At 39.2% G+C, this 72,089-nt stretch overlaps 3 protein-coding genes across 3 annotated transcripts; 2 read left to right on the top strand and 1 right to left on the bottom strand.

Annotated features, from left to right (window-relative positions):
- The first annotated feature begins 5,162 nt into the window (after positions 1 to 5,162).
- Positions 5,163 to 6,868, top strand: LOC131145513 (UDP-glycosyltransferase 88A1-like). Its single transcript, XM_058094648.1, has one exon. The coding sequence runs from the start codon at positions 5,333 to 5,335 to the stop codon at positions 6,773 to 6,775; it is 1,443 nt and encodes a 480-aa protein (XP_057950631.1). The 5' UTR covers positions 5,163 to 5,332; the 3' UTR covers positions 6,776 to 6,868.
- A 5,376-nt stretch (positions 6,869 to 12,244) lies between these two features.
- Positions 12,245 to 13,895, bottom strand: LOC131145511 (anthocyanidin 5,3-O-glucosyltransferase-like). The gene has a single exon (XM_058094647.1). The coding sequence runs from the start codon at positions 13,787 to 13,789 to the stop codon at positions 12,371 to 12,373; it is 1,419 nt and encodes a 472-aa protein (XP_057950630.1). The 5' UTR covers positions 13,790 to 13,895; the 3' UTR covers positions 12,245 to 12,370.
- A 9,034-nt stretch (positions 13,896 to 22,929) lies between these two features.
- LOC131145664 (UDP-glycosyltransferase 88B1-like) lies at positions 22,930 to 44,184 on the top strand. The gene is made up of 4 exons (XM_058094864.1): positions 22,930 to 23,012; positions 23,105 to 23,315; positions 24,683 to 24,882; positions 42,842 to 44,184. The coding sequence occupies exons 1-4, from the start codon at positions 22,930 to 22,932 to the stop codon at positions 44,073 to 44,075; spliced, it is 1,728 nt and encodes a 575-aa protein (XP_057950847.1). The 3' UTR covers positions 44,076 to 44,184.
- The last annotated feature ends 27,905 nt before the right edge of the window (positions 44,185 to 72,089 follow it).

Raw genomic sequence — 72,089 nt, 5'->3', positions numbered from 1 at the left:
TGAATCGTTCCCACGTCATCTCCATAGGAACAGTCCTCTGTTGCTTTAACAATCCCACCGCCGACCACCATCTCTCGGCCTCCCCAGTCAGTTTATAGGTGGCAAACAGCACTCTCTGTTCCTCTGAACACTTCAGCATTGCGAATATCTTCTTCATCTTCTGCACCCAATTTTCAGAGACTACATGATCCGTTCCTCTTGAGCAAGCTGGAGGACTCATCTTAATAAACTTCTCTATCGAGCTACCATGGCCTATAGACGGACCACCCTGTTCCTTCAAATTCCTGGCAATTTCTGCCATAACCTGCTATGCTACACTGCGTAAAACTGCATCTGAATCACTACCCGCAATGCCTGAGGGTCCAGCACCCTCACTCCCACTAGCGTGGGCACTATTACCACCAAGGTCCATCTTGAAAACAAGTAACTTAACTCAACTCAACTCATATAATATTTTTCTCCTAATTAACTTGTCATTTTTTATCTTTACTCAAGGCTTAATCTTGCAACCTAGATACCCGACTCGACGATAGTTTACAATGACCTTCCTGAAATCGTCACCCCAGGAAAACCATACAAACCACCACGGAAGTCCTGCATCTAGCCTACAAAACCAGACCTCAAATTCACTTATCCTATACTCTGGTATTATTACTGCTGCACTCTAGAGTCTACAGAACCTAATATCCTAGGCTCTGATATCAAATGTAACAACCCTCAATAAAATCTAACATAATAAATAAAGATGGTCAACCTGAACCCGTAGGTAGCGGGGACACCTGTTAATCACAGCGGAAAACCTAGTAGCAGTAACATAAAATTTAAATCATCCATCCATAAAACATAATACCAGAGTTTACTACATCATTAATATACTTTTTATATGTACAATCTCCAAAAATCAAAAACAACACTAAGACCATACAACAAAAAATCTCCTAGTCCTAGTTCATCGCTTACCCTTCTAGTAGGGAAGCTCCACTCACTCAACGACGGCCTTGACCTGCCGGTTTCTCTGGGTTTCCTGAAAAATATGTTAATGTTGGGGGTGAGACACTTCTCAGTAAGGGAAAATAAACTAAATACAGCCGTGTGACAACATGAACATTTAAAGTGCTTATACATATACAGTACATTTCATAACTCTGGAAATAATCATAATATCATACTGAATAATCATGTACTTTCATATTTGTTAATAAATCATAACATACATAAGCATCCGTTATAACTATAATACTGAAAATATACTCAGGATGAATAACTAGCTAATGTCATGTATTACCTCCCATGACGGGTTGTGCAGCCCGAAGGCGGGACCCGACAATGGCTGGCCAATCACTGCCGAATCAAATATGTCTGTAAGTACGATGGGCCCACCACACCCTGGTTCGGACTGCCAGATGGACGTCCACACTTTACTGAAAGTTACATCGACTATCCATCTCCCATCCCCTCATGGGATGGTTAGCACTGATCTGACGTAGATATCTAATCTACAATATAGCTACGGTACCGAGCCCTGAACTGAACTAAACTAACATTCTGATCGTAATAACATATAATACATGAACATACATAACATCATCACAACCTCGTGCCGAAAACATAGATACAACCTCGTGCTAAAATCATAAATACATGGCCTCGCGCCAAAATCATAAATACATGGCCTCGCCCCAAAATCGTAAATATGGTCTCGTGCCGATAATATAAATACATGGCCTCGCGCCAAAATATAAATACGACCTCGTGCCGATAACATAAAATACATGGCCTCGTGCCAACATCGTTTCAGGTATATACATTCTAAAAATAATTCATTTATCATACATTTGTCAAAATGATCGTAACATAACATATCTCTACATAATACCTGAAATCATACTTTGTTCATAAAATCTTTCATATCATAATATGTTCACATAACATAATATTCATGCCACACGTGCATTGTATAAAATCATACTTCTTATTCTAAAATCGTATTTCTCTGGCATCTCATACATACATATATGTTTCATCATAATAGCAGTATTTCCCAAACGTACATTTCATCTATAATATACACATATAACATTTGCTTTTCTGAAAATAAATTTACTCATAATTAATAATAAATTGCGTGAAAAATAACTGCTTTAGTTTATTCCCTTACTTGGCTACTAAGAAAGCCCCAAAAAATCCTAGGCTAACCCCCGTATGATTTCCTAATCAATACCCTGAAATTCAAAACTTCTAGTATTAATCATTAGTATTTTCATGCGTACATCAATTTCTATAACTACCATAAAGTCTAATTTGACTTAAAAAGTCTTACCTCAACTTTGGAATGATTTCCAACTTCATTTCCCCAATGATCCGCTCTGGCAAACTTGTAGGGAACTTCGTCAGGAGCGTCGTGGTAGCCTCAGATTTTCAATCTGGCGTAAAACTAGTCCAAAATCGAAGAGAGAGAGTGAGAGAGCCGAAGAGGAGAGAGAGAGAGTGGAGAGGAAGCTTGCAAATGAATAAAAATCGGATTTTTAGTATTTATAGACAGTAGAATTTGTCAACGAGCCTGACCTTCGTCGACGAATCCTTCACAAATTTCGTCGACGAAATACACTCCTCGTCGATGAAATTCAGTTAGCTCAGAAACCCCCTCTCAGCATTTCCTTGTCGACGAATCCCTGTGTTCGTCGACGAAATCTTTAAAGCCTTCATCGACGAAACCCTGCGTTCGTCGACGAAGCTTGGCAGCTTCCTTCTTTATTTATTTATTATTATTATTATTATTATTATTATTATTATTATTATTATTATTTTGTTTCCATTCTCCTTTTCTTTTATCATTTAAATTCCATTTTAAATTTGGGTCGTTACATGGCATCTCAAATTCTTTGTCCCATGGGTTGAAGCATTAGTAATATATTCAACCCCACATCTTTTACAATTTAAAAGAAACTTGGTTCTAAAAGTCTTCACTTTACCCAGGCTCTAGCTTAACGTGTTCCATTTTTTTTTCTCTAGCCTTTGTCAAAGGTTGGTACCACATTTTTAGTTTTCAAATCCCAAATCAATAGGCTTTTATGCATATTTCTAGCACTACCCTTTTTTAGCTTATTTCGTGAAGATTATCTTGGCCTTTCTACCTTTAATTTTGATCAATGTTTTTTTAGGTATTTTGATCAGTGTTCCAACCTCAAGGTGGACTTTAATACATGGGTCAAAACGTAGGTTAAGGATGTGAGTTCCCCAAAAATTAGGAAAGCTAATTAAGGCTAAAAAAACCCCTCCCCAAAATGAAATTTTTGCCCCTAATGGTGCAAAAAGTTAGCCGAACTTGTTCCTTTAAACAAACTACCTATGTACCCTATTAGGATTAGGTCATAATAAGGTTCAAACTCTATTAAACTTGACAATTCATATGAAGTACTGGCATATACTAATCTGGTCAAGACTTTTTTTTTTTTTTTTGGGATCATAATATACGTTGAGGGTATGGGCTAAAAAAGAAAAAAGATTTTTTAGGGCCCAAAGTCATGCATTTTGTAAGGGTAACATTTATCAAAGATCATCTATGAAATATGCCCTTGATCATTTAGTTTTTTTTTTTTTTTACTATTCCCATCTCTCTCTCTCTACATGAGTTTGATTACTACTTTTTTTAGTATTACAAATCATTCCATGCTAAATAAGAGTTGATTAGTTGAATCGAACAATAGAAGCAGTTTTTTTTAAAGGAATGATAGTTTATTGTTTGTCTTTTCAACTTTAGCATACCCTATTTATAATATGTGCCACATATTAATTTTACATATAATCACAAATTCCTATAACTGACAAAGCTAGCAAGATTTGAATTGGTTACTAATTAATTTTACAATTTACGGCATTCTGCAATTGATAAATTTTTTTGGTCCATTAAAACTTAAAGACTTATATTGGGCTTAAACTACACAATAGGAAGTAATCTATCTCGCATGCTATCTCCTTTTCCAAACTTTCAAAGATTTGAACTTGAAACTTTTGACATACAAGAGTGCTCTACCTAAAGTACTATGACGTCCCTCCAAATATTTAAAAAAAAAAATTAATTTGTTAGAAACAACTAATGAAGTTTCTTTTTTCATTTAACTTTGACTATTTCGTACTAATTGCATCTTATTTACAAAAGGTCACTAATCCTTATCAGTAATAAAATTTAAAGTCATGCTAATAGAAAGATGGAAGCTCACTAGCGGTGGATGGAGTATTAAATCACAAGGAGAATAAGTATAAAATAAAGGCAATCCAAAGTTGGATAACTATACAGGGCAAGGCCAAGTAGAAATGCTTTGAAGGGGTGCATGGGTTAACATGGCTGAGCTAATCCTTCTAAAAGGCCAACACAATGTATTAGTTAGCTTGTGTTAAACTTAGGGTGGGGTCTAAGGATCAAAATTTTTTTATTATTTGAAAATTTGAAAATACTAAAGAAAAAAAAGAAAAATATTAAGGAATCCATGTTTTTATATTTAATTATTATAAAAAGTAAAAAAGAAAATAAAAAATATACCTAAAATCATGAACCAAATTTTGATTTTTCATATTTATATTTATTTTTTCTTAATTTTTAATTATAATAAAAATAAACTTTCATTTTTAATAGAATTTAACATAGGAGAAAAAATAAAATGAAAGATGAATTTTCTCTTTATTTTATGTTTTTTTTTTTAAATCAAATCTTTGATCCAAACATGACCTAAATCTTTTTTAAATTTATATGATTTTCAATTAGCTATCTATTTAGGTCAAACTTTTCATAATCTCCTAACCAATTCCAAGGATATGATTGGGTGTTGGTATGTAACATGATTAGGCACACCCGACCTGACAAGCAATTGAGACCCTTAAGGTTAGAAGATTATTAATACTTGCATTTGCAGTATAATAAACTTAATAATCTTTCACGACAAAATGTCTAGCATGTTGTCCTTGGAAGATAACAAATAACTTATTTCTTTTAATAAAATTATGTAGTTTTAATTTATATGCATGATGACAACTCATTAATTTTTTAAACTTATTTTGAAAAAAAGCTAATCATAATTTATTTTCTAATTTAGTATATAAACGCCATTATTAAGTATAGATTCGATGAATCTAATATATAATTACTCGATTTCTTCCCGAGGAAGTTTGTATACTAAAAAATCATAGATTAACGTAAAGTTTGTTGTCTGCGCGTCCCAGCTTGCTATGACCTCCATGATCCTGTAGCCGATCGGCTTAATTATTTGTCTCTGCAGTGGACTCAAATCTCTCGCCTGAAAAAATCAACTCTCTCTCTCTCTCTCACACACACACAATGAAAGACGCCGTGGTTCTATACCCATCTCCGGGCATCGGTCACCTGATCTCCATGGTAGAGCTAGCCAAGCTCATCCTCGAACAGTACCCTTCCTTCTCCATCAACATCCTCATCTCCACTCCACCTTACAACACCGGGGCCACCGCTCCCTATATCCGCCGCGTCTCCGACGCCGCTCCTTCCATCAACTTCCACCACCTCCCCGCCCCGTCCCTCCCTTCCGACCCCGCCTCTTACTCCTCCATCGAAGCCATCGGCTTCGACTTCCTCCGCCGCAACAACCCCAACGTCCACCGCGCTCTTCTGTCCATTTCCGAGACCCACACCATCGTCGCCTTCATCATTGACCTCTTCTGCGCTCCGTCACTCGTCGTCGCCCGCGACCTCAACATCTCCGTCTACTTCTTCTTCACATCCGGCGCCGCCTGCCTCGCTCTGTTCCTCCACCTACCCACCCTTCACCGGAGCACCACCAAGAGTTTCAAAGATCTCCAAACTCTTCTCCACGTCCCGAGCTTACCCCCCATACCCTCCTCCGACATGCCAGCGCCGACGCTAGTTCGGACTTCTGTGGAATGCACAAGCCTCGTCGATTTCTCCGCCCAGATGACCAAATCCGCCGGAATTATCGTGAACACGTTCCAATCGCTCGAATCGAAACACATTAAAGCGGCATCGGACGGTCTTTGCGTTCCTGATGAGCCCACACCGCCGATTTTCGCTATCGGACCATTAGTTGCGGCAAATGATCGAACAGGTGGTGAGTCTGAAGACGGCGCGACCCGGTGCTTAGCCTGGCTCGACTCGCAACCGAGTCAGAGCGTTGTCTTTCTGTGTTTCGGAAGCTTGGGAGTGTTCTCGGAGGCGCAGTTGAAGGAAATCGCTGTCGGGTTGGAGAATAGCGGGCAGAGGTTCTTGTGGGTGGTGCGCAGTCCGCCGACGGAGGACGGTGGTAGCTGCGACAATTTGGCGCCACCGCCGGACCCGGATTTGGACTCGTTACTTCCGGAGGGTTTCTTGGGGCGGACGAGGGAGAGGGGGTTGGTAGTGAAGAAGTGGGCGCCGCAAGTGGCGGTGCTGAGTCACGAATCGGTGGGCGGGTTTGTGACTCACTGCGGCTGGAACTCGGTGCTGGAGGCAGTGTGCGCGGGGGTGCCGATGGTGGCTTGGCCGCTTTACGCGGAGCAGAGGTTCAACAGGGTCGTGTTGGTGGAGGAAATGAAGCTAGCGGTGCCGATGGAGGAGAGGACTGAGGATGGGTTCGTGACGGCGGCGGAGGTGGAGAAGCGGGTAACGGAGTTGATGGACTCGGAGGTTGGGAACAGAGTCCGGGAGAGGGCAGTGGGTATGAAAGAGGAGGCAGCGGGCGCCATGCGCGACGGTGGCTCGTCCCATATTGCGCTCACCAAGTTGGTCGAGTTGTGGGGGGTGAAAAATTAAATTCCCATAACTATGTACAAGTGTAATTTCTGTTTACTTATATTTGTATTATCTTTTCTTTATAAGTGTTTTTTAATGATTTAATTTTTCTAATCGCTTTTTGAATGAACTATTATTAGTAATTTAAGAGCATTTGTGATTAGGGGTGAATCTAACTAATGGAAAATTTTTGGTTAAGGAATTAAGGTAATTGAATTGAACCAAATGTATCCTATCAAACACCGATCAAATTTAACTTTACTCAAATCAATTAACTGGTTTTAAATGTGTACAAAGAGATATGTGCCTGGCAAACTAAAAAAAAAAAGTGAGAAGAGTTTTTTTTTTTTTTTTCACGTCCCTAATCATTTGGGTTTTTTTTTTTTAAGGAAGGGCTGTACCTCCATTTATTTATTGATAAATCCTCACTTTTTGCGGAGGAATACCGTGGTTACAAGACAATCAATGAGAGATAACAAAAGACAAACGTTAAAAATCTCCCAAAGAATAACACCAATATCCAGCCAAAATCGGGTTACAAGTACAAACAAAACAAAACAAATTAGGACCTACAAAACAAAACTCACACAACATAACAAAACAAAAGAAAAACAGCAAAAAGCATGAGCAAAAATCAAAAGATATCAGCTAAACATACCTCATATAAGCCATACTCATCTTCTCCAATTTATACAAACCATTGCTAATTTTAGGGAGTTGACTACTATTTGTAAACAAACTATTCCTCCCCATAGCACCTTGTCGAGGCAAGGCATCTGCTACTTTGTTCCCTTCTCTATACGAATGATTTATCGAAAAATCCACTCCCTCCAATAAACCAATAAACTGCTCCCAAAAATCCCACAAATACCACAATGAGCACTTCCTGACTCTAATCCAATTAACTACAATATTCGAATCACATTCAATATCGATACAGGTATGACCCAACTGTTTGCATCAAATTAGAGATAAAGGGGATTTTAAAAAGTTAAAAAACATAAAAGTGTAAATTTTTTATTATGCATCAAATTATTAATATATAATTATAAATCATTGATATTATAATTACTTAAATTAGTTAATTGAAAACATTAAACCAAACTAATACTTGAAAATAAAATTTTGTGAAAAATCAAAGTGACCGAATAAATTTCTCAATTAAATGAAAACAACCAAGTTTTACTTGGCTCTATTAATTATTTCAATTTTGGCCAAATTTTTATCATCATTTTTGGGATGGCTCATGAGAGAATGGAGGGAGAAAAAGACATGAGAACTAATAGTCAAAAAGAGGAGGCACAAGTTTGTGTAAGTGTCGGTCTAACCCTTTCAATCCTCAAGAAATCAAATGCTAAAGAAGAAGGTCTATTTAAAACCTTAAGGAGAGAAAGTGCACCCCATTGTCAAATCTCATGTGTTTTCAATCATATTTTTAAATCTTGTTAAAGTTTCATGTTTCTTTTGTTAAATTTGAAAAGAGTCCCGTCACAATATATACACATGATAAATAATTCTCAATGTCGCCACACTCTTTGGCTCGAAGCCAGCCCGCGACATACGGCGTTGGACCGTAACCAACCCGCAAACACGGCGCCACTGGCACATAGCTAGTCCCCGACTCCCATGGCATCATACCGGCGCTAAACTGGTAGATCCACACCCTTCGGCCTGATCTGTCGGAATAAGCTCACACCCTCAGATATAGAGCTGGACACTTTTACCTACATGGCAGGCGATAACACGCCCTCGGATATAGAGCTGAACACTCTCAGTACTTGGAACAATTTTGAAATCGTGTTCCTACTAGCATTTCAACATATCACACACACATGCATGCTCATATAACCAAACAAACCACACTTATTTGGTAATCTAAATCATGGTTTTCCAAACAAATACAGTTTAAACAAAGTCCAGGTACGACCATCCCAATATCACAGTATAAATCACACATATACTCTGTTTTCAACAAAATCCGAGATTTAGCCCATCACCCCCTTTTTTTCCCAAAATTGTAATAATGAAAAACCCATTGTTTTCCCCGTTAGATCCCCCCAAATGAGTAGCCAAAACACACATAGGACTGTGGACCACAGTTTCATCGAGTCCGATTTCAAAAATAACCAATATAAACATAGTTCCCCTTACCTTAACCTCGTAAGCAAATCCCGAACTCCAAGGTCCCTAAACAGCGAACCGAGTTCCAAAACCTACAAATTACAGTACAAAATATGTTCACAAGACAGTTACGTACAAATCTACCAGATCATAATTGAAAACCGAGCCTTATCTCGATTTTACGTCGAAACCCAAAAATCTCCGAAACGAGATTCCAATCGATAGAAGTTGTAGAGAATCCTTCCACAATCCTCGTGGTAGCTTCCATTTTCCGATTTTGTCAACGATCAGCAAAGAATTCTACAAAGAAAGAGTAGGGAGAGGTTTAAAGTGAGAGAGAGAGAGATAAAAATCTAAGTGTGCTTAGTTTGAAAGAAATGAGAATTTCTTTTTATAGCCCTTTGACCCGAGCAATTTCCAATTTTACCCCTCACTTAATATTTAAACTTATTTTTCATATTTCGGGTTCTTACACAGTTGGAGTTGCATGTACCTATGGAATATGTTAGCGGAGAGTATAGATGGCTACTGTCTGGGTGGATCCCCCAGTACATTAGTCTAGGCTTCAGGCCGCACAACCCGTGTCATGAGGATGTAAAGGACATGTTTGTCACAGGGAGTGTCTTATATGCATATCTATTAATTTATGTGAATACGGTTAATTAATAAAATAACTTTGAGGACTTACTGAGAAATGTGAGTGCCCTGGTAGTAGTAATGGTATTAGAGTAGAGAGAAGCTACTTGTGTGTGTGAGTGTAAAATAAGAATGTTTTCATAAATATATTTATCTGCGTAGTGAACTAGAATTTTTTTTGTATACTAAATGCATATTGGCCACACACTAATATTAACTCAGTCTTTCCTTTTTTAAGTTGTGTCTCACCCCTACTTTACAAACTATTTTTTCAGAACATCCTCGAGATTGGATCTAGCAGGTTAGAGAAGTTGAGCTAGATGTGTAAAATTATGTAGGTAGTGTGCAAATAGAGATTTTATTTTTATTTAGTTTTATGGGATGTAATTATGTGAAAATTGATATATTTGTGTGTAAAGATAGTTAGAACTCTAGTAATATAATTTGAGAATTTTATATTTTATTTTCTTTACCTATTATATTTGATGAATAAAGTATTAGGTACACTGACGTCACTAAAGTAACACTTTAGACCCACATAGCAAGTCGGGGTTGTTACAATATATCCACATGCACAAACACTAACACTAATAATGAAATAATTACATGTAACGAATTAAACAGGGTTTACATAAAAATGAATTAATGGTTCTGTGGTTGAAGAATCACACCACATCACTGTTTGAAGCCGTGGAGAAGCTTAAATTAGGTACAACCTCTGTGTGTGTGTGTAGAGAGTTCGGTTGGGCCTGGTGGATGTGGTGCAGCGCTGATGGGTTCATGTCACTCATACTGGCTATCACTCAGAGACCCATTTAATGTTAGAGCTAGCTGCGTAGGTGGGTGGCTAGCTAGCTAGCTAGTTAGCTGGTAGCTTTTCGAGGCAACAAAAAACTTTGCTGAAGAGAGGAGAGGGTGAGTAAGTTTTTTCCAGATTTATTATTAAAAAATATATTAAATAATATATTTTTTGAAAAAATAATCCCCGAAATGATACGTGACAAATCTCGTACTTTAAGTAGCGAGATTACGTCAAGGTTATTTCGAGAATTATTTTTTCAAAAAAAAAAAATAATCGAGAAAACACTCCACAAGTTTGTCTAACTGTTAGTCAACCCTTTCAATCTTCAAGAGATCAAATGCTAAAGAAGAAGGTCTATTCAAAACCTTAATGAGAGAAAGTGCATCTCATTGTCAAATCTCATGTGTTTTTAATAACATTTTTATATTTTGTAAAAATTTCATGTTTGTTTTGTTAAATTTGAAGAGAGTTTGATGTTTTTATTTAATGATTTGTTTACTAGACAAGAATGGGCTAGAATAAAATGAAATTGATCGTCCTGATTTTAGACCTTATGTAATTTTCATTCATTCTACTTCAAATTTATTTCATTCCAATGCACCAAACATTTATTTGTGTACCTCTTTAAAGTTAAGTGTTATTGGCTACTATTTCTTGGATGAGTCATTTTTTAATCTCTATTTCATTTCTACCCCTCTCCTCTTGATAAATAAGTTTTCGCTTCTCATGCATTTAATGTTAATAAATGTGAAAATTAATGCCACATATTTCACATCCAAAAAGCAAGCTACCTTGTATAATTTCTCCATGAATCCACCATATATACAACACACATATTAGTTTTTTTAGATACTACCGTACTACCTTATACATATAACAGGGTATAAGGCTTTATTATCAGTTTCCAAAACTGAACTCATAAAAAATTAATATATGATAATGTCATTATAATTAAGCTTTCAATTATTCAAAATAGAATTTTAGATATTTATATAGTAAGTAAGCCGTTAAAACTATAGTTTTTTTTTCTAAGTTTAGTGATTTTATGTTTCATTATTTGATGTATTTAAATACTTTGGGTTTGGTTTGTAATTTCTTGTTTTGTAAATTTTTTTTATGTAAATATTCGGTTTATATGTAAATACGTGATAATAGTAGTTGGTCTAATGTTTGTTAGATATCTCTCTCTCTCTCTGTATGTGACAAGTTCTTTCTTTTCTATTATGTTTTGTACTTTATAATTTTTTTGTTTGAAAACTCTTGTCCTTGTCTGTATTCTTTCTCCTCCTAACTCTCATCTTCTTCTCTTATTTTTTTCTACTCTCTCATTGTTCTCTCCGACCACCCCTCACTCTTGAGTTTTGAATTCATTGAGGTTGTACATTACCAAGCTATTTATTGATTCAATTTACATCTATTAAAGTTTAATACTTTATCCCATTTACTTAATTAAATTATTAGGCATACTTGACAAAATCATCATAATTCCACTAATAAGAAGTTAAGCTCAGTTTTATTTTATTAGTCTCTTAACAACCGGTTAACACTAAGTTGCGTTCATAGCATGAATTTCATATTTTAAATTTAAATAAATTTTTATATAATTTTATACTATATTTCATCCAAAATCAGCTCAAATATAAATTTAAAAACTCTCTAAAAATAGAATTAAAATATATTCATCCATTTTCATAGTCATCTAAAAGATTATGTAATCTAGCACGAAAATTTGTAATCACATATTAGTCAAGCTTATCTAGATGTGATGTTGAAGGCTAGCCCATAGTAAACCTTCTACACAATACCCACATATTGCACATTTGTTGACACTTCCAAATTATTGATAGCATCATAATTTTTTTCTTTACATTTTTAGTATTACTATTTTCTCAAGGGGCATGTCCTTATTGATAAGGTTAGGGTTATTATCGTACTTAGAAATAGTTTATTTTAATTATTAAAAAGTCCAAAATATACGACATGGTGTTATCAAGCATAGTCTCAGTGAATTATTTGGCCAACCGAGTCCTTGACCAGGACTGAGTCGTCCAACTCGCTCATCCTAGTCTCAGTGAGTCGACAAATTTGACCAAGTCAACAATAGACGATCCCCCCGCCCTAATTGCCTCCATTGCACCATCTCTCATTGCCGCGACTCGTTCCCAGACCGCTTTGCCCTTCTCTGAGTCCATCAACTCGCTCACCCGTTCTGCCAACTCATCCGCACTCACAAACCCGTTTTCCGACACGTTCATCGGCAATGCCACCCCCATCGCCGCCACCAACGCTGTCCTGTTCAACCTCTGCTCCGCGTACAGAGGCCACGCAACCATAGGCACCCCGCCACGCACCGCTTCCAGAATCGAGTTCCATCCGCAGTGAGTTACGAACCCGCCCACCGAGTCATGACTCAGCACCGCCGCTTGCGGCGCCCAGTCCCTTACAACTAGACCCCTGTCCCTCGTCCTGTCCAAAAATCCTACCGGCAGCAAGGACTCCAAGCTCGCCTTGCCCCCCGCTAAATTGGGCCCAGTGTCGCCTCCGGTGGGTGGATTGCGCACGACCCACATGAACCGAGTGCCGCTTCTCTCCAATCCCGCCGCCGTTTCCTTCAGCTGCGCCTCCGAGAACTGCCCCATACTCCCGAAACACAGAAACACGACGCTTCGCTCCGGTTGCAAATCCAGCCAGATTAAGCAATCATGTTTCTTGTCGGCGGCGGCGGAAGTGGTAACCAGTGGCCCCATGCAAAAAATGGGGGGCGTTCGATCGCCGGGGACGCACAGACCTTCCTCAATTGTTTTGATTGCGTTTTCTTCCAACAACCTGAACGTGTTCACGATGATTCCTGCCGATTTTGCCATCTGGATCGCCGTGGATAAGAAGTTCCGATAAAAAATCTCGAAATTTAGCATTTCCTGGGGCATGTCGGAGAGCAGAAACGGCGGTGCGCCGGGGACATCGAGGTGAGTGTCGGCGGGGAGATCTTTCAATGTCCGGGGGGTGTTGCGGTGATGAATTGTGGGAAGGTAGAGGAAGAAGGCGAGGACGTATGCGCCGGAGGTGAAGAAGAAGAAGGTGGGGATTTGAAATTCGACGGCGATTTCGGAGGCGGCGCTGCAGAAGAAGTCGATGACGAGGGCTTTGGGGGTGGAGGTTTGGGAAATGTCGAGGAGGGTCTGGCGGAGGTTGGGGTTGTTGAGGCGCGTGAGGTCGAAGGACTGCAGGGCTTTGGGCATGGAGGAGGCGGGATGGTCTTGGGGGAGTGAGACGGTCGGGAGGCGGCGGAAGGAGAGGGAAGGGACGGTGGCGGAGACGTTGTCGATGTAGGCGGCGTCGTGTGCTGCGGCGGAGATAAGAATTGAGATGGAGAGTGAAGGGTGGTGGTAGAGGATGAGCTTTCCGAACTCTACCATGGAAACTAGGTGGCCTGCGCCGGGAGCTGGGTAAAGCACAATGGTACTGCCCTTCGCCATTAATCTCAGTTCAAAGTTTGAGAGAGAGAGAGAGAGAGAGAGAGCCAAGGTAATAAAACAGGGATAACAAAATAAGTTGAGGAGACTCAGGAGAGGAACTGCACCATTCTCATACATTCAGACACGGCGGTATTTATTGACATTCAAGTAGGAATATTCTTTTATTCGGTATGACAAATAGAAATACGACACGTATGTCATGGAAAATTATTTGAGGATTGTCGTTTAGCATGTCTTCAATATTTGCTGTTGAATTGTCTCAAAATGATCAGTACTGCTATTGCTAATATGCTTGTATGAGCCAAGTATGTACGGAAGTATAGTGAGTCTTGGTCTACGTGTTGAGAATCTTAAACTAATAACGAATTTATAAATATGTTGACAAGTTGATCATCCTTCAAAGAAAAGAGACTTGAAGAGTTTTTACTTGAATTCAATCTTGTACAAAATGATAGTCAATATTAATATGCTTGGTATAGGAATGCATCGCAAGTATTGGAGTATTTTCAGTCCTATATCATTTCTGTGGACAGTCCCAAGCCAATATAAGATCCTCTTAACTCTCTCTCCTTAACACTTAGGTTTTGAGAATGAGTTCTCTAACTTGGTATCAGAATTAGGCCTTGAGTTACTTGACTCTTCTATAGATTGGACTCCTCCTCGCCTCATTTCCCTTGTCATGGGTTCGAGGGGGAGTGTTGGTGTGCGTCTAGTCCCACATTGCCTATGTAGGCCGAGCATGAGCTCTCTAAACCCCAATTTATCACACTAAAGAAGAGGATGTTTTGATAAGAAAATTCTCAGCTCAAACAAAAGTGATAGCCTTCATACTAGATCTGGATATAGTGGATTGTTTCATTAAACTCCACGAAACCAACTACCATAGTGAAAAGGCAAGATCTGGTATGATAAATAGCAAGTATTGCAAATTGCCCACTACACTTTGATATAAAGAAAGATCTTCCACTGAGGTGGGATCAAAAGCAGACAATTTAGTGGAAAGTGACATAGGGTTTGCTAATGGGTTTAATTTTTTAGAATAAAGTTCGATTGTGTTTAATTTTGATTTTCACAATCAAAAAATTGAACATATGAAAATTTAATGTCTTTACAAAAAATGTGATAAAAAAAACTCTAATTAGCAAGAATTTTTATCAATTCCCATACTAATATAAGATTCGTTTAAACCAATTATTGCACTAAGAAGAAATTTCTTTGGAAAAAAAAAATAAAAAAAATTTAATAATATAGAATTCGATCATTTCAATTTTTCATTATCACTGCCAAACCAATTAATTTAGTGGTTAGTATCCAAGGTTGGGCTCAATTCTGTCATGTTTAAATCCCTACAAAACCAAGAAATTTTGGTTCTCTATTTTTCACTTGTGGACTGATTATTTACATAAAATTATTTTTTTATTAGGTAAATTTATATAAATTCAAATTTAAGTCTATATTCTAACTTTTTAAATATAAAGTAAGAGAAAATAAGAATTAAAAATTATATTAATTAGCTAGGCAGTGTTGGACAATATAAATTTCAAAATTTAGACTTGAAAATGTCTAAATTTGAAAGAAGTTTAATATAATTTAACATGTACACAAAATTTACAAATATAAGTAATAGAGCTCAGGGAAGTGGTATTATGCAATGCAAGATCTTGATGATACAGGCCAACATGACAAGTGTTCTTAGCAGGTGTTTCCACTGTAACAGTGTGGGCTTGTGTCATCATGGGTCCTTTAACATTTTCCCATCAAGAGCGTTGTGAAGTTTATTGGGCCTAGATGTTCATTGGGCCATCTTTTGGGCTTTAAAGTTTTGCAACCTTTCTTAGTTTATTTCACCTGTACTCACATCTATGAAGATATATAAAATTATTTTTAATAATAATATATTAATACATTCTTAATGATTAATTATGTTTGAGAGCTTTAAATTTTAAGTTAACTGAAATTTATCTAAATTTAAATAAAATATAATATTAAATTTTATTTAGATCGAAATAAATCTAAATTTAAAATTTAAAATCCATGTATCAAAACACGACTTTAGTTTGTTACATTTTATACAATCATATTAAATTTTATGATTTAAATAAACTTAAAATTCAAATTGAAAAACACAACTTAAATTTGCCACTTTTTTTTTAGTCACATGTTATGCTATCATACCAAAATATTAACGGTGTGATACCCTATATATATATTGGTAGCTCTTTGGTTTAAATGTAATTATACTATATATAATATTAAATGCAATTATACTATATATAATATTAAGCACTAAATATACGTATGGATAAAAATATAATACATCAAATATAAAATATTTTTTAAAACTAAAATTGACTCATTAAACTATTCAAAGCCTTTTTTAAATTTGACTCAAGTTCAAAAAGAACAAAGTAAAGTCAAGTTCAAATAATAACTTACCATCAATTTGACTCACCTTATTAATGGATATCAATAATATCAATTCAATCATTATCATATTTACTTAGGTAATGATTATATGATGTTACTTTTTAGTGCAAATTTACTCTTTTACACTTGCAATTAATTTTCCCCATTCATAAAACTAAATCTAAAGTTCATTTTATGATATTACTGTATTGTTGTCCTTCTTTCTGTACGCCTCAATTCCTTCAAGTTTTTTCTCCTCCCTTTTTTTTTTTTTTTTGTTTTTTCCAGGAAATAAAGGTCGTAACTTACCCCTCACCTCGAACTCTAAATCACGGCAACGAACTCTAAATCAAATGCAGAAATACCTTAGCCCTCACCTCGAATTCTAAATCACGACGACGAACATTTGCGTAACTCTCCTACCAATTCTGAACTGTTCTAATCCTCTCCCAGATCAAACTCACATTCTCAGACGCCTGCTGCACAAATTCAGGTCCTAACACCTGACGTTCACCAATCTCATCCCAACACAAAGGATATCAACACCTCCGACCATACAAAGCCTCGAACGGTACCATCCCGATACTAGACTGGAAGCTGTTATTATAAGTGAACTCTACAAGTGGCATAAATTGTATCTAACTACCACCGAAGTCCAACACACAAGCTCGCAACATATCTTCCAATCGTCCTCTCCGATTGTCCATCAGTCTGAGGGTGGAACGTTGTACTGAAAGTAAGTTTTGTCCCCAATGTCACCTGCAAGTTCGTCCAGAATCGAAAAGTAAATCTCAGATCTCGATCTGATACAATGGACATTGGCACTTCATGCATTCTTACAATCTCATGCACATACAAATCTGTTAGCCTACTCAAATGATAGCCAACTTTCATTGGTATGAAATGAGCAGATTTCATCAATCTATCTACGATCACTCAGATAGCATTCTGCCCGTGAAGCTCTACCTACGTACATACCCTATTAGGATTAGGCCATAACGTGGTTCAAACTCTATTAAACTTGACAATTCATATGAAGTACTGGCATATACCAATCTGGTCAGGATTTTTTTTTTGATCATAATGTATGCTGGTGGTATGGGCTAAAGAAGAAAAAGATTTTTTTAGGGCCCAAAGTCATGCATTTTGTAAGGGTAACATATGTCAAAGATCATCTATGAAACATGCCCTTGATCATTCAGTCTCCTTTTTTTTTTTTTTTAACTATTCCCATCTCTCTCTCTCTCTCTCTCTCTCTCTCTCTCTCTCTCTCTCTCTCTCTCTCTCTCTCTCTCTCTCTCTCTCTTCACATGAGTTTGATTACTACTTTTTTAGTATTACAAATCATTCCATGCTAAATAAGAGTTGATTAGTTAGCTTGTGTTAAACTTAGGGTGGGGTCTAAGGATCAAAAATTTTTTATTAAGCAAGCTAATCACTTCACATTTTATACCATCAATATAGCTTATTTGAAATTTTGAAAATACTAAAGAAAGAAAAGAAAAATATTAAGGAATCCACGTTTTCATATTTAATTATTGAAAAAAGTAAAAAAAAAAATAAAAATAAAAAATATACCTAAAATCATGAACAAAATTTTAATTTTGCGTAATTATATTTATTTTTTTCTTAATTTTTAATTATAATAAAAATGAACTTTCATTTTTTTTAATAGAATTTAACATAGGAGAAAAAATAAAATGAAAGATGAATTTTCTCTTTATTTTATGTTTTTTTTTTTAAACTCAAATCTTTGATCCAAACAGAACCTAAATCTTTTTAAATTTATATGATTTTCAATTAGTTATCCATTTAGGTCAAACTTTTCATAATCTCCTAAGCAATTCCAAGGATATGATTGGGTGTTGGTATGTAACATGATTAGGCACACCCAGTTTAACCTAATAATTTCTCTTGACAAGCAATTGAGGCCCTTATGATTAGAAGATTATTAATACTTGCATTTGTCGTAAAATATTTCTATTGAGTTAGATCCAACTCTTACATTGCATATGGAAGTATGGATTTTGAACATTATATTTGAATTTATGTGAATTTGAACAAGACTCAATATGATTTTGTATTTTATTTTATCTAGATCTTTACAAACCCAAAATTTCAAACCTCTCCCATACACAATATTAAAAAAATTGAAAATCATTTATAAAGTCACCTTTCATTTTACTGAAAAGTGTTTATTTGTTTCTCTTATTAGAGCTATGCCCTTAATTATATATGCTATACTCGCTATTCATTATTGACTTATGGTCCTTAATTAATGAGATTATCAATTTAAGTAGTTCTTTTTTTTCTTTTTTTCTTTTCTCTCAAAACCACTAAAAACTTGAGAAATATGACTTGATTGTTTAAAATGTAATGTTGTTACGGAACCTAACATAATTTTTACTCCTAAGAGAGCAAGGCTCTTAACACTTAGAGGAACTAATAATCATATAATATTTTCCTATAGTTAGTCACAATGCTTAAATAATATGAAAGCATAACTACTGAGGCTGCATATGTCATATTATAACGAGAATCATGGGAGCCACATCTATGCAAGAAAGCTCAAAGGCTAGGCAATCCCTTTAGGATATTTTCAAGGATTAAAATTGGAGAGGAAGCAAAGCCTCTTTCCGAAAAGGACCCTCTAAAACAATTTTTTCCTAATTTTTTCTCTTTATCGGACCAAACAAGAAGCAAAATTTATAAAGAAAGAAGAAAATAATTCTTCTCATTCAATACTTCATCTAGAAATTACAATGCTATTTATATAATACAATGGAAAAAATAAAAACAGAGAGAATAAAAAAATATAACTGAATTCATTTTAACAAATACAACTGAAAGTTAGTTTGTAAAACAGATATTGAAAACTTCTTGAGTTGCTGGAGATGTATTTCTGCAGATGAACTGCAGCTCTGTAGAAAATACAGAGGAGAATAAGTAGCTGATACGCCCCCTCAAGATGGCAGTGGGGAAAATACATTCAACACGCCAAGCTTGCGTAGAAGAAAATGAAAAACATCAGAGCCCAAAGCCTTGGTAAAAATATCAGTTGTTTGATGATGCGTGGAAACATGAAGGAGACGTAAAAAACCAGCCTAAACATTATCATGAACCAAGTGACAATCAATGTCAATGTGCTTAGTTCGTTCATGAAAAACGGGGTTGGAAGCAATGTGTATTGCAGCTTGATTATCACAAAACAATGAAATGGGCAAAGAAACCAAAACACCAAGATCACGAAGCAGATTAGTAAGCCAAGTCAGTTCGCAGGCAGTGGTGGCCATAGCACGATATTTAGCTTCAGCAGAAGATCGTGAAATAGTTGTTTGCTTCTTAGATCTCCATGAAATAAGAGAATTGCCAAGAAATATACAAAACCCAGTAACAGAGCGACGAGAATCAGGACAACTTGCCCAATCAGAATCAGTAAAACCAGTAAGCTTAAGAGTAGAATGAGCAGAAAAAAATAAACCCTGTCCAGGAGAGGATTTCAAATATCTGAGCACACGATGAGCGGCATAAAGATGAGGTAAACGTGGTGCATCCATAAACTGAGAAAGAACTTGAACAGAAAAAGCAATATCAGGTCTCGTAATTGTTAAATAGAGTAATCTGCCAACGAGACGACGATACTGCAAAGGATCATTAAGCAATTCACCATCAGACCTGGAAAGCTTAAGAAATTGAGTCATGGGAAATGAAACTGGTTTTGAACCAAGAAAACCAGTATCCTGTAAAATATCCAAAACATATTTTCGTTGACAAAGAAAGAACCCTTTAGAAGATCGAGCAACTTCAAGTCCTAAAAAATATCTTAAACAACCAAGATCTTTAATTTTGAAGTTGGAATGTAGAAATTGCTTAATAGAAGTAATGGAGTCTATACTGGAACTGGCAAGAATGATATCATCAACGTAGACCAAAAGAACAGTAAAATGTGTAGCAGATTGTTGAGTAAAGAGACAAGAATTAGATTTAGACTGAATAAATCCGTAATCAATAAGAGGTTTGGAAAGCTTCAAAAACCATTGCCGGTATGCTTGCTTCAAACCGTAAAGACTCTTATGAAGTCGACATACCAAATCATTTTTTCCTTGAAATGTATAACCAGGAGGTAGTTTCATATAAACCTCTTCTGATAAATCACCATGAAGAAAAGCATTGTTTACATCAAGCTGATGAACAAACCAGTGTTTTGTGGCAGCAACATCAAGTAAACATCGAATTGAAACCATTTTTGCAACCTGAGAGAATGTTTCAAAATAGTCAATACCTTCCTGTTGAGTGTATCCCTGTGCTACTAAACGAGCTTTAAATCGCTCAATGGAACCATTTGAATTATATTTAATACGATACACCCATTTGCAGCCAATAGGTTTGTGACCATGAGGTAATGATGTAAGGGACCAAGTTTTGTTTTCTTCAAGTGCCTATAGTTCAGCATTCATAGCTTCACGCCATTCAGAAAATTGTACAGCTTGATGATAATATTGAGGTTCAAATTGCATAGAAACATTTAATACAAATGAACGATAAACTAGAGAAAGATGAGATTATGATAGAACAGAGGATAAAGAATATGATTTACCTGAAACATTCTGAACTGAACTGTGAAGAGAAGAATGAACTGAGTTATTATTTCTGGCCAAAGAACAATGATAGTCACGAAGATAAGAAGGAGGATGTCTGGATCTCATTGAATGTCTAAGAGGAATGGCATGTGAAGTAGATGGAGTAGAAGATGAAGATAAGGGAATAACTGAAGATGGCAAATTAGAAGAAAAATTGAATTCAATAGGAACAATATCTGATGACTAAATAGGTAAAGGTATATCACAATTTGAATGTTTTGTAAGATAATCAGGTGGTAATGTGGCAAAAGGAAAAATATTTTCATGGAAAATAACATCTCAAGAAACAAAAATCTGATGATTTTGTAGATCAAATAATTTGTATCCCTTGATGCCAAAAGGATAACCAAGAAAAATACAACGACGAGAACGAGCATCAAATTTATGACAATTAAAAGGAAGAGTGCAAGCAAAACACAATGCACCAATGACTCGCATGTGAGAGTATGAAGGAGACTTACCAAATAAAACTTCATAAGGAGTTCTATTTGACAAAAGGGGAGTTGGTGTTCTATTAATAATATAAGCAGCAGCCAAAATGCAGTCAGACCAGAAAACAAGAGGTAAATGAGCTTGAAAACGAAGGGATCTAGCAACATTAAGAAAATGCTGATGTTTTCTTTCCACAACTGAGTTTTGTTGTGGAGTTGCAACACAAGATCGTTGATGTATAATCCCATTTGAATTATAAAATTCTGACATATGGAATTCAGAACCATTATCAGTTCGTATAATTTTAACTGTGGTCTGAAATTGATTTTGAATTAATGCAAAAAAAGATTGAAGAAGTAAACGAGTTTCAGATTTAGATTTCATGAGATATATCCATGTGCATCTTGAAAAATCATCAACAATGGATAAAAAATAACGAAAGCCTTGTAATGAGGGAGTTGCAAAGGACCCCAAATATCAGCATGAATTAACTGAAAATTAAAAGTTGAGACAGATTTACTAAGTGGGAAAGATAATCTGTGTTGTTTAGCAAGTGGACAAATATTACAAGGTTCATGATTACTTGATGGAGAAAAAGAAATACAATGATGTAACATATGTAATCGCTGAAAAGAAATATGTCCTAATCGTTGATGCCATCGATCATACGATTGATTTACATTATTTGAAGAAAAATAATTAACAGTTGATGAATCAGAATGAACTTTATTTGAGAAAGGAAGCAAGTAATAGAGGCCATTAAACAGTTGGCCCAGTCCAATCGTCTTCCACAGCTTCAGGTCCTGAATATAACAGAAAGAGGAAGAAAAAATTAGACAACAAGCCAAAGACGATGATAATTTGCTAACAGAAATAAGATTGAAATTGAATGAAGGAATACAGAGAACATCATGTAAAATAAAAGATGATGATAGTGAAACAGTTCCTGTATGAGTTACAGGAACATGGGTACCATTTGGGAGATTAACAAACGACTGAGCTGAAGAAGTTATTGTAGTTAACAGAGAAATATCACCTACCATGTGATCAGTGGCACCCGTATCTATAATCCAGGAAGTGGAAGAAGATAAAAAAGAAGAACAATTAGAAGATATACCTGTCATAGACATTGAAAGTAAAGAACAACTACCATTGGAATTTGTTCATGCAATGAGAGCTGAAGATGATGGAGGTGAAGGATGAAGTAGAGCCAACAATTGATTACATTGTTCTTGAGTAAAAGGTAAAGTATGAACATCTGAAGTGACTTGATTTGCAGAAGATTCAATTCTTTTGGATTTTGTGAATTTAAAACCTGGTGGAAAACCATGAAGTCTGTAACATTTGTTACTGTATGGCCTGAAATTCCACAATGAGAGCACACAGGTCTGTCTTTCTTAAAAGACTTAGAAATATTTGATGATGGTGAAGAAGCTGTAATCATAGCAGCTGAATCAAAAATTGGAGTTGAAACAGATGTAAGCTGCCGTTGTCCTTCATCTTGAAGAAGAAGAGAAAATGCCTTGTTAATGGTGGGAAGAGGATCCATCATTAACAATTGTCCTCGTATTGCTGAAAAAGAATCGTTTAATCCCATGAGAAATTGAATAGTGTAATCAAATTGTTCACGATCAAAAATTTTCTGAAGTGCTCCACATGTACATGACGGAGAACAAGAACAACATGGAGCTGGCCGATAACTTTGAAGCTCGTCCCATAGAGTTTTCAATTGACTATAATATTAAGTAATGGATAATTGTCCTTGGGAGAGATCTGATATTGATTTCTTCAATTGATAAACCCGTGGTGCACTACTTCTTGAAAAACGCTGTTGCAGATCCAGCCAAATGTTTCTTGCATTATCAGAGAATAAGACACTGGATACAATGTCTTTAGATAATGAATTCGTAATCCATGCAACAACCATGGAATTACAGCGTCCCCAAGCATATCAAAGAGGATCATTTACATCAGGTTGCAGAAGAGATCCATCGATGAATGAAAGCTTGTTCTTGGCATGGAGAGAAGTGATCATGGAGCGACTCCATGTATGATAATTTGCTTCTGTAAGAGGTGAAGTTACGAGAGAGATTCCAGGATTATCTCCATGATGCAGATAATATGGATTTGTGAAATCATCTATGGTAGATGAATTTGTAAATGTGGAAGAATTTGCGGAAGCCATGAAAACAGAGACTCCAAAAACACAGCTATTGCTCTGATACCATATAAAGAAAGAAGAAAATAATGCTTCTCATTCAATACTTCATCTAGAAATTACAATGCAATTTATATTATACAATGGCAGAAATAAAAACAGAAAGAATAAAAAAATATAACTGAATTCGTTTTAATAAATACAAATGAAAGTTAGTTTGTAAAACAAATATTGAAAACTTCTTGAGTTGCTGGAGATGTATTTTTGCAGATGAACTGCAGCTCTGTAGAAAATACAGAGGAGAATAAGTAGCTGATAAAATTGAGCAATATCATTTTATTTTATTTTTTTGTCGAAAACAAACTAATCGGTAACATTACATTTCGCAAAAGGCTTAGAGGAACTGAGTCGACTCTATTGTGGCTCTTATGGAATTGATCAATGACACTCACTTTGGGAAACAATATGAAATCCCTTGGACAGTATTTTGGAACCCAATCATATCATCTAAATTTTGTTTTTTTTTTTTTTTGGTCACATGGTTTCCCTTCAACAATAAAATTTTGTCTAGTGACAACCTTCTAAAAAAGAGGTTAGATCTTGACATCCATCTCTGTTATCTATGCAAAAAGGAGTCAAAATATTGAACCACCAATTATTATAATGCGTTTTCAGTAGTCACATTTGGGACTGCTTTCTGCAACTTTTGAAGATTTATTGGATTGTTTCAAGAAACTTCATTCATAGTTTGGATTCAATCAAAAACAAGAAATGATATCAAGAAAATTAAATTCTTCATCTCAGCTACTACTGTATGGGAGATATCGAGAGAAATAAACTTAATGATCTTTCACAACAAAATGTCTAGCATTGATGTTGTCTTTGGAAGATAATAAACAACTTATTTCTTTTAATAAAATTATGTAATTTTAATTTATATGCATGATTACAACTCATTAATTTTTTAAACTTATTTTGAAAAAAAAGCTAATCATAATTTATTTTCTAATTTAGTATATAAATGCCATTATTAAGTATAGATTCGATGAATCTAACATATAATTACTCAGAAGTTTGTATACTAAAAAATCATAGATTAAAGTGAAGTTTGTTGTCTGCGTCCCAGCTTGCTATGATCTCCATGATCCTGTAGCCGGTGGCTTAATTATTTGTCTCTGCGGTGGACTCAAATCTCTTGCCTAAAAAAATCAACTCTCTCTCTCTCTCTCTCTCTCTCTCTCTCACACACACACAAAGAAAGACGTCGTGGTTCTATACCCATCTCCGGGCATCGGTCACCTGATCTCCATGGTAGAGCTAGCCAAGCTCATCCTCGAACAGTACCCTTCCTTCTCCATCAACATCCTCATCTCCACTCCACCTTACAACACCGGCGCCACCGCTCCCTATATCCGCCGCGTCTCCGCCACCTCTCCTTCCATCAACTTCTACCACCTCCCCGCCCCGTCCCTCCCGTCCGACCCCGCCTCTTACTCCTCACATGGTTTCCCTTTAACAATAAAATTTTTCCTAGTGACAACCTTCTAAAAAGAGGTTAGACCTTGGCATCTATCTCCGTTCTCTATGCAAAAACGACATCAAAATATTGAACCATCAATTATTATAATGCGTTTTCAATAATCACATTTGGAACTGTCTTCTATAACTTTTGAAGATTTATTGGGTTGTTTCAAGAAAATTCAATCATAGTTTGGATTCAATCAAAAACAAGAAATGATAAATCAAGAAAATTAAATTCTTCACCTCAGCTAATATTGTTGTGTTGTGTAGAAATTTAAACAAAATAGAAAGAAGAGAAGAAGAAGAACTGAATTATCTTTCCCTGTATTAAACAAGCAGCTGATACAATTGAGAGAATATAGTCGAGATAACAAAGAAAGATTGGTTACTAACTTCAAAGAGAAAAATCGTACTTTATACAAAAGAGAAATATCACTTATATAATATATCTGAAAAACTATATTTTAACTGAATCAGTTATCAGTTAAAATATTGCTGGAGTCGTCTATATCTTCTTGCTTTGCCTTGAGTTTTTCTTCCTTGGATTTTAATTCCAAATTGTCAATATGAGATGCTATACTCCAACACCCCCCCCCCCTCAAGATGAGCATGAATATTAATAATGTTCATCTTGCGCAAACTATGATGAAAAGGCAATGAACCGTGAGGCTTGATAAAGATGTCTGCCAGCTGTAATCGTGAGGGAATATAAAAAATTTTTATAACATGCTGCTGTAATATTTCCCGAACAAGATGATAATCAATTTGTATGTGTTTAGTCCTCTCATGTTGTACCGAGTTGGTAGCAATGAACAAAGCTGATTTGCTGTCAATATATAACAATGATGGTTGAGGATGATCAATATTAAGATCCTGAAGGGCAAAGAGTAACCATTGCACTTCACATGTTGTGGTAGCAAGGGCTCTATATTCTGCTTCAGCAGATGATCTACTAACGGTAGCCTGCTTCTTTGATTTCCAAGAGATCAATGAATCTCCAAGAAAAACAGCAAAACTAGTGACACTTCTCCTGGTTTCCAAACAACCTGCCCAATCACTATCAGAAAAAGCCTTCAACTGCAATTCTGAAGATGAGGGGAAAAATAATCCTTGGCCTAGTGTTGCTTTTAGGTTTCGAAGTACTCAGATGGCAGCTTGATGATGAGAGATTGCTGGTTGAGTAAGAAATTGACTAAGGACTTGAACAACATAAGCAAGATTAGGTCTAGTAATTGTTAAATATAAAAGTCTGCCAATTAATCTTCTGTAACCTGAGATATCTTCATAGAGATTAGAATCATTGGCACTAAGTTTGATATGTGATTCCATTGGAAAAGCTATTGGCTTGGAACCTAAAAAACCAATATCTTGAAGTATGTCTAAAGCATACTTTCATTGACAAATAGAAATTCTAGACTTTGATCTAGCTACCTCCAATCCCAGAAAATACCTCAACTGTCCCAAGTCTTTAATTGTAAATTTATTATGTAGAAATGACTTTAGTTGTTGGATTTTAGTTAAGCTGTCACCAGCTAGGAGAACATCATCGACATATATAAGTAAAGCTGTGAAAGAATTAGATGTTTTCTTAATGAAAAGGGAGCAATCAGACTGCCCTTGAGTGAAACCATAATCAAGAAGTGCTTGAGAAAGTTTTGCAAACCATTGCCGAGAGGCTTGCTTCAATCCATAGATGCTCTTGAGTAATTTACAAACTAAATTGGGTTGTTGAACATCTAAACTAGGAGGAACTTCCATGTAAACTTCTTTATGTAGATCACCATGTAAAAAAGCATTGTTTACATCTAATTGATAAATGTGTCAACACTTGATAGCAGCAACAGCTAACAATAAACGAATTGAAGTAATTTTTGCTACTGGAGAAAAGGTAACAAAAAAATCTAACCCTTCTTGTTGAGTATAACCTTTAGCTACCAGCCTTGCTTTATGTCTTTCAGTGGTTCCATTAGCTTTGTATTTTACTCGAAAGACCCATTTACAACCAATTAGTTGTTTGTGTTGAGGAAGAGTAACAAGTTCCCAAGTTTCGTTTTAACTCTAAACTATGTAATTCATTTCTCATAGCATCTTGCCATTGAGGTAATTTTGCAACTTGTTTATATGTCTTTGGTTCTTTGGTGATAGAAATTGAAGCTAAGAAAGCTGTATGAGATGATGAACGTATATTAATAGAAAGAAAAGATGAAATAGGATAAAGAATACCTTTGTTGGAGAGGCAATCAATGGAAGAAGATAAAATGTTTACATAAGGAAACAATGAGACATTACCACAATAATGATCCTGCAAGAATTTAAGTGGGTGTTTGATTCTGAATGATTTTCTGATATGAGAATCATGAGAAATAGAAACTGCTGATTCAGAGTGGTTGTTGGTAGATGCAGAAGGAGATAATGAGGTGTTATTAAGTGAACCAGATGTTGTGGAATCAGAATGATCATTGTCAATGGGAGAAGAATCTCAAAAGCAGGAGGAGGAAATGATGTGGTATGTGAAACAGAAGTAATGGAATTAATAGAGTCATGTTGAAAATACGATGGAGGAAACAAAAAATTTGAAATGTTAGAACTAAATGGAAGAATTTTGAAAGGGAAGGTAGTTTCATGAAATACAACATTTCTGGAAATAATGATTTTATTTGTGTGTAAGTCCATGAGTTTATATCCTTTGACATTGGGAGGATAACCTACGAATATACATTTAGTTGCTCTTGGATCAGATATTTGTCTATGATGTACAATTGTGGATGCAAAGCATAAACAGCCAAAAGTCTTTAGATGAGAAACATTTGGAGGTTTATGAAATAACATTTCAAAAGGTGTTTTGTTTTGGAGAAGAGGAGTTGGAATTCTATTTATTATATGTGCAGCTGTTAATATACAATCACTCTTGAAAATTAAAGGTAAATTTGCTTGAAACATTAATGCTCTAGCAATGTTTAGTAAGTGTTGATGTTTTCTTTCAACAACTCCATTTTGTTGTGGAGTTTCTACACAACTTCTTTGATGTATGATGCCAAATGTTCTATAGAAATTGGTAAGTATAAATTCTGAACAATTGTCGGTTCTAATTGTTTTGACAAAAGTATTGAATTGAGTCAAGACCATTTTACAAAAATCTAGGAGCAAAGATGATACATCATATTTGTTTTTAAGTAAATAAACCCAAGTACATCTTGTGAAATCATCTACAATGATTAAAAAAAATTTAAAACCAGAATATGAAGCAGTAGCAAATGGACAATGAATCAAATCAAACTTGTTATTAGAATTATGTTGAGAAACAGGAAAATAAAGCTTCTTTTGTTTTGCAAGAGAACAAATCTCACAGACATTTGTACAATAAAAAAAAAAATTGAATTATCTATTTGTTGAAGAAAAGGAATTCTAGAATTTGAAGTATGGCCTAATCTGTAATGCCAAATATTTGATTTGAATTTTTGCAGTAGCTGATGCAAAAGATGGTGTAGTATTCAAAGAAGGAATTTGCAAAGAATGCTGGCAGGATTTTGGTTTTGATGAAACTTGAGAAAAATGATGAAGGCCTTGTTTCTCAAATGCAATCCCAATCATCTTCTTCATTGAGTGGTCTTGTAAAAGACAATAAGAACCAAAAAAGGATATACAAAGATTAGAATCTTTGGTTAGTTTAGAAACAGACAAATGGTTGAATGAAAAACTAGGGACACACAGAACATTATGCAAAAATATAGTGTTAGAAAGATTTACAGTTCCAGTATATAGTGTTGGAATAGTTTGTCCATTGGGGAGATTAATAGAAATTGAAACTGATTTAGGAGGAGAACAACAAAATTGAGGTGAACAAATCATATGATCCGTTGCTCCAGTATCTAAGATCCAAGAAAGTTTAGAATTAAACTTGATGGAGGCTGAATTATAGTAAGTGGAAAAGTTACTAGAGAAATTGGATGTAGTGGCTAAATTTACTAAAGTTGTGGTCTGAGTAGATGAACCTGAATTTGCAAGAGCTAAAAGTTTATTTAATTCTTCAGCAATTAAACTTATCCTTGGAGCATCATTACTCTGTTGATTGGAGATATCATCAGTTGTAATGGTAGCATGTGCAGAAGAAATATTTCTTTTTCTTTTAGGTCCAACCCAACCAGGAGGATAACTATGTAATTGAAAGCATTTATCAATTGTATGACTATTGTAGCCACAATGAGTACAATGCAGTGAAGACTTCTTGGACTTGTCTTTAGAAAACTTAAACTGATTATGCTGAGTAGACTGATTATGTCACGCCCCGAACCTTGAAATGGGACCCAAGGGTGAAAATATAATCTAACCTATCCCTGTATCTAAAAAAATATTCAAAGATACAGTACAATGGATGAGGGTCCGACCCTGTGGGGTTCCCAGGCACCCTATATACATCCAATCGCAATCATATACGCAGCGGAAAAAGGTCATGCTATAACAACATATACAATACCATACCAGAGTCTATACACAAGTAGAACATTGCTCTATCAAAACGTACAAATGGGTGCCCACATGCATCCCAAAATGGCAACCCAACAAAAATATAGTTCTAGCACTTACCCAAGCGCTAAATGCAGTAGATCGGCCACTACGCTCCCTACACCAGGACACTAGTTCTGGTTACTCGAAAGACCTGTAAAAATGTACGTACAGTAGGGGTGAGACACCTCTCAGTAAGGAAGAATACAGGTTATATCGGTGTGTGGCATTTGAGTGTTAACATAATACAACATACACGCAGTTAAATGCATTCAAGTACTAATTTCCACAGTGCATACATGCACCTATACACATGCACATGATCAGTAATCTTGGTGTCTTCACACCCTTTGGCTCGAAGCCGACCTATGACATACATCGTTGGCCCGTAGCCAACCCGCAAACACAGCGCCACCGGCACATGGCTAGTCCCCGACTCCCACGGCATCCTACCAACGCATAACTGGTGGATCCACACCCTCCGCCCTGATCTTCCAGAATAGGCTCACTCCCTCAGATATAAAGCCGGACACTCTCAGTACCTGGAACAGTTTCAGAATCGCATTCCTATTAGCATTTCAACAGTCACACACACATGCATGCTCATATAACCAAACAAATCACACTCATTTGGTGATCTAAATCATGGTTTTCCAAACAAATACAGTTTAAACAAGTCAAGGCACGGTCATCCCAATAATCCAGTATAAATCAACATATACATGCGGTTTTAAACAAAACTAGAGATGCAGCACCGTCGCCCCCTTTTCCAAAAACTGTAATAATGAAAAATCCATAGTTTTCCCCATTAGATCCCCCCAAATGAGTAGCCAAAACACACACAAGACCGTGAACCACAGTTCCACCGAGTCCGATTTCAAAAATAACCAATATAAACATAGTTTTCTTTACCTTTTCCCCGAATAACAAATCCCGAACTCCAAGGTCCCTAAACAACGAACCGAGTTCCAAAACCTACAAATCACAGTACAGAATATGCTCACAAGACAGTTACCTACAAAACTACAGAATCAGAATTGAAAACCGAGCTTTACCTCAATTTTTTTCTAAAACCCTAAAATCTCCGAAACGAGATTCCGATCCGTAAAAATTGTAGAGAATCCTTCCACGATCCTTGTGGTAACTTCAGATTCCCAATTCTAGCAACGATCGGTGAAGAAAACTAAAGAGAGAGAGAGATGGGATTGAAGTTTCTTAGCTTGGAAGTAAAGAATATTCTATTTATAGCCTTTTTGACTCGACCCAATTTGTTGAAAAAATGGTGTTCTCGTCGACGAATCTGAGATCACCGATTTTTTCAAGAGTCCTCGGCTTCTCCTCGTCGACGAGTCTCTAAATTTCGTCGACGATAAGAACAAAGGCTTCGTCGACAAAATCTGGCTTCATCAACGAAATATGCCAACTTCTCAATTTGCCCCTCTCTTATTTATTTAAACCCACTCATCACGGTTCGGGTTCTTACAGATTATATAGCTTGGCTAACAAAGCATGTGTTTCAGCATCTGAAAAATTTGTTAGTTGTCACTGACTTTCTTCTTAAAATAATAAATAAAATACCTTGGCCATGCTAGGCAATGGAATGGTAAGTAACAACTAACTTCTTATTGAAGCAAAAGAATCATTCAAGCCTACAAGAAACTTCAAAACATAATCTGATTGCTGTCGAAGGATCAAGAAGTTGAACAAATCACAGGTACAAGAGGTCATCTTGCCACATGTACAAGTTGGAAATGGTCTATAACTGATATACTCATCCCAAAGAGTTTTGAAAACACTGACATTTTCGGTAACTGAAGATGAGCCCTGATTTATACAACTGAGAGCCTTTTCAAGATGAAAGACTCTTGGGCCATCACTACGAAGATATCTTGCTTTTAGTTCATTCCATAGATCAGCAGTAGAGGTAACATATAGTAGACTATTTCTTATATCTTTAGAAATTGAATTCATGAGCCAAGAAAGCACCAAATTATTTGCACGAAGCCAAGCAGTATGAAGAACACGATTGTTAGTAGCAGGAACAGAGATTGAGCCATTAATAAAAGTTACCTTGTTTTTGACTGTAAGAGAAATGGTGATCGATCGGCTCCATGCAATATAATTGTCTCCTGCAAAGATCTCAGAAACTAGCATGGACCCTAGATTATCACTAGGATGAAGAAAGTATGGGCTTGAAGAGTCTTTTGAAGGATTTATAAGAAGCTCATCTAATAGATGAGAAGAATTAGAAGAATTAATGGGATTTGTATCAGACATTTTGTAAAGAAGAAAAACAGAGAAGGAAAATCCAAAGCAGAGAGAAAAATAAAAAAAAATGTATGCGGAAGCAGGAATCAAAACATTATGCTCTGATACCATGTGAAGAAATTTCAACAAAACAGAAAGAAGAAAAGAAGAAAAATTGAATTATCTTTCTCTGTATTAAACAAGCAGCTGATACAATTGAGAGAATACAGTTGAAATAACAAAGAAAGATTGGTTACTAACTTTAGAGAGAAAAATCATACTTTATACAAAACAGAAATATCACTTATATAATATATTTGAAGAATTATATTTTAATTGAATCAGTTATCAGTTAAAATATTACTGGAGTCTTCTTTATCTTCTTGTTTTGCCTCGAATTTTTCTTCCTAAGATTTTAATTCCAAGTTAAAGATCTTTCACGACAAAATGTCTAACATTGATGTTGTCCTTGGAAGATAACAAACAACTTATTTCTTTAGAGAAGATTATGGTCTTCATTTTTCTCCATCCAATATGATAGGAGTTCAACGACATTTTTTTTATCCTTGGTTTGTAATTGGTTTGTTGTGTTGGTTTTGTTGTTTTATTATCTTTTAATAAAATTATGTAGTATTAATTTATATGCATGATGACAACTCATTAATTTTTTAAACTTATTTTGAAAAAAAGCTAATCATAATTTATTTTCTAATTTAGCATATAGATGCCATTATTAAGTATAGATTTGATGAATCTAATATATAATTACTCGATTTCTTCCCGGGGAAGTTTGTATACTAAAAAATCCTAGATTAACGTAAAGTTTGTTGTCTGTGTCCGTCCCAGCTTGCTATGCCCTCCATGATCCTGTAGCCGGTCGGCTTAATTATTTGTCTCTGCAGTGGACTCAAATCTCTTGCCTGAAAAAATCATCTCTCTCTCTCTCTCTCTCTCTCTCTCTCTCACACACACACACACACACACACAATGAAAGACGCCGTGGTTCCATACCCATCTCCGCGCATTGGTCACCTGATCTCCATGGTAGAGCTAGCCAAGCTCATCCTCGAACAGTACCCTTCCTTCTCCATCAACATCCTTGTTGCGGGGTAAAAATGGTTGGAATGCTCCTTGACTCTCGTTGACCTGAAATAGGAAGAGAAGAGAGGCTTGGAGGACCCGGGGTGTACTCCGGGGGATCTCTCCGATGCCTAAGTAAGAGGAAAGCTTTTAAGGAGGCTTAATGCAACAGTAGAGTGGTGTCTTATGACTTACCTTTGCCTGTACTCCAAATCCCTTCTTATAGGGGCTTGAGTTGACCACTAGTTGGCTCGGATTTATTGCGTGAGGGCGTGAATTGCTCTCCAGCCATAAGTGCGTGCGCCTATTACTCGATATTAAGGGCGTTGGCGTGGATCTCTCCTCCTTTAGGTTGAAGCTAATCACTCATCAGAAAGTCAGACCTAGAGAAAGTATAAGGGCAGGCGTTGACCTGCCCTTATTAGCGTGATTTATTATGGGCACATCAGTTGTCCCCCCCTCAGTTTCAAATTTCTGGATAGAATTTTGAATAATTGTTTGTGTTTGCGTCTTTCCCTTTAACACTCCATCGTGTTCGTTTCTCTTTTCTCCAATTTTTTTTTTTAAATATATGTGTATATATATATATATATATATATATTTTGGGCAGAATAGTTGAGCAGCTCGTGTCGAACCGTTTGTGCCGAGCTGTTTTGCCCGAGCTGTTTGTGGAGCTGTTTGTCTGAGCTGTTTTTGTCCAAACTGTTTGTGCCGAGCTGTTTGTCCGAGCTGTTCTTGTGCCCAGCTGTTTTTGTGCCGAGCAGTTTTGTTCGAGCTCTTTGGTGAAAGACTCGTGCCGAGCTCTTCGTGCCGAGCTCTTTGAAGAGAGACTCGGGCCGAGCTCTTCATGCCGAGCTCTTTGAAGAGTGACTCGTGCGGAACTGTTTAAAGAATGACTCGTGCCGAGCTCTTCGTGCCGAGCTTTTTGAAGAGAGACTCGGGCCGAGTTGTCTAAAGAATGACTCGTGCCGAGCTCTTCTTGCCGAGCTATTTGTGTCGAGCTCTTCGTGCCGAGCTCTTAATGCCGAGCTCTTTGAAGAGTGACTCGTGCCGGGCTGTCTGAGAATGACTCGTGCCGAGCTCTTTGTGCTGAGCTCTTTGAAGAGAGACTAGGGCCGAGCTCTTCATGCCGAGCTCTTTGAAGAGAGACTCGGGCCGAGCTCTTTGTGCCGAGCTCATTGAAGAGAGACTCGGGCCGAGCTCTTCATGCCGAGCTCTTTGAAGAATGACTCGTGCCGAGCTGTTTAGAGAATGACTCGTGCCGAGCTCTTCGTGCTGAGCTCTTTAAAGAGAGACTCGGGCCGAGCTGTTTGTGCCGAGCTCTTCGTGCCGAGCTCATTGATGAGAGACTCATGCCAAGCTGTTTAAAGAATGACTCGTGCCGAGCTGTTTCTTCTGAGCTTTTTGAATAATCAGGCCGAACTGTTCGAATCTTTGGGGGAATTAATCCGACCTGTCCTATGGAGGGAGATTGGCTGAGCTAACCACCCTACTTGGCTGTGTGGCATTACAACTAATGCTCGTTGCTTGGGCTTTCCACCTGATGAGTCGTGCTCATCTGTTGTGTTGTTCTGGCCTTACGAGTCGTGCTCGTTAGTTTGGGCCATCCTCCAAATGAGTCGTGCTCATCTGTTGGTTTGGTCTGGCCTCACGAGTCGTGCTCGTCATTTTGGGCCGTCCGCGTGATGAGTTGTGCTCATCTATTGGGTTGCTCTGGCCTCACGAGTCGTGCTCGTCATTTTGGGCCGTCCACCTGATGAGTCGTGCTCATCTGTTGGGTCGTCCTTCGCGTCTATCTCACTTTCCTGAGGCATCGTTGCACGCTTCTGTCCTGCGAGAGATACATAAAATCAGGTTTTAAATGCGTTCTACCTCGGAAAGTGGGTTGGAGGAAAGCATTATTTATGGCCATCCGTCCAACGTTGTGTCTGAGGCAACTTGGTGTTTCTGAGGTGGCGTTTGTCCTCGGGAAGCCTCTTCTGTGCACTTGTCAGAGATTTTCTGTGTCCTTTGCCTCCCTCGAGACGCAATCCTTCTCGTAAATTAAAATTCTTGAGATTCCTGCCATAGGGATTCGTGCCCTCCTCTCTATATAAAGGCTAGTGGACTCCTTCATTCCACACTCGTCTTCATTCCAAGAGAACTGCTTCCTTCTCTACTCTTCTCCATTCCACAAGTCCCTTATTTGGTGCTAGGTATGCTTTCCCTCTCTATAGCATTTTTGTCCTTTTGTTCTTCATGTTCTTCGTTGTTCTTGCGCTAGTTTTGTATGTTTGATCTTGTCTTGTAAGATTGCCTAGTTGTTTGTGTGAAATTTTATTGTCTTGATCTGTCTTTGCATCCTTTCTTCTTGATCTTTGCTGTTGCTTGCTCGCTTGATCCTTAGGTTTAAGTAGTGTTTCCTTTAGGCTTGGTTTTTCCTATGGAAACCTCCTCACAGGCATTAAGGGTTCCTACAACAGTTCGGAGCGCTCGTTGTGAGCTCACCTCTTCCGACCTGTAAAATGTTTGTTATTTTTTTGCCATACCATCGAATGTCACTGTTAGGTTACCAACTGCTTTCGAATCAGCTCTTGACCAAAAATCTGAGGAGCTCTGCCTCTATACCGATTATCTAGATTTGGGTCTTAGGCTCCCTTTTCCCTCCTTTGTTTCTAACGTATTACGTTTTTATCGCATAGCACCATCTCAACTTGTTCCGAACTCTTATCTTTCGCTCACCTGTTTTGCCATGCTTCTGCTCCGCTTGGGCCATCAGCCTACCGTCCCCCTCTTCAGAAGTTGTTGTTAAATGCGATCTCACTCTACGGAGAAGGAGTTATATTATTTCAACTCTCTACCAGGTTATAAACTCTTCTCACCAGGCAGTTCTTCTATCCATAACTGGAAGACCCATTACTTCTTTGCCTCGGGAGAGCTCGATTACACAGGCTCCTTTGTCTGGTCTTCTCCTCTTGATGGTAACGTGGTTATCTTTTTCCACCCTCTTTTGCAGGGCTTACAAGTAGGTGATCCGTCTAACTCATCTTTTCTCCTTTCACCCCTTTTTCCTTTGTAGTTCGGGTGCGCCATCTCCTCCCCAGACTTTCCCCCGAAGAGCAGGCCATCCTTAAAGAACTTCGTGCCCTCGGTGAACAGGGGATTATCCCTCACAAGGAGCTGCTTCAGGAGCGTGTCCTCGTGCAGTGGGGGATCAGCCCCGTTTCCTCAAGTCATTCTCCCCCTTGATTATGTATATGTGTATGTTCGGTTGTCGTCTTTACTGTTGGTGTTCTTACTCCTTGTCTCTTTTATCCTTGCAGATATGGACTTCACCAGGTATGAATCTCTCATGGGAGAGGCTAGAAAGCAAAGGGTGAGCAGGAGCAGGAAGAAAAGAAGGGAGGTCGAAGGAGAATCCTCTCACAGGGATGCACCCGCAGTAGGGGATTCCGGCGCCCTTACTGATGAAGTCCATGCTGCTCCTCCTACGAACTCGCAGGCTCAAGTTGAATCCATCTTCCACGAGCCGACCCGTTCTGCCTCTGCTCTCCGTCGGGCTGTGCATGCTGAGGATTTTGTGCAGGCCCAGTGTACCCTTCTTGACGCCCTCTCGGCGAAAATCCACCATACTTCGTACCAGGTGTCTATTTAAGTGGGCTTTATACTTTTGGACTTATGCATAGCCTTGCTAACTGTTCCTTACTTGGTATTTTCTGCAGCTGGCGACGATGGCTCTAGCCCAGGAGGAGAAGGTCACGGAGATGTATCGCCAGACCCTCGATGCCCGGGAAAAATATGTCCTTGCTCAGAACGAACAACACGAGGTTGAGGCCCGCGAGCAGGCTCTGCAGGTAGAGGTCGAACACCTTCGTAGGGAGGAACTTTCTTCCAGAGAGGCTGCTACTGCTGCTTCTGCTTCTCGAACTGCAGTGAAGAAGTACAAAGAGTCCAACCAATTCATTATCGACACCTCCAAAGCTTATCGAATTGGATTCAGAAGGTGCCGGGATCAAGTAAGGACTAAACATCCTGAGATTCCTCTTGACGGTGTAAGCTCTCATGGTTATGGCGACGAGAGCCCCGAGTCTGCGGAGGACCTAGAGGAGGATGAAGAAGGGGAGGAGGTGGAAGTTGGAGAGGGGAGTAAAGCAAACTAGTATGTAGGAACCGAACATGTATTTTGAATTTTTCAACCCTTATTGATGTAATGCAACTTTTTGTAAAAGAAACTTTTATTACAGTGCTACAAAAAGCAGTTCTTAAGAATAGTATTTCTTTAACATTTTAGAATTCCACGTGTTCTTGATTTCTTTCCCCCCTACCTCTTCCAACTTGTAGGTCCCGGGTTTTATCTCTATGGTGACCTTGTATGGGTCCTCCCAATTAGGCTTTAACTTGTGCGACCCTGGCTCGAACGGGTTGTTTCGCCTCTTCCTCAAGACTAAGTCTCCTGGCTGGAAATTTGCGTACTTTCACACGGTGGTTGTAGTACTTTGCTACCCTCTGCTGGTACGCGGCAACTTTTAAACTCGCCTGATCTTATCTCTTTTCCAGTAGGTCTATTTCTGATCTGAGCTCCTCGCTATTGGTCTGCTCGTTAAAGTATTGCCTTCGCCAAGAGGGTGTCCCCACCTCTGATGGGATGACTGCTTCTGCACCAAAGACGAGCATGAAAGGGGTTTCCCCTATTGCTGCTCTCTTGGTTGTGTGGTACACCCATATAAGGGAAGGGAATTCCTCTGTCCATCTACCTTGCAGTGATTCAAGTCGCGTCCTCAGACCATGCAGAATCGTTCGATTCATGTTCTCTACTTGTCCATTGCTCTGGGGGTGTGCCACTGACGCGAAGACGAGCTTAATAGATAGGTCCGAATAGAACTTTCTGAAGCGGTCGTTGTCGAACTGTTTCCCATGGTCTGTAACTATTGCCCAGGGGATGCCATAACGGCAAACTACTGAAGTCCATACGAAACGTGTGATGTTCCGCTTAGTTATGGTGGCTAGAGGTTCGATCTCTACCCACTTAGTGAAATAATCTATTGCTACCAACAAGAATTTTTTCTGACCAGTCGTCTGTGGAAGAGGTCCGAGGATGTCTATCCCCCACTGCGCAAAAGGGCAGGGGCTGGTCAGAGGGGAGAGCAGACTAGAGGGTGGGTGTGGTATCACTGCGCACCTTTGACATCTATTGCACCTTTTGACGAGCTCGACAGCGTCCTTCTTCATTGTGGGCTAGTAAAATCCTTGTCGCATAACCTTGTGAGCTAGGGCCCTACTGGCAAGGTGGTTTCCATATATCCCTTCGTGGATTTCCCGGAGTATGTATTCCCCTTCCTCGTTGCCTAGACAGCGAAGGTAGGGCAATGTCAAGGATCTCCTGTAGAGCTCCCGGCCCATCAACGTATATGTGGTAGCTTTCCTTCTCACCTTTTGAGCCTCTTTATTGTCTTCTGGTAAGGATCCTTCTTGGAGGTATAGGAATAGGGGTGCTCTCCAATCGTCCTTGCTGATCTCAGACGTTACTGAGTTAATTCTCTCCTCCTCGTACGAGGGCTTCTCTATGCGTTCAAGATAGATAATGTCTTTCCATTCTGAACTGGTCGCCGAAGCTAGCTTCTCGAGTGCGTCCGCCTTTTTGTTCTCTGCCCTCGGTACGTGTTCTATGTCAAACTGAATGAATGCCTTTTGGTATTCTCTTGCCTTGAAGAGATACTTCTTCATTCTTGGATCCCTAGCCTCGAATTCTCCTTTAAGCTGCTCTACCACTAGCTGGGAATCACTCAATATTTTGATCTGTGCCACCCCTAGTGCTTATGCCAGACGCAGGCCTGCTAACAAAGCTTCGTACTCCGCCTCGTTGTTGATTGCTATGAACTCCAGCTTTAGTGCGAAGAGAGTTTCATTGCCCTCTGGGTCAGAGAGGATGAATCCTGCTCCCCCTCCTGCAGCATTAGAGGACCCATCAACATGCAGCGTCCACTCCTCCGACTTGGTGGATGACTCGGGGAGCCTTTCTACTGTAAAATCCGCCAGTACCTGAGCTTTTACCGCGGGCCTCGGCTGGTACTGTATGTTGAACTCACTTAATTCTACCGACCACCTAGTCATCCTCCCTGAACTCTCTGTTCGTTGTAGAATTTGTCTCATTGGCAGATTTGTTAACAAGACAACCCTGTGGGCTTGAAAATAGGGTCTTAATTTTCGTGCTGCACAGATGATGGAAAAGGCGGCTTTTTCCACCAAGCAATAGTTCTTTTCGGCGCCACTTAGCACCTTACTTGTATAATATATAGGCTGATGCTTCCTACCTTCTTCCCGAACCAGGACCGAGCTGACGGCATTTTCCGTGGAAGCTATATATAGATAGAGGTCTTCCCCATTCTTTGCTTTTGTCAAGAGAGGAGGGGATCCGAGATATTGCTTAAGCTGCTCGAAGGCTTCGTTCTGCTCCTGCCCCCATTCGAATCCTCCCTTCTTCCGTAGTGCTCAAAAGAAAGGTAAGCCTTTGTCCCCTGAGCAGGAGATAAACCTGCTGAGGGAGGCTATCCTCCCAGTTAGAACTTGGATCTCCTTTTTAGTCCTTGGAGCTTCAATCTCCAGCAGCGCTTGTATTTTATCCGGATTTGCTTCTATACCTCTATGAGTCACTATAAAGCCCAAGAATTTTCCTGCAGAAATGCCGAACACACACTTCAAGGGGTTCAACCTCATGTGGTACCGGCGAAGGAGCTCGAACGTTTCCCTCAGATCTTTACAATGTTGCCCTGCTTCCATGCTTTTCACCAACATATCGTCCACGTACGCTTCCATTGTTTTTCCGAGCTGTTCTTTAAAAATCTTGTTCACTAACCTCTGATATATGGCCCCCGCATTTTTTAAGCCGAAGGGCATCACCCGGTAACAATATAAACCCCTTTCGGTGACAAAAGAAGTTTTTTCCTCATCAGCTCGACTCATAGGGATTTGGTTCTACCCTGAGTAAGCATCCATGAAGCTGAGGAGCTCGTGCCCGGAGGTCGAATCCACTAGTTGATCAATTCGAGGGAGAGAGAAGCTGTCCTTTGGGCACGCTTTATTTAAGTCCGTGAAGTCTATGCAGGTGCGCCATTTTCCGTTGGGCTTCCTTACTAGGACCACGTTGCTCAACCACTCTGGGTAGTCTACTTCTCAGATAAAGTTGGCCTGCAACAGCTTCGTCACCTCCTCGTCGATTATTTTGATCCGCTCCATCGCGAAGCTCTTTTTTTCTGTTTCACAGGTCGGTGGTTGGGATTGACCTGGAATCTGTGTTCTAGTCAGCGAATTCGTCCAAGAGTTCAGTCAGCTCTGCTTTAAAGGTGTCGGGAAAGTGATTCCTGATCTGTATACTTCTCTCCTGGTGGCCTTGCAGAGGTATGTGTTTGATATCTTCGTGTAATGTATTGATATAGGGATACTCTCCTCTGACTTCTAGATCTTCCACTGTTAGTGCTTCTTTTGCCTCCATCTTTCCTTTCAAGGCCATTACATAGCAACTCCGAGCAGTGGCCTGATCTCCTTTAGCATATCCTATCCCTTGTGGTGTGGGGAATTTAACTTTGAGGTGATATGTTGATGTTACCGCCCGAACTGCGTTAAGGAAAGGGCGACCCAAGATGACATTGTACACAGAAGGTCGATCCACCACTAAGAACTTTGTCAACGTCGTTACCTGCTGCGGGGTCGTCCCTATTGTCACCGGTAACATGATTGTTCCCAAGGGGTGAACAGTGTCTCCCCCAAATCCTACCAAGGGGGTCGAGATGGGCTTCAGCCGTTCCTTGCCGATCTTCATTCCTACCAAGACCAACCAGAACATGATATTGGCCGAGCTCCCGTTGTCTATCAGTATGCGTCTGACCATGTAGTTGGCTACTAGTAGGGAGAGCACCAGTGCGTCATCATGCGGTTGCTGCACTCCTTCTTCATCTCCGCTGTCAAAGGTTATGACGTCATCTTTCTTGTTTCGTTTGTTACTGGTTTCCCCCTTCTCCATCGTCAGCACCTGTTTAGCATATCTCTTGCGTGCACTCCCGCTATCTCCTTCACTGGCGGATCCTCCGAAGATCACCGCAATTTCCCCAATGACCTGCTCTTCCTTCTCTGCGGCGCCCTGCCTTCTCTGCTCGAATGGTTCCCTCTGTGGATTTTCTTTTTTAATAAACTTTGACAGATGTCCCTTTCTTATTAGGACTTCGATTTCTTTCTTCAACTGAATGCATTCTTCAGTGTCGTGGCCGTGATCCTTATGGAATGCGCAGAACTTGGACATGTTCCGCTTATGTAGGGGCGTTCACATAGGTTCTGGCCACGAGACGTAGTCCTTCTTTTTGATCTGCATCAGTAACTCTGAGCGCAGTACATTTAGGGGCGTGTAGGTAGAGAACTTGTTGTGCCGTCCTCGCATCTTTTGACCTGTTTGCAGCACACTAGTTTCATGCCTTTTTGTAGATCTATAGGTGTCTCCAGATTCTCTGCCATTGTTTCCCCTTTTTCGCTCTAGGCAACTTCCTCTCGTATCCATCATCTCCTCCAGGTTTATGTATTTCTCTGCTCGGATCATTAACTCCCCCATGTCCACCGGTGGTTTTTTCCCCAGGGAGTATAAAAAGCTTCCTGGTTGGAGAGCTATTGTCAAGGCGGCCAAGGCTACCCCTATATCTAGGTTGCGGATTTCTAGGGTGGCAACGTTGAACCAGTGCATGAAGTTCTTTAAAGTTTCCCGGTCCCCTTGGACCATACTCATTAGATGGCCTGTTGTTTTAGCAACTCTCCAGCTACTAAGGAAGTGGCCGGTGAACATTTGCTCCATCTCTTGGAAGGAACCCACAGATCTTGGTCGAAGAGTTCGATACCAGTCTCTGGCGGTACCCTTAAGGGTGGTAACAAATGCTCGGCACATGATGACGTCCAGAGCTCCTTGTAACTACATTAACATTTTGAAATTATCCAGGTGATCAATGGGGTCAGACAAACCTTCGTATCTTTCAAAGGTGGGCATCTTGAATCTACTGGGTAATGGAGCCCCCATAATCTCTTTGCTGAATGGAGGCTCCGTGGACCTTAGGGATGTTTCCCCATAGTAGGGCTTGGTTCTGCCCTCCTTCATCATCTTCTCTATGGAATCTATCTTCTTTATTCTTTCCTCGAGCTCGGTGGATCTTTGTTGGTTGACATCCACGCTCTTTGCATCTTCCACCTTCTTATTGAGGTGAGTTTTCTCTTCTTTCTCCATTGGTTCATTCGCTTGCTTGTCTGCGCTGGGATTCTCTTACGGTTGGGGAAGGACATGCCCTTCTTGACTCTTCTGTTGTAACAGTTGGTTGACCATGTCCTTCATTTCCTTCTGGAAAGTAAGGAACTCCTCCCTACTAACACCAGATGAGTTGGAGGAGGTCCATTGGATGGACTGGGATGGTTCTTTTGTATCAGGGAAGGAGGTAGAATTGCGTGAGGTCGGCATTGCTGGAATGTTGAAAGTCGAGGGCAAGATAATATCGCCTCCTAAAAGTAACTTCCCACAGACGGAGCCAACTGTTGCGGGGTAAAAATGGTTGGAATGCTCCTTAACTCTCGTTGACCTAAAATAGTAAGAGAAGAGAGGCTTGGAGGACCCGGGGTGTACTCCGGGGGATCTCTTCGATGCCTAAGTAAAAGGAAAGCTTTTAAGGAGGCTTAATGCAACAGTAGAGTAGTGTCTTATGACTTACCTTTGCCTGTACTCCAAATCCCTACTTATAGGGGCTTGAGTTGACCACTGGTTGGCTCAGATTTATTGCGTGAGGGCGTGAATTGCTCTCCAGCCATAAGTGCGTGCACCTATTACTCGGTTATTAAGGGCGTTGGCATGGATCTCTCCCCCTTTAGGTTAGAGCTAACCACTCGTCAGAAAGTCAGACCTGGAGAAAGTATAAGGGCAAGCGTTGACCTGCCCTTATTAGCGTGATTTATTATGGGCATATCAATCCTCATCTCCACTCCACCTTACAACACCGGCGCTACCGCTCCCTATATCCGCCGCGTCTCTGACACCGCTCCTTCCATCAACTTCCACCACCTCCCCGCCCCGTCCCTCCCGTCCGACCCCGCCTCTTATTCCTCCATCGAAGCCATCGGCTTCAAGTTCCTCCGCCGCAACAACCCAAACGTCCACCGCGCTCTTCTGTCCATTTTCGAGACCCACACCATCCTCGCCTTCATCATTGACCTCTTCTGCGCTCCGTCACTCGTCGTCGCCCGCGACCTCAACATCTCCGTCTACTTCTTCTTCACATCCGGCGCCGCCTGCCTCGCTCTGTTCCTCCACCTACCCACCCTTCACCGGAGCACCACCAAGAGTTTCAAAGATCTCCAAACTCTTCTCCACGTCCCGAGCTTACCCCCCATACCCTCCTCCGACATGCCAGCGCCGACGCTAGTTCGGACTTCTGTGGAATGCACAAGCCTCGTCGATTTCTCCGCCCAGATGACAAAATCCGCTAGAATCATCGTGAACACGTACCAATCGCTCGAATCAAAACACATTAAAGCGGCATCAAACGGTCTTTGCGTTCCTGATGAGCCCACATCGCCGATTTTCGCTATCGGACCATTAGTTGCGGCAAATGATCGAACAGGTGGTGGGTGTGATGACGGCGCGACCCAGTGCTTAGCCTGGCTTGACTCGCAACCGAGTCAGAGCGTTGTCTTTCTGTGTTTCGGAAGCTTGGGAGTGTTCTCGGAGGCGCAGTTGAAGGAAATCGCTGTCGGGTTGGAGAATGGCGGGCAGAGATTCTTGTGGGTGGTGCGCAGTCCGCCGACGGAGGACGGTGGTAGCTGCGACAATTTGGCGCCGCCGCCAGACCCGGATTTGGACTCGTTACTTCCGGAAGGGTTCTTGGGGCGGACGAGGGAGAGGGGGTGTGTAGTGAAGAAGTGGGCGCCGCAAGTGGCGGTGCTGAGTCACGAATCGGTGGGCGGGTTTGTGACTCACTGCGGCTGGAACTCAGTGTTGGAGGCGGTGTGCGCGGGGGTGCCGATGGTGGCTTGGCCGCTTTACGCGGAGCAGAGGTTCAACAGGGTGGTGTTGGTGGAGGAAATGAAGCTGGCGGTGCCGATGGAGGAGAGGCCTAAGGATGGGTTCGTGACGGCGGCGGAGGTGGAGAAGCGGGTAACGGAGTTGATGGACTCGGAGGTTGGGAACAGAGTCCGGAAGAGGGCAGTGGGTATGAAAAAGGAGGCAGCGGGCGCCATGCGCGACGGTGGCTCGTCCCATCTTGCGCTCACCAAGTTGGTCGAGTTGTGGGGGATGAAAAATTAAATTCCCATAACTATGTACAAGTGTAATTTCTGTTTACTTATATTTGTATTATCTTTTCTTTATAAATGTTTTTTAATGATTTAATTTTTCTAATCGCTTTTTGAATGAACTATTATTAGTAATTTAAGAGCATTTGGGATTAGGGGTGAATCTAACTAATGGAAAATTTTTGGTTAAGGAATTAAGGTAATTGAATTGAACCAAATGTATCCTATCAAAAACCGATCAAATTTAACTTTACTCAAATCAATTAACTGGTTTTAAATGTGTACAAAGAGATATGTGCCTGGCAAACTAAAAAAAAAAGTGAGAAGATTTTTTTTTTTATTTTTTTTCACATCCCTAATCATTTGGGTTAAACTTGAAAGATATAAACATAAAATAAAAGAAAAAATTAGAGATAAAGGGGATTTTAAAAAGTTAAAAAACATAAAAGTGTAAATTTTTTATTATGCATTAAATTATTAATACATAATTATAAATTATTGATATTATAATTACTTAAATTAGTTAATTGAAACCATTAAACCAAACTAATAATTGAAAATAAAATGTTGCGAGAATGAAAATCAAATTGACCAAACAAATTTCTCAATTAAATGAAAATTTACTCCGCTGGATTAATTATTTCAATTTTGGCCAAATTTTTATCATCCTTTTTGGGATGGCTCATGAGAGAATAGAGGGAGAAAAAGACTTTAAGAACTAATAGTCAAAAAGAGGAGGCACGAGTTTAGAGTTTTTTCCCGATTTGTCTTTTTTAAAAAATATATATATTAAATAATATATTTTTTAGAAAAATAATTCCCTAAATAATCCTAACGTAATCTCGCTACTTCAAGTTGCAAGATTTGTCACGTGTCATTTCCGAGAATTATTTTTTCAAAAAAATGTATTATTTAATATATATTTTTTAAAAATAATAATTCGAAAAAAAACTCATGCTGAGAGAGAGAGAGAGAGAAAGAATAGACAGATAGTACCTTCACCGGTGCAGCTTTTATGATTTCCAATTCCCAAAGTTGGTGTCATAAAATTGGTCAATGGTAACTCTATTCAGCATTTCTTTTTTTCTTTTTTGGATAACGCATCGGGTTTCCACGTGTCCGTTTTACGGTCCACGTGACTAATCCTGCGCCCCTTGAAGCTGACCCCACAACTCCAAAGGGAGGGTAAATTCAGGAGTCCAGGGGCGGAAACGAATTCAGGAGGGTTTGAACACCTGACCTCGTGAAAGGCACTCCCACAACCCGCACTACCACCTGAACCACACCCTGGGGGTTATTCAGCATTTCTTCTTCTTTATTCTTTGAGTGGTATTATTTATTGCAGGCTCTGGGTCTGTCCATATCGGCTGCATTTGGGGTTGATTAAGCTTCTTTTAATTGTAGAGGAATTAATTAAAAGGATTGATAGCAGTAGGGGGAGAGGGAAAGCTGAGCAGTAGAAGTACTGCTTCTACTCAATCACTACAAGACACACCCACATAGGCACTGGCCACCGTCTACTTCGTCTTCATCTTCATCTCCATTTTCGTTGAACACCTCATCCATCTCCTCTCCCATGAAAGTCTCATTTCTATATATGTAGTGATCCTAAAAAAAGAAATTTAAAATTAAAATTTTTTAAAAAAATTATTTAAAAAAATTAAAATTTAAACTTAAAAAAAGTAATTAAATAATTATTATTAAGGAGGAGGGTTGTGTTACGTAGCTGACAGCTAGCGTAAAATTTGTCAGATCACTATGATATGAATCCTTATCGAATATTTGTTGGGGCGTTCCCTACGAGCGACGCGTTGCACTTATATGGGCGGGTAATCTTCCCTATCTTCGGGTACTTTCGCCTGCATAAAAATTATGTACTTGTGCATATTGGATGTGTGTATGACATTACATGTCAATGATGTTATTAATGATATGTTTCCTCAGTTGTTATTGATCTTATATGAGAAGCAGTTTATTTTGATATGTAAATATTAAAACTCATTTGTCACACACTGTTATAATTTATTCCACCCTTACTGAGAAGTGTCTCACCCTAGTGGATTAACAATTTTTCAAGTTCTTCTAGAGACCGGATTTGAAGGCCTAGGCTAGGATTGTATTTGGTGGTTTTTTTTTTTGGGTATTGTGAGATACTGGTATATATATACAAATATATATTTGTATTGGGTCATGTTTTAAATGCTGGTTGTGGATATGGATATCTTGATGTTGTAATGATCGTTTTTGGGTTGTTATATAGAACTGTTGGTATTTATTTGAGGTTATTTATTTATGTTTCGTTGCGTGCATATTAATTATGGTATCAGATGCAGGTGATTGGAACACGTGGCACTTGGGCCCCACTTGGCGGGTTTCGAGGCGTCACACCAACTATGCTATATGGATCGGAATGTTAGGCGATGAAAAAACATAATATCCAAAAAGTAAACGTTGCCAAGATGAGGATGCTTAGATGGATGAGTGGTTGACATTGAAAGATAAATTAAGAAATGAACATATTCGTGGTAAGTTAGGTGTAGCTCCTATAGAAGATAAAATAAGGGAGGGACGACTCAGATGGTATGGACACTTGCAACGAAGGCCTTATAGTGCACATGTGAGGAAGACTAATTTAGTTATTGTGGGGGGTAGTAGAAGGGGTAGGGGCAGACCTAAAATAACTTGGGAAAAGATAGTGAGTAAGGATTTAATATCCTTGAATCAATCAAAATAAATAGTCCATGATCGCATAAATTGGTGGAAAAGGATTCATATAGTCGACCCCACTTAGTGGGACTAAGGCTTAGTTTTGTTGTTATTGTTCTATATATATATATATATATATATAGATAAACTAAGAATTCAATCTTGAGATTTGTCTTAAGATTGAGATCAGAGAAGCAGAGAAGCTTCTTTTTGCGTCTCTCAGTGTCCTCGTCTCCTCGTTCTCTCTCTCCCACTCTCCTCCATCTCGTCTCCGTTATTTAGCCGATCAAAAGTCCGAAAATACCATTGGGCTCTGCTCACCGCCACCGACATTTCTATTGGAGCGGATCTGTCGTTGGAGCGGCGTAGGCATATCTCCTAGGGTAACGCAAAATCTCAAACTTACCTCAATTTCTCTTAAACTATAAGCCCCATTAATGAACGAAAATTGTCAGAAGACTCATGGGGAGATTCTCTACAATCTAGCCGGAATGGGTTTTCAAATTGGAGTTCCAGGGTACCAATCCTAAATCGAGGGTAAGTTTGATAATTTAGGGTGTTATTAGGCTATTTAGGGTATTCAGAACCTAAGGAAATTTAAAGAAAAGTTACTTTAAGGATTGTAACAAATAATATGGTGAAATTTGAATTTCAGGGCTTAGGGATTTTTGAACACTTGGGGCATAGGTCGGGGTGTTAGCAGGCTTTTTCAGGAATCAAGTAAGGGAATTAAGTTAAGTCAGTTTTTTACAATTAAATTGATTTAATTTTCATAAAAAACTGACTTAACTTAATTCCCTTACCTGATTTATGGAAAGATGGAATAATAGAATTGATATAATATATAGGTTATAATTTAATAATTCATATTCCAATTCTATCACAAAATCATTAAGGTAAAAATCTCCATACTAACATTAACTTCACACACATACCCACTCATACTAACATTCCAACTTAAATTTTCTGAGTTCCAGTCCCTCCACTTAGAAATAAAACCATCGATGGATTTACCATGGTTTTCTGAAACTCGCGACTGATTCAGAAAATTACAAAAGTCCATCAATAGATTTCTACCTCCAAGCTTCCAGACTAAAACCCATCTTAACCTACCCAATTCTATTCCTATCTTATCTCAACCTATATTCTAGTAATTAATAATCCTCAAAGTCTGCAGAATCTAACAAACCTAGGCTCTGATACTACCTGTAACGACCCCAACTCGCCATGTGGGCCCGAAATGCTACTTTAGTGACATCAGTGTACCTAATACCTTATTCATCAAATATAAAACATATATACGCAGCAAAAATAAAATATAAAATTCTCAAATTACATAACCATAGTTCTAACTATCTTTATACATAAATATATCTATTTTCACATAATCACATCTCATAAAACTAAACAAAAATAAAATCTCTATCTACACACTACCTACATAAATTTACACCTCTAGCCCGACTCCTCTAACCCGCTAGACCCGATCTCTAGGATTTCCTGAAAAAATAGTTTGTAAAGTAGGGGTGAGGCACAGCTCAGTAAGGGAAAGACAAAGTTAATATCAGTGTGTAGCCAACATGCATTTAGTGTACAAAAAAAATACCAGTTCACTAAGCAGATAAACACATTTATGAAAACATTCTTATTTTACACTTACACACACAATTAGCTAAGGATAGGGAAGATTACCCGCCCATACAAGTAGCTTACCTCTGCTCTAGTACCATTAGTGCTATCAAGGCACTCACCTTTTTCAGTAAGCCCTCGAAGTTATCTTCTTAAATAATCGTATTCACATAAATTAATAAACATGCATATAAGACACTCCCTGTGACAAACACGTCATTTACATCCTCATGGCACGGGTTGTGCGGCCCAAAGGCTAGACTAATGCCCTGGGGGATCCACCCAGACAGTAGTCATCTATACTCTCCGCTAACGTACTCTGTGGGTACATGTAGCTCCAACTGCTGGTCCAATTGCCCTTACCCAAGGGTGCATTCACCTCAGGTAAGGAAAATAAGTATAGTCAATTTTTTACAATTAAATTGATTCAATTTTCATTAAAAAACTGGCTTAACTTAATTCCCTTATTTGATTCCTAAAAAAACCTGCTAACACCCCGGCCTATGCCCCAAGTGTTCAAAAATCTCTGAGCCCTGAAATTTAAAATTTCACCATATTATTCGTCACAATCCCTAGAGTAGCTTTCCCTAAAATTTCCTTAGGTTCTGAATACCCTAAATAGCCTAATAACAACCTAAATTATCAAAATTATCCCCGATTTAGGATTGGTACCCTGAAACTTCAATTCGAAAACCCGCTCTGGTTAGATTGTAAAGAATCTCCGCACCAGTCTCCTGACAATTTTTGTTCGTTAATGGGACTTATAGTTTAAGAGAAATTAAGATAAGTTTGAGATTTGACCTTACACCAGAAGATATGTTTACGCCGTTCCCACGACAGAACCGCTCTTATAGAAATGTTGGTGGCGGCGAACAGAGTCCAATGGTATTTTCTGATTTTTGATCGATCGAATAACGGAGACGAAATGGAGGAGAGTGGGAGAGAGAGAACGAGGAGACGGGGACGCTGAGAGACGCAGAAAGAAGCTTCTCTACTTCTTTGATCTCAATCTTGAGACAAATCTCTGAATTCTTAGTTTATCTATATAATATATATATATATATATATTATATTATTTAATTAATTTTTTAAAATTTTAATTTTAATTTAATTTAAAAAATTTTACTTTAAATTTTTTTTTTAAGATCACTGCATATATTGAAATGGGACTTTCATGGGAGAGGAGATGGATGAGGTGTTCAACGAAAATGGAGACTGAGATGAAGACGAAGCGGATGGTGGCTAGCGCCCATGTGCGTGTCTTGCAATGACTAAGTAGAAGCAGTACTACTACTAGAGGTGAGCAAACGGTCGGTTCGACCAAATTCGGTTAATTAATCGAAAATTTCGGTTAAAGAATAATGTTAACCGAACCGACCGAACCATTGGGCCTCACCGAACCGAACCCGACCGAATTTATTTTCGGGTAATTCGGTTAACCTAATTTAACCGAGAAATGAGGGAAGGGGGAATTGGGAAGGTAAATCCAGAACAAGGGAAGGGGGAAGTCAGGAAGGAGTCGAGGGAGATGATTGAGCTAGGGTGAGCTTGACGCCGATGACGATGAGGAGTCGGGGGTGGTTCTCGGTGACGATGGCTGGCCAGTGGCGACGGCGATGGCATCACGTGAAGATGGTGGTGCCGTGGTGCGAAGCAGTGAGCTCGGGTGAGCGAGAGAGAGGCAGTGACTCAGTGAGGGCTTCCGACTTCTCACTTCAGAGAGCAGTTACTGTTGCACCGTCGGTGATGATGGCCGGCGATGGCGATGGACACAGATGAAGGCATCGCGTGAAGATGGTGCCTGGTGGTGTAGAGGAGCTCGGGTGAGCGAGATAAAGGCAACAGCGATGGCTTCTGACTTCAGAGAGCAGTGAATATGTTGGTGATGATGGCCGGCGACGGCGATGACGACGGCGATGGCGACGGCGATGATGACGGCGATGGCAACGGCGACGACGACGGCGAAAGGCAGTGAGGGACTTACATGTTCTAACTTCTGTGAGACTGAGAGCAGTGAGAGCGTGAGACTGAGAGTATGGGAGGGAATGAGTGAAATCGGATTTTAATTTACTAATTTATATTTAAAATTTAATTAATTCGTAAATCGGTTAATCGGTTAACCAAATTAATATTCTCCATTAACTGAACCGAAACCCGATTAACCGAAATATTGGAAAACATAACCGAACCGATCGAACCAAATTTTTTAACCGAACCGAATCGACCAATTTCGGTTGGTTAATTCGGTTTTCCCCGAATTATGCTCACCCCTAACTACTACTGCTCAACTTCCCCCCTCCTCCTACCGCCATCAATCCTTTAAATTAATTCCTCTGCAATTAAAAGAAGCTTAATCAACCCCAGATGCACTCGATATGGATAGACCCAGAGCCTGCAAGAAATATTACCACTCAGAATAAAGAAGAAGAAATGTTGAATTATCGTTGATCAATTTTATGACACCAACTTTGGGAATTGGAAATCATAAAAGCTCCATCAGTGAAGGTATTATCTGTCTATTCTCTCTCTCTCTCTCTCTCTCTCTCTCTCTCTCTCTCTCTGCACGAGTTTATTTGTTTATTTTTTTTAAATATATTAAATAATACATTTTTTTTGAAAAAATAATTCATATATGACAAATCTTACTATTTGAAGTAGCGAGATTATGTTAGGGTTATTTTAAAAATTATTTTCCTAAAAAATGTATTATTTAATATTTTTTTATAAAAAAAAAAAAAAAAAAAGACAAATCGGGAAAAAACTCCAAACTTGTGCCTCCCCTTTTTGACTACTAGTTCTCAAAGTCTTTTTCTCCTCTATTCTCTCATAAGCCATCACAAAAAGGATGATAAAAATTTGGCCAAAATTGAAATAATTAATCCAAAAGACTAAATTTGCATTTAATTGAGAAATTTATTCGGTCAATTTGATTTTCATTCTCGCAACATTTTATTTTCAATTATTAGTTTGATTTAATCTTTTCAATTAACTAATTTAAGTAATTATAATATCAATAATTTATAATTATATATTAATGATTTAATGCATAATAAAAATTTTACACTTTTATGTTTTTTAACTTTTTAAAATCCCCTTTATCTCTAATTGTTTTCTTTTATTTTATGTTTATATCTTTCGAGTTTAACCCAAAAGACTAGAGACGTGAAAAAAAATATTAAAAAAATCCTCTTCTCACTAATTTTTTTTTTTTTTTTAAGTTTGCGTGGCACATATCTCTTTGTACACATATTTAAAATTAGTTAATTGATTTGAGTAAAATTAAATTTGATCGGTTTTTGATAGGGATACATTTGGTTCAATTCAATTACCATAATTCCTTAACCAAAATTATTCCATAATTCCTTAACAAAAATTACACTTGTACATAGTTAGCATTCTGCTATCTGCATGCGCTTTTTGAGATTGGGTCTAACGGGCTAGAGGAGTCGGGCTAGAGGTTTTAATTTATGTAGGTAGTGTATGGATAGAGATTTTATTTTTATTTAGTTTTATGGAATATAATTATGTGAAAATAGATATATTTATGTAAAAAAATAGTTAGAACTCTGGTAATATAATTTGAGAATTTTATATTTTATTTCCACTGCGTATATGTGTTTTATATTTGATGAATAAGGTATCAAGTACACTGACGTCACTAAAGTAGCATTTCGGGCCCACATGGTGAGTCAAGGTTGTTACAGGTAGTATCAGAGCCTAGATTTGTTAGGTTCTGCAGACTTTGATGATTGATAATTACCAGAATATAGGTTGAGATAAGACAGAGATAGGATCATGTAGGTTAAGATGGGTTTAAGTCTAGAAGCTTGGAGGCATAAATCTATTGACGATTTGATAATCCTTAATATGCATGGTTTTGACATTATTCTGGGCATGGATTGGCTAGTATCCAGCTACGCGAGCATTGACTGTCGCAAGAAGGAGGTGGTATTCAGATCTCCTAGGGAGCAGGAGTTTGTATTTGTTGGGTCGTGTGTGCGTTTGGCACCATGGATCCTTTCAGCTATCCAGGCAAAGAGGTTACTTTTGGGGAGATGCCAGGGTTACCTGGCAATGGTGAAGGAAGCGCCGAAGGAGGAACTCAAGTTAGAAGATATCCTAGTGATAAGGGAGTTTTCTAATATTTCTTTTGAGGATTTACCGGGGTTACCTCTTGATCGTGAGGTGGAATTTGCAATTGATTTGATCCTAGGGACAACACCAATCTCCAAAGCCCCATATAAAATGACTCCAGCTGAATTAAAGGAATTAAAGGAGCAACTACAGGAGCTTCTAGACAGCAGGTTTATCAGACCGAGTGTATCGCCCTGAGGTGCACCGGTGTTGCTTGTGAAGAAGAAGGATAGGTCGACGAGGATGTGCATTGACTACAGGGAGATTAATAAAGTAATAATGAAGAACAAGTATCTATTACCTCGAATTGACGACCTGTTTGATCAGCTTCAGGGTACGCAGATTTTCTCTAAAATCGATCTGTGATTTGGATATCATCAGGTGAAGGTTAGATCAGATGATGTATCAAAGACTGCTTTTCGGACTTGGTACAGCCATTACGAGTTCTTAGTTATGTCGTTCGAGTTGACAAATGCTCCAGTGGGATTTATGGATTTGATGAATAGGGTATTCCACGAGTACTTAGACCAGTTTATTATTGTGTTCATAGATGATATTTTGGTCTATTCGAGGAGCCCCGAGGAGCATGAAGCTCATCTAAGACTAGTACTTCAGGTGCTCAAGGAAAAGAAGTTATTTTCTAAACTTAAGAAATGTGAATTCTGGCTAGAGTAGGTTGCATTTTTGGGTCATGTAGTATCCAAGGAAGGGATTTCAGTGGATCCAAGCAAAGTAGAGGTTGTAGTTGATTGGGTAAAGCCGAAGAACGTGCAGGAAGTTAGAAGTTTTCTAGGTCTTGGCAGAAACTACCATCGATTTATCATAGGGTTCTCCAGATTATCAGGGTATTTGACATGACTCACGAGAAAGAATGTGAAGTTTGACTGGACTGATGAGTGCAAGTAGAGCTTCCAAGTGTTAAAGTAGCATCTAGTCACAACCCTAGTGTTGACTCTTCCATCAGGTGAGGGTGGATTTGTAATTTACAGTGACGCATCACAAATGGGACTTGGTTGTGTTTTAATGCAGCAGGGGAAAGTTATTGCATATGCATCTCGTTAGTTGAAAGAGAATGAAAAGAACTATCCTATGCACGACTTGGAGCTGGCAGCAGCTGTGTTTGCATTGCAGATCTGGCAACACTATCTTTATGGTGTAAGGTGTGAGATCTTTACTGACCATAAGAGTCTCAAGTATTTTTTCACCTATAAGGAGTTGAATATGAGGCAGTGTAGATGGCTCGAGTTGATAAAGGATTACGACTGCACCATCAGCTAGCACCCAGGAAAGGCGAACGTGGTAGCCGATGCATTGAGCCAGAAATCTGGGGGTACGTCAACCTTAGCAGTTATGGCTTCTCACCATATCGTGATGGACCTGGAAAGGTTGGGTGTAGAATTGGTAGAAGGGAATCATCGGGCATTCATTTCTAATCTAGTTGTAACGACCTGCTATTTAACTTGGGGTTTTTTTTTTTTGTATATACTATAACATTTATAATACTCTAACACCAAACTTGATTAAACCCAACCATCAACCTAAGTAGCGAGAAATGGAAATCAAATAAACATATCCATATATAATTATATACAATACCAAAGTGCTAACAGGTTTCCCAAAATATACATATATGATTGTTCCCTAAATATCCTCAACTAGTGAGAGCTATACAAAAATACTCCCAAAAATATACTCACTCTCTACTGACAGGGCAGTACTGTGGTCCCTCTATCTGCGAGCCTGGTCTGCTTGCAGTAACTGGGAAAAATAAAATTTAAAAAATAATAAAATAAAATTAATTAATTAAATTAACAAGTAAAATGAATAGTATGATAAGGAAAATATATATATATATATTGAAACATATATATATATATATGTGTGTGTGTGTGTGTGTGTGTGTGTGTGTGTGTGTGTGTGTGTGTATATACATATAAGTAAGTTATTATGATATATATGTAATATATATAAGTTAAAGGTATATATATATATATAAAATGTACAAGTTTCTTCAAGAAGCTTTGCTTTAATTAGCAAGTTAATATGATATTAATATATATACATAAAATTGTGCAAGCTTCTCCAAGAAGTTTGCTTTGATTTTGGTGTGTTCTCTCTCTCTCTCTCTCTCTCTCTCTCTCTCTCTCTCTCTCTCTCTCTCTCTCTCTCTCTCTCTCTCTCTCTCTCTATCCTCTCTCTCTCCTACGATTCTCTCTCTCTCTTCGATTCCGGGTCAGTTTTGCGTCGGATCGACAAACCAAAGCCACCACGATGCTTCTGGCGAAGTTCTCTGCAAATCTGCCGTAGCGGATTATTGGAGAAAGCAATTGGAAATCATCCCTAAGTTGAGGTAAGACTTTTTAAGACAAATTTGAAGTTGTGACAGTTGAGAAAAGTGTTATACGCGTTGAAATATTAAAGTTTAATACTGAGAGTTTTCATTTCCAAGGGTGTTGATTGGGAACGTTAGCAATCATCCCTAAGTTGAGGTAAGGCTTTTTAAGCTTAATTTGACTTTGTGACTGTTATAGAAAATATTGTACGTACAAAAATACTGAAGTTTAATACTAGGAATTTTTGGTTTCAGGGTATTGGTCAGGAAATCTTACGGGGGTTGGACTAGATTGTTTTGGGGGTTTTCTCAGTAGTCAGGTAAGGGGATAAACTAAAATAGTTCTATATATATATATAGCGTTTAATTCTTGGAAAGTAAATATATTTATATATATATATATATATGATTTATATTTGGAAAATATTGTTGAATATGATCGTATGTTGAATATAGAAAACTTGTTTAGTGTGGCATGAGTATAAATTGTTTTGAAATACTGTTTTCTGGAAATGTGAGTATGATATGGATTTTATAATGGTAAACCGGCGTATGGGCCGAGATTTTTATATATGTGGTTGTCGGCGTACGGGTCGTGCTATGTTGTTATTTGCCAGCATACGGGCTATGCTATGTTGTGATTTGCCAGCGTACGGGTTGTGCTATGATGTGATTTGTCGGCGTACGGGCCGTGCTATGTTGTGATTTGCCCATGTACGGGCTGTGCTATGATGAGATTTGCCGGCGTACGGGTCGTGCTATGTTGTGATTTGCCAACGTATGGGCTGTGCTATGATGTGATTTGTCGGCGTACGGGCCATGCTATGATAAAATGTGTAATACCGGCGTACGGGCCGATGATTTTCATAAGATATGTATATATATGAAAAATGATATGATTGATGTGGAAATAAACGATATGAGATATCTATGTATCACAGTTTTAGTATATGTTATATGATATCAGAATTTGATTGGCTTAGTCTAGGCTAGCACCTGCACGATACCGTTGCTATGTGTCCATGGTCTTCGTGATCACGATATTTGTGTTAACCCCGCTGTACGGAATGATGTGAGATTGGATGGTCAATGTGGTTTATAAGAAGTGTGCTGATCGCCCCTGGTGTACGGACCAGGTCTGGCAAGACCCATCGGACCTACAGACTACTGTTTGACTTGGCAGTGGTTGGCCAACCACTATCAGGTCCCGCTTTCGGGCCACACAACCCAATCATGTGGGGGTAATACATGACAACAGCCAGCTAACCTACTGGGAACGTTTTTATGTTATTATTATTATATGAGATGAAATATGATTATGAAAAATGCAGTATGTTCTGCCATGTTTTGATGGTATATGTATGTTTTCCTTGATTTGATAAACAGTACAGAACATGTTATGTATTATATATGTTGAACACAGAATACTCATGTTGCCACACACTAGTATTAGTTTATTTTCCCTTACTAAAAGGTGTCTCACCCCTAAACTTTACAAAATTTTCAAGAGTCCCAGATAAGAGAGCAGGAAAAGCCCCGCTGACATTGTAGTAATCGGAAAAAAATATATATATAATAATAATAATGATAATAAAATAATAAAATAAAATTAATTAATTAAATTAATAAGTAAAATGAACAGTATGATAAGGAACAAATATATATATATATATATATAAATATTAAAGCATGTATATATATATATATATATATATGTGTGTGTGTGTGTGTGTGTGTGTGTGTGTGTGTGTGTGTATAAAAGGTATGAAAGCTTCTTAAAGAAGCTTTACTTTACTTTACTTTACTTAAGGTTTATTATATATATATATATTATTAAATTAACACAAGCTTCTTTAAGAAGCTTTGAAGGTAAAATCCAAATTTAATTGGATTTTTGGTGGATGTGAGTTCATTCTCTCTCTCTCTCTCTCTCTCTCTCTCTCTCTCTCTCTCTCTCTCTCTCTCTCTCTCTCTCTCTCTCTCTCTCCTACGACTCTCTCTCTTCGATTCCGGGTTAGTTTTACGCCGGATCGACAAACCGAAACCACCACGATGCTCCTGGCGAAGTTCTCTACAAGTCTGCCGGAACGGATCGTCAGGAAAACAAAGTTGGATTTCATCTCAAATCCAAGGTAAGGCTTTATATTCAATATTTGGATTTTTGACAGTTGAAGAAAGTAATATACGCGTAAAAATACTGAACTTTAATACTGAAAATTTTCAGTTCCAGGGTATTGATTGGGAACGTTGGGAATCATCCCTAAGTTAAGGTAAGACTTTTTAAGTCGAATTTGATTTAGTGGTAGTTATAGAAAATATTGTACGTACGAAAATACTAAACTTTAATTCTGCGAGTTTTCATTTTCAGGGTATTGAGTTGAGAACCTTGTGGGTACGGGAAATATTTTCTTAGGGGCTTTTCAGGAATCAGGTAAGGGGATAAACTAAGTTAGTTTTATTTTGAGAAAATGTATGTATATATATATATATAGCATCTGGTTTCAGGAAAAATAAATATATTTATATATATGATTTATATTTGGAAAATACTGTTTAAATGATGATATGTTGAATACGCAGAAAATTTGTTTAGTGTGGCATGAGTATAAAAATGTTGTGAAATACTGTTTTTTTTTGGAATGGGGACGATATGGATTTTTATGATGGAAAACCGGCCTACGGGCCGAGATATTTTTATATGTATATGTGATTTGCCGGCGTATGGGCCGTGCTATGTGGATGAGATTTGCCGGCGTACGGGCCGTGCTATGTGATTTGCCAGCGTACGGGCTGTGCTATGTGATTTGCCAGCGTACGGGCTGTGCTATGTGATTTGCCGGCGTACGGGCCGTGCTATGTAGTTTGCCAGCGTACGGGCTGTGCTATGTGATTTACCGGCGTATGGGCCGTGCTATGTTAAAATGTGTAATACCGGCGTACGGGCCGATGATTTTCATGATACACGTATATATGTAAAATGATATGATTGATGTGAAAATAAATGATATGAGATATTTATGTATCACGGTTTTAGTATATGTATATGATATCAGAACCTGGTTGGCTTGGTCTAGGCTAGCACTTGCACGGTACCGTTGCTATGTGTCCATGGTCCTCGTGATCATGATATTTGTGTTAACGCCGCTGTACGGAGTGGTGTGAGATTGGATGGTTGATGTGGTTATTTTCAAGAAGTGTGCTGTTATCGCCCCTGGTGTACGGACCAGTCTGGGTAGACCCATCGGACCTACAGACTACTGTTTGACTTGGCAGTGGTCGGCCAACCATTGTCAGGTCCAGCCTTCGGGCCACACAACCCAGTCATGTGGGGGTAATACATGACAACAACCAGCTAACCTACCAGGATTGTTTTATGTTATTATTAGTGTATGAGATGAGATATGTTTATGAAAATGCAGTATATTCTGCTATGTGTTGATATGCATATGTTTTCCCATATTTGATAAACAGTATTGAATATGTTATGTATGGTATATGTAGAACACAGAATACTCATGTTGCCACACACTGGTATTAGTTTATTTCCCTTACTGAGAGGTGTCTCACCCCTAAATCTTATACATTTTTCAGGAGCCCCTGATAGGAGAGCGGGAAAAGCCCCGCTGATCTAGATCAGTTGTTTGCCCTCTTTGGAAGGGTAAGTTTTTGGTAGGGACAGTTAGGTTTTGTGGGAGATTGTCCCTAGATTTCATTTTTGAGATGTATATACTGTGAGATAGTAATTGTAGTGACTCTGGTATGTGTTATGCACAATATGATGACATGTATATGATTTTATACTTTCTGCTGCGTAGGCTTCTGCTGTATGTTTTGTTATATCCCTGGTGCCCACGGGCCCAGGTGGATTGTGACCTGCTGAGCTGGGATGTATAATGTGATGATAATTTATTTATAAAAAAAATATATATGAAAAAAGAGCAGGTGGTTACAGACATAGTGTGGTTTATTTGCCCTTTTTGAAGGGTAAGTTTTTGGTAGGGACAGTATAACTTTGTGAGAATTGTCCCTAGATTTCATTTTTGGAATGTATATATGGAAGTACAGTGATTGTAGTAACTTTGGTACATTGTGATGTATGATATGATGGTATGTATATTATTGTACATTTTCTACTGCGTAGGCTTCTGCTGTATGTTCTGATGTATCCCTGGTACCAACGGGTCCAGGTGGATTGTGACCTATTGAGCTAGAATGTGAGATGTGTGTTATTGATTTTATGATGATATAAAAAAAATTTGTGGAAAAATGAGCAGGTCGTGACAGCTTGGTATCAGAGCCTAGGTTGTTAGGTTCTGTAGCCTTTAGAGTGTAGCAGGAACAATACCAGAGTTTAGGAAGGGATTTGAGGTTTTGTTCTATAGTCTATAGGCAGGACTTCCGTGGTAGTTTCTGTGTTTTTCCTGGGGTGACGATTTCAGGAAAACCATAGTAAGTTATTGTCGGGTTGTGTTCCTAGAAAGTAAGACTGGGAATTAGAAATGAGTTAGAAATGCTGAGATAAGTGGTGAGGATAGGTGGGTAAATTATGAGGATAGGATTACTGAATTGCAACTGCTATTTTCCAGGATGGATCTAGAAGGAAATAGTGCCCATGCGAGTGGCAGTGATGGAGTAAGACCATCTGGTGCAGCTGGAACCGACTCTGACACGGTATTACGTAGCGTGGCTCAGCAGGTTATGGCTGAGATCTCTAGGAGTTCAAGGGAGCAGAGTGGTCCATCTGCAGGCTAGGGGTGCACCATAGAGAAGTTCACGAAGATGAATCCTCCAGCGTTCTTAGGCGGAGTTGATCCTGTAGCCGCTGAGAACTGGATGCAGGAGACCGAGAAAATATTAACTGTACTACAGTATACTGAGGAACAGAGGGTTCTCTTTGCCACCTATAGATTGGCAGGAGAGGCTGAGAGGTGGTGGACTGTAGTGAGACTATTGGAGCAGTAGAGGGTGACTTCGATAGCTATGACATGGGACCGGTTTAAAGATCTGTTCTTTGATAGATATTTTTCAACTACTGTGAGGGAGGCTAAGGTAGAAGAGTTCCTGAGTCTAAAGCAGGGACAGCTATCCGTCCAACAGTATGCAGCACGTTTTATCGAGCTCTCTCGATTCGCCCCATACATTGTTCCTGATGAGGTGAAGAAGGCGAGGCATTTTGAGAGAGGCTTGAGGCGGAGTATATTTAGGCAAGTGGTGGTGTTGCGGATCCAGGATTTTGTTGAGTTGGTCGACAGGGCGGCCTTGGCAAAGATTGGTAAGCGTCTTGATGCGGATGAGCAGGGATAGAGGAAAAGATCGGCATCTATGAGCTACCAGCAGGGTCACCGGACGAGTCAGTGGAGGAGAGGTAATCATGGTAGAGGGCGGAGATAGGAGACGGGAGGACACGAGGTGCAAACAGGGCAGGGTCCTCCAGTTTGTCAGACTTGTGGTAGGAGGCATTGGGGAGAGTGTCGATCTGGTGGTGTAGTGTGCTATCGCTGTGGTAAATTGGGACATATAGTGCAAGATTGTCCTACCCCGCCAGATACAGCTCCGGTGTGCTATCGCTGCGGTAGATCGGGGCACATGGAATGAGACTGCCCTACTCCACCAGATGCAGTTCCAGCTCCTAGACCATACCGGGGAGGTTATTAAGCGCCACGTGGGGGCCAACAGAGGAATACGGCTCCAACCAGAGTGTTTACTCTGACGCCGGGTGAGGCTGAGACGGCGGGTGACGTGGTGACAGGTATGGTTGTTATGTTTTCTTTTAAAGTTATTACATTATTTGATTCAGGAGCTACACACTCGTTTGTATCCTCAGGGTGTATTAAATTATCTAGGGCTAAAACACAACTGTTAGATGTTGAATTGTTGGTACGTACACCGATTAGGTTAGTAGTAAGGTGTAATAGGGTGCTTCGAGGTTGTCCAGTTAATATTCAAGGGAAGGCTTTGTCTGCCGATTTGATAGTGTTGGACATGCACGGGTCTAATGTTATATTTGGCATGGATTGGCTAGCAGCTAATTTTGTCAGCATAGATTGCTGTGCACAAGAATGATATTTAGATCTCCGGGGGAAGTAGAATTTAAGTTTGTAGGGTCGCGAGTGCAATCCTCACCTCAGCTCGTTTCAGCTATTTAGGCCAGGAGACTACTGTTGAGTGGTTGTCAGGGGTTTGTGGCTGTTATGAAGGAGATGTCAAAGAATGAATTGAAACTTGCTAGCACGCCCGTGGTAAAAGAGTTTACAGATGTTTTTCCAGATGACTTACCAGGCTTGCCACCCGACCGTGAGGAAGATTTTCCTATCGATCTACCTTCCGGTACAACATCGATTTCTAAAGTACCATATCGAATGGCACTAGTAGAGTTGGCAGAATTGAAAAATCAGTTGCAAGATCTGCTTGATAAGGGTTTCATACGACTCAGTGTATCTTCGTGGGGAGCTCATGTTCTATTTTTGAAGAAGAAGGACGGGACTATGAGGATGTGCATAGACTACAAGGAGATCAATAAAGTAACAATCAAGAACAAGTATCCTCTAGCCCATATCGACGATTTATTTGACCAGCTCCAAGGTACACGGGTGTATTCGAAGATTGACCTTAGCTCCGGCTACCATCTAGTAAAGGTGAAAGCAGAAAACATCTCAAAGACGGCCTTCAGGACCTAGTACGAGCATTACGAGTTTCTCGTTATGCCATTTGGATTAACGAATGATCCTGCGGTATTTATGGACTTGATGAACAGAGTCTTCCATCGATACCTAGACCAGTTTATTGTTGTTTTTATTGATGATGTAATGGTCTATTCGAGGAGCTATGAGGAGCATAAGACGCACTTGAGGCAGGTTTTGCAAACACTTCGAGAAAAGAAGTTGTACGCCAAGTTCAGTAAATGTTAATTTTGGCTGGCGAAGGTCGTGTTCTTGGGGCATGTTATCTCAGGAGATGAAATTTCTGTAGATCCCAGTAAAATTGAGGTGGTAGTGAATTGGGTTAGACCGAGAAATGTCCAGGAGATCAGGAGTTTCTTGGGGCTAGCTGGCTATTATCGTCATTTCGTTGAGGGATTTTCAGCATTGTCAGGACCTTTGACATGACTAACAAGGAAGAATGTCAGATTTGAGTGGGACAATAGGTATGAGCAGAGTTTTCAGGACCTAAAGCAAAGATTAGTCACAGCACCAGTATTGGTTATCCCGTCTGGGGGTGAGGGGTATGTCATTTACAGTGATGCGTCCTTGAAGGGACTTGGCTATGTATTGATGCATCATGACAGGGTAGTGGTGTATGCGTCCAAATAGCTGAAAGAATATGAGAAGAACTACCCTACACATGATCTTGAATTGGTTGTAGTAGTACACGCGTTGAAAATATGGAGGCATTACCTGTACGGCAAGCAGTGTGAGATTTTCTCCGACCACAAGGGCTTAAAGTATTTCTTCATACAAAAGGAACTGAATATGAGGTAGAGAAGGTGGTTGGAGCTGATTAAGGATTTTGATTGTACCATTAGTTATCACCCAGGGAAAGCAAACGTGGTAGCTGATGCATTGAGCAGGAAATCCAGGGAGCCAATGTTGGCGGCTATGAGGATCCAACATCCGATCATGATGGATCTGGAGAGACTCGGCATAGAGTTAGTAGAGAGTGATCTCCCAGTATGTATTGTCAGTCTAATGGTACAGCCTACTCTGCAAGAAAGAATTAAAACCGCTCAAAAGGAAGATCCAGTATTAGTAGAGGTGATATGCAGAGTGCAGATGGGTCAGAGGGAGGATTTCAGTATTGCAGATGACGGAGCTTTGCGGTTTCGTTCTAGATTATGTGTTCCTACCAATACTGAGATCAGGAAGATTATTTTATAAGAAGCTCGCAGATATTTATATATCGTTCATCCTCGTAGTACGAAGATGTATAGAGACTTGCATGAAACATTCTGGTGGAGTGGCATGAAGAGAGAAATCGTCGAGTATGTAGTGCAGTGTTTGACATGCTAGCAGGTAAAGGCTAAGCACTAGAGGCCGGCAGGGCAGTTGCAGCCGTTATTCATCCTAGAGTGGAAGTGAGATCATATATTTATGGACTTTGTGTCAAGATTGTCGATGGCATTACATGGCCAGAATTCTATCTGGGTGATTGTTGACCGTTTGACTAAGAATGCCCACTTTATACCTATCAAGATCAGCTACTCCCTTAGCCATTTAGCGGAGGTATACATTCACGAGATAGTACGTTCTCATGGGGTGCTAGTATCGATTGTGTCGGATAGAGAACCGTGATTTACATCATGATTTTGGAGGAGTTTGTAGGAGGCTCTGGGGTCTCAATTATCATTTAATACGACATTCCATCCTCAGTTAGACGGGTAGACTGAAAGGACGATACAGATATTAGAGGACATGCTCAAAGCGTGTGTACTAGACTTTGGGGATAGTTGGACTCAGTTCATACCGCTGGTAGAGTTCGCGTATAATAACAGTTATCAGTCTAGCATTGGCATGGCACCATTTGAGGCTCTGTACGGTAGGAGATGTCATTCTCCTTTGTTTTGGGATGAAGTGGGTGAGCGGCGAGTTATGGGGCCAGAGCTTGTGCAGCAAGTGCGTAATAAGGTTTGACTTATTAAAGACAAGATTAGTACAGCTTAGAGCTGACAAAAAAGTTACGCTAACCATTTCCGCAGGAATTTAGAGTTTGATGTGGGTGATCATGTATTTTTGAAGATAACTCCGATGAAAGGGGTTATGCGCTTTGGGAAGAAGGGTAAACTTAGTCCTAGGTTTATCGGTCCATTTGAGATTCTAGATAAAGTGGGATCAGTAACTTATAGGCTAACTTTACCTCTGGTGTTGTCCAGGATCCACGACGTATTCCATGTGCCTATGTTGAGGAAATACGTTCCAGATCCTTCTCATATCATCAGTTATGATGAGTTGGAGTTTAGTGATTCACTGGGATATGAGGAGGTACCAGTACAGATTCTGGATAGGAAATTACAGGAGCTACGTAATAAGAAAATTCCTCAGGTAAAGCTTTTGTGGAGGAATCATGCGGTAGAAGAGGCTTCTTGGGAATCCGAGGAGCAGATTAGACAGAGATATCCGCATCTATTCCAAGAAAGTTGATGGGATAAAATGCAAATAGTTAGGTAGTTTCTTTTGCAGGTACATGTAATGGCTTAATTAGTGTAGTATTTTAGTTTTGAGAGAATAGTTTTCTTTTGTATATGTAATCTTCCAAGACTCGAAATGTAACCACGGTATTCCTCCGCCATAAGTGAAGGTAGGTAATAAAATGTATAGACCCTTTTTCTTGATTAAGGGATGGCGAGTTACGGGAACAATAAATTTCGAGGATGAAATTCTTTTAAGGGGTGAGGAATGTAGTAACCGGGAAAAATAAAATTTTAAAAATAATAATAATAATAATAATAAAATAATAATAAAATAAAATAAATTAATTAAATTAACAAGTAAAATGAATAGTATGATAAGGAAATATATATATATATAGTGTACAAGTTTCTTCAAGAAGTTTTGCTTTAATTAGTAAGTTAATATGATATTAATATATATACATAAAATTATTCAAGCTTCTCCAGGAAGCTTGCTTTGATTTTGGTGTGTTCTCTCTCTCTCTCTCTCTCTTCTATTTTGGGTCATTTTTACGCCAGATCAACAAACCGAAGCTACCACGATGCTCCTAGTGAAGTTCTCTACAAATCTGGTAGAGCGGATCATTGGAGAAAGCAACTTGGAAATCATCCCTAAGTTGAGGTAAGGCTTTTTAAGACAAATTTGAAGTTGTGACAGTTGAGAAAAGTGTCATACGTGTTGAAATATTAAAGTTTAATACTGGGAGTTTTCGTTTCCAGGGGTATTGATTGGGAACGTTAGGAATCATCCCTAAGTTGAGGTAAGACTTTTTAAGCCAAATTTGACTTTGTGGCTGTTATAGAAAATGTTGTACGTATGAAAAAACTGAAGTTTAATACTGAGAATTTTCAATTTTAGGGTATTAGTCAGGAAATCTTACGGGGGTTAGACTAGATTGTTTTGGGGGCTTTCTCAATAGTCAGGTAAAGGGATAAATTAAGCTAGTTTTTTTTAGAATATATATATATAGCGTTTAATTCTTGGAAAGTAAATATATATATATATATATGATTTATATTTGTGAAATATTGTTGAATATGATCGTATGTTGAATATAGAAAACTTGTTCAGTGTGGCATGAGTATAAATTGTTTTGAAATATTGTTTTCTGGAAATGTGAGTATGATATGGATTTTATGATGGTAAACCGGCGTATGGGCCGAGATTTTTATATATGTGGTTGCCGGCGTATGGGCCGTGCTATGTTGTGATTTTCCAACGTACGAGCTATGCTATGTTGTGATTTGCCAGCGTACGGGTTGTGCTATGTTGTGATTTGCCAGCGTACGGGCTGTGCTATGATGTGATTTTTCGGCGTACGAGCCGTGCTATGTTGTGATTTGCCAGCGTACAGGCTGTGCTATGATAAAATGTGTAATACCGGCATACGGGCCGATGATTTTCATAAGATATGTATATATGAAAAATGATATAATTGATGTGGAAATAAACGATATGCGATATCTATGTATCACAGTTTTAGTATATATTATATGATATCATAACCTGGTTGGCTTGGTCTAGACTAGTACTTGCACGGTACCGTTGCTATGTGTCCATGGTCTTCGTGATCATGATATTTGTGTTAATGCCGTTGTACGGAGTGGTGTGAGATTGGATGGTCGATGTGGTTTATAAGAAGTGTGCTGATCGCCCCTGATATACGGACCAGGTCTGGCAGACCCATCGGACCTACAGACTACTGTATGACTTGGCAGTGGTTAGCCAACCATTGTTAGGTCTCGCCTTCGGGCCACACAACCCAGTCATGTGGGAGTAATACATGACAACAGCCAGCTAACCTACTAGGAGTGTTTTTATGTTATTATTATTATATGAAATTAAATATGATTATGAAAAATGCAGTATGTTCTGCCATGTTTTGATGGTATATGTATGTTTTCCCAAATTTGATAAACAGTACAGAACATGTTATGTATGATATATGTTGAACACAGAATACTTATGTTGTCACACACTAGTATTAATTTATTTTCCCTTACTGAGAGGTGTCTCACCCCTAAACTTTACAAATTTTTCAGGAGTCTCAGATAGGAGAGCGGGAAAAGCCCCGCTGACATAGTGTGGTTTATCTGCCCTTTTTGAAGGGTAAGTTTTTAGTACGGATAGTATGACTTTGTGGGAATTCTGTGTAAAAACTGAGTTTAAGCACTATTTATACTGCGGGATTCGTCAACGAGCCACGTCATCTCGTCGACGAGTCCTGTATAAAGTTCATTGACGAACCTGCACCTTCGTCGACGAATTTCAGACTTCTCAAAAATCCTTCTCGATATCTTCTCGTCGACGAGATGGGTCTTCGTCGATAAGATCCTGAAGTACCCTTGCCGACAAAATCCCTGTGTTCGTTGATGAGGCTTGGAAAATTTTCTTGGAAATTTTACCTTCAAAATGCAATGTCATCAACGAACGCTCGGCTGCCTCTTTCTATTACTAATTCCATTTCCCTCCCTCTTTATTATTTAAATACCATTATTACTCGAGTTGTTACATTCTCCCCTCCTTATAAAATTTCGTCCTCAAAATTTACAATATGTATTTCCTTCTATCATCTCATAAAGGCAAATGGTCTACTTATTTTATTACCTTCCCTCACTTATGGCGAAGGAATACTGCGGTTACATGGGTAGTTCTACGAGATTACAAGTATAAAAGAAAATTCCCCCAAAACCAAAATACTACCTATCCTATATACTACATTACAATTCCACTATGCTAAACAAAATAAAATTATTATTACTTTAATTATACATCATTGCTATGACCCACTAAACAAGTGAGGATATTTCTGTGTAATCTCGCTTTCAAGCTCCCACGAAACTTCTTCTATTGCTTGATTCCTCCATAAAATTTTTACCAATTGTATCTTCTTATTGCACAATTCCTGTTCTTTTCTATCTAGGATCTGTACTGGAGCTTCTTCATATGCTAAAGCCTCACTGACTTCTAGTTTCACATAGCTGATGATATGGGAAGGATCTGAGACGTATTTTCGTAGCATAGAAACATGAAATACTTCATGAACTCGGAATAGAGATGGTGGTAAAGCTAACTAATAGGCTATTGACCCAATCTTCTCAAGTATCTCAAATGGGCCAATAAACCTAGGGCTCAACTTACCCTTCTTCCCAAATCTCAAGATCCCCTTCAGTGGATTTATTCTCAGAAATACATGATCACCCACTTCAAATTTCAGTTCTCGGCGGTGAGTATCCGCGTAGTTTTTTGCCGACTCTGCGCTGCACTGATCTTGTCTCGAATAAGCCAGACTTTATCGTATGCCTGTTGTACTATTTCTAGCCCCACAACTCGCCTCTCACCCAACTCACTCCAATATAAAGAGGAATGACACTTCCTACCGTAAAGTGCCTCATAAGGAGCCATACCTATGCTTACCTGATAGCTGTTTTTGTAAGCAAATTCCACCAATGGCATATACTAAGTCCAGCCACCCCCAAAATCCAAAACACACGCTCGCAACATATCTTCGAGTACCTGAATGGTCCTCTCTGTCTGACCGTCAGTCTGAGGATGGAAAGCGGTGCTGAATGCTAGTTGAGTCCCTAATGCCTCCTGTAAGCTTCTCCAGAATCGCGATGTAAAACGTGGATCATAGTCCGAGACTATGGATACCGACACTCCATGGGTTCGAACAATCTCCAGTATGTAAATCTCTGCTTACCTGTTCATAGGGTAGCTAATCTTAATAGGCAGAAAGTGCGATGTCTTCATCAACCTATCAACTATTACCTAGATGGCATTCTGACCATGCAGCGCTGACGGTAGTCCTGTAACAAAATCCATGGATAAGTGGTCCCACTTCCATTCGGGAATGAAAAGTGGCTGCAACTGCCCTACCTACCTCTGGTGCTCAACCTTAACCTGCTAACATGTCAAACACTGCTGCACAAATTCTGCTATCTCCCTTTTCATGCCACTCCATCATAAATACTCCCGCAGATCCCTATACATTTTTCGTACTGCTAGGATGAACAGTGTATAAAGATATGTGTGCCTCCTCTAGAGTCGTCCTCCTGATACTGTCATCTACAGACACACATAATCTGGTGCGAAATCTGAGAACTCCATCATCAGAAATGCTGAATTCTTCTCCTTTACCATCCTGTATTCTGGCAATCACTCCTGCCAATTCTGGATCATCCCTCTAAGCAACTTTAATCTTTTCATATAATGTGGGTTGTACAACCAGACTGACAATAAGCGCCTGAAAATTATCCTCCACAAATTCCATAGCGAATCTTTCTAAGTCTATCTGGATCGGGTGCTGAATAACTACGGCTAGCTGTGCTGTATTTTCTGATTTACGACTCAGTGCATCAGCTACCACATTTGCTTTACCTAGGTGGTAACTGATGGTACAGTCGTAATCCTTGATAAGTTCCAACCACCTCCTCTACCGCATATTCAACTCTTTTTGTGTGAAGAAATACTTTAGGCTCTTATGGTCAGAGAATATTTCACATTTCTCACCATATAAATAATGTCTCCAAATCTTCAATGCATGTACAACCGCAACCAATTCCAAATCATGAGTAGGATAGTTTTTTTCATATTCTTTCAATTGCCTGGACGCATATGTTATGCTACCATCCTACCATGCTACATCAGTACACAACCGAGCCCTTTCAAAGACACGTCACTGTAGATAACATAACCATCACCTCCTAATGGAATCGTCAGTATCAATGCTATGACGAGCCGCTACTTTAATTCCTGAAAGCTCTGCTCGCACTCTTCATCCCACACAAATCTGACATTCTTCCTAATTAACGCGAGAGATCCTGATAAAATTGAAAACCCATCAACGAATCGTCGGTAATAACCTGCCAGTCCCAAGAAACTCTTGACTTCCTACACATTTCTTGGCCTGACCCAATTTACCACCGCGTCAATCTTGCTGGGATCCACTGCTATACCGTCTCTTGAGATCACATGGCCTAAAAATGCAACCTTCTCAAGCCAAAACTCACACTTACTAAACTTGGCGTAAAGTTTCTCCTCCCTGAGTGTCTGCAACACCTGCATCAAATGCACCTCATGATCCTCAAAACTTCTCGAGTACACCAGTATATCATCAATGAAAACTACTACAAACTGATCAAGATACTGGTGAAAAACTCTATTCATCAAATCCATGAACACGGCTGGGGCATTCGTCAAACCAAATGGCATAACAAGGAACTCGTAGTGCCCACACCTAGTTCTGAAGGCTGTCTTTGTGACGTCCTCTGCTTTTACCCTCACTTGATGAAACCCGGATCTGAGGTCGATCTTGGAATAAAATCGTGTACCCTGGAGCTGATCAAACAAATCGTCTATACAGGGTAAAGGATATTTATTCTTAATAGTAACCTTGTTAATTTCTCTGTAATCGATACACATCCTCATAGACTCGTCTTTCTTCTTTACAAACAATACTAGAGCTCCCCATGGCGATACACTGGGTCGTATAAATCTCTTGTTCAGCAAGTTTTGCAACTGCTCCTTTAATTCTCCTAATTCGACTAGAGCCATACGGTAAGGAACCTTAGAAATCAGAATGGTCCCTAGAGGTAAATATATAGGAAAATTCACCTCGCGCACAAGAGGTAACCCAGGTAACTCCTCTAAAAAAATATTTAAAAATTCTCGTACCACTGGGATGTTATCAATCTTCAATTCAATTTTGGATACTTCTTTCACAAACGCTATAAACCCCTGACCTCTGTCTAGGAGTAATCTACTCACCTGCACGGTTGACACCAACTGCGTTGGAGCACGCACCCGTGAACCAACGAATCTAAATTCCTACATACCAAGGGGTCTGAAAATTACCTCTTTCTAACGACAATCAATGCTGGTGTGATTGGCAGCCAACCAATCCATACCTAGTATTATATCAAACCTCCCTATCTCAAACACAATCAGGTCCGCTGGTAGCACTCTCCCCTGAATTTCTATAGGATAACCTCTGAGCACCCTTTTACACCTCAACACTGACCCTGACGGTGTAGCTACTGACAGTTCTGTATCTAATATCTGAGTCTCACTTCCAGATAATTTAACGTACGATGCAGTGACAAAGGAATGAGTAGCACCTGAATCAAATAAAATAATAACGGAATGTGATAACGTAGTAAAAATACCTGTCACCACATCCGCGGCAGCCTCAGCATCATCCGACGTCAATGCGTAAACCCTCGCCAAGGCCACATTCCTCTCCTATCCTACATTAGGTGTCTAATATCCTCCCTGATAGGGCCTGGGAGCTAGGACCTAGTTTGGCGGACCTGGGCATGCACGAGCCATGTGGCCAGGTCTCCCACAACGATAGCATACATCGCTCCCTACCCGACACTCCCCCGGATGACGTCTCCCGCACGTCTGACATACCGGGACAATTGGTGCACCCTGATTCCCCTGATGTCATGTCACCTGCCTCTGATCTCCCCTATCGCGACCTCCTCTCCATGGACCCCTACTAGAGTCAACCCGAAAACCCTGAGGTGCAGGTCTCTTCCATTGACTCTGAGCTGCTACACCCCTCTGTATACCACTCTCAATAATTGTAGCTCTATCTACAACCTCCGTAAATGTTTAAGCTCTGAAACCAATCACTTGCTCAAACAAATTATGCCTCAGTCCCTCCTCAAACTTCCTTGCCTTTTTCTCTTTATCAGGTGCTAGATGCGGAGCAAAACGCGACAACTCGATAAACCGAGCCGCGTACTGGGATACGGTCATCTGCCCCAATACCATATGCATAAACTCTACTGCCTTCGTGCTCCGAACAATAGCAAGAAAATATTGCTCGAAGAACAGCTCTTTGAATTGGTCCCACATCATTGGTATTGGAACCGGCCTCTGCTCCTCTATCAATCGCACTGATCTCCACCACCGCTTCGCCTCCCCTGTCAACTTAAATGTTGCAAGTACTACCTTCTGCTCATCCATACAAGGAAGCACAGCCAGTGTCTCTTCGATATCCTGGACCCAATTTTCAACTACGATCGAGTCATCTCCTCTAGAAAAGGATGGGGGTTTCATCCACGTAAACTGTTCGATCGAACAGCCACACTCCCCAGAGTTCCTAATCATCTCATCTATCACTTGCTAAGTGACACTGCGCAACACAGCATTTGTATCTCCTCCACCTATGTTGGAAGGTTCTGGCCTATCCTCCCCAGCATTCGTGCCGCTGCTTCCTAGATCCATCCTGAAAACAAGAAACACACTTAAGTACCTCATCTCCTACACTGACCTATCCTATACCAATTCAAAATTAATTACCTTCCCTGACCTTACTCAATATCTAGTTCTGTCACCTAGACACACGACCCGACAATAGTTTACTATGGTTTTCCTAAAATCATCACCCTAGGAAAAACACAGAAACCACCACGGAAATCATGTACCCAGACAACCGAACAAACCTCAAATCTTTTCCTGTACTCTGGTATTGCTTTCGCTGCACTCTAAAGTCTACAGAACCTAGCAACCTATGTTCTGATACCAAATTGTAACGACCTGCTATTTAACTTGGAATTTTTTTTTTATTTTTATATACTATAACATTTATAATACTCCGATACCAAATTAGATTAAACTCAACCATCAACCTAAGCAGCGAGAAGCGGAAATCAAATAAACATATCCATATATAATTATGTACAATACCAGAGTGCTAACAAGTTTCCCAAAATATACATATATGACTGTTCCCCAAATATCCTCAACTGGTGAGGGCTATACAAAAATACTCCCAAAAATATACTCACTCTCTACTGACAGGGCCGTACTATGGCCCCTCTATCTGCGAGCCTGGTCTACTCGCCTACCTGGATCACCTGAAAAATGTTAAAGTAATGGGATGAGCCAAAGCTCAATAAGACGAAATATGCTATTGCTAGTGTGTGGCAATAAGTTACAATACTATGAAAATCTGTTACTATATAATCATGTATCACTGAAACTATAAAATACAATACCAGTAATATAATGATCACCTTTCTCCTATTGCTTAACATTTCTGTACTTTAGG

The sequence above is a fragment of the Malania oleifera genome, chromosome 13 (assembly GCF_029873635.1).
Source record: "Malania oleifera isolate guangnan ecotype guangnan chromosome 13, ASM2987363v1, whole genome shotgun sequence".
Classification (NCBI taxonomy): domain Eukaryota; kingdom Viridiplantae; phylum Streptophyta; class Magnoliopsida; order Santalales; family Ximeniaceae; genus Malania; species Malania oleifera.
Note: the sequence above shows the minus strand (reverse complement) of the source record. Positions and strands in the feature narration are given on the sequence as shown.

Bases quoted from the DNA above. Each gene is read 5' to 3' on its own strand.
- LOC131145513 (XM_058094648.1), top strand. From the start codon at position 5,333: ATGAAAGACGCCGTGGTTCTATACCCATCTCCGGGCATCGGTCACCTG.
- LOC131145511 (XM_058094647.1), bottom strand. From the start codon at position 13,789: ATGGCGAAGGGCAGTACCATTGTGCTTTACCCAGCTCCCGGCGCAGGC.
- LOC131145664 (XM_058094864.1), top strand. From the start codon at position 22,930: ATGACGGAGAACAAGAACAACATGGAGCTGGCCGATAACTTTGAAGCT. The intron at 23,013-23,104 runs GTAATGGATAAT...ACGCTGTTGCAG, and splicing joins TCAATTGACTATAATATTAA to ATCCAGCCAAATGTTTCTTG. The intron at 23,316-24,682 runs GTATGATAATTT...ACACACACAAAG, and splicing joins TGATCATGGAGCGACTCCAT to AAAGACGTCGTGGTTCTATA.